Source organism: Lactuca virosa, chromosome 6, assembly GCF_052849685.1.
Source record: "Lactuca virosa cultivar CGN04683 chromosome 6, Lactuca_virosa_CGN04683_v6, whole genome shotgun sequence".
Lineage (NCBI taxonomy): Eukaryota > Viridiplantae > Streptophyta > Magnoliopsida > Asterales > Asteraceae > Lactuca > Lactuca virosa.
The window spans coordinates 20,629,198-20,701,286 of NC_136431.1; the positions used below are offsets into that span (position 1 = coordinate 20,629,198).

The 72,089-nt window shown below is 36.5% G+C and overlaps 5 protein-coding genes across 7 annotated transcripts; 3 read left to right on the plus strand and 2 right to left on the minus strand.

The window, feature by feature from the left end:
• The first annotated feature begins 24,658 nt into the window (after positions 1–24,658).
• On the plus strand, positions 24,659–27,441 carry LOC145118498 (HIT-type Zinc finger family protein). The gene is made up of 6 exons (XM_079054201.1): positions 24,659–24,983; positions 25,659–25,749; positions 25,844–25,916; positions 26,093–26,246; positions 26,327–26,377; positions 26,448–27,441. Exons 1-6 carry the CDS (start codon positions 24,674–24,676, stop codon positions 27,278–27,280), a joined length of 1,512 nt encoding a protein of 503 aa, XP_078910327.1. The 5' UTR covers positions 24,659–24,673; the 3' UTR covers positions 27,281–27,441.
• Positions 27,442–29,257: 1,816 nt separating this feature from the next.
• On the plus strand, positions 29,258–31,941 carry LOC145119663 (plant UBX domain-containing protein 10-like). Its single transcript, XM_079055368.1, has 4 exons — positions 29,258–30,327; positions 30,614–30,784; positions 30,864–31,067; positions 31,497–31,941. The coding sequence occupies exons 1-4, from the start codon at positions 29,536–29,538 to the stop codon at positions 31,725–31,727; spliced, it is 1,398 nt and encodes a 465-aa protein (XP_078911494.1). The 5' UTR covers positions 29,258–29,535; the 3' UTR covers positions 31,728–31,941.
• A 10,596-nt stretch (positions 31,942–42,537) lies between these two features.
• On the plus strand, positions 42,538–45,525 carry LOC145119609 (serine/threonine-protein kinase WNK8-like). 2 transcript variants are annotated; one of them, XM_079055287.1, is made up of 7 exons: positions 42,538–43,161; positions 43,431–43,468; positions 43,624–43,851; positions 43,944–44,164; positions 44,237–44,394; positions 44,480–44,843; positions 44,931–45,525. In XM_079055287.1, exons 1-7 carry the CDS (start codon positions 43,036–43,038, stop codon positions 45,341–45,343), a joined length of 1,548 nt encoding a protein of 515 aa, XP_078911413.1. In that variant the 5' UTR covers positions 42,538–43,035; the 3' UTR covers positions 45,344–45,525. The 2 variants fall into 2 exon arrangements, with proteins under 2 accessions (XP_078911413.1, XP_078911414.1); XM_079055288.1 differs by lacking the exon at positions 43,431–43,468 and having other exon boundaries at positions 43,038–43,161.
• A 518-nt stretch (positions 45,526–46,043) lies between these two features.
• Positions 46,044–48,032, minus strand: LOC145120987 (protein yippee-like At4g27745). Of its 2 annotated transcripts, none has more exons than XM_079056765.1 (3): positions 47,752–48,032; positions 47,316–47,474; positions 46,044–46,491 (listed from the first exon to the last, which is right to left on the minus strand). In XM_079056765.1, the coding sequence occupies exons 2-3, from the start codon at positions 47,406–47,408 to the stop codon at positions 46,264–46,266; spliced, it is 321 nt and encodes a 106-aa protein (XP_078912891.1). In that variant the 5' UTR covers positions 47,409–47,474; positions 47,752–48,032; the 3' UTR covers positions 46,044–46,263. The 2 variants fall into 2 exon arrangements, with proteins under 2 accessions (XP_078912891.1, XP_078912890.1); XM_079056764.1 differs by having other exon boundaries at positions 47,316–47,471; positions 47,752–47,979.
• Positions 48,033–62,790: 14,758 nt separating this feature from the next.
• On the minus strand, positions 62,791–65,880 carry LOC145119960 (uncharacterized). Its single transcript, XM_079055738.1, has 8 exons — positions 65,569–65,880; positions 65,111–65,255; positions 64,853–65,021; positions 64,502–64,772; positions 64,076–64,341; positions 63,634–63,849; positions 63,428–63,530; positions 62,791–63,170 (listed from the first exon to the last, which is right to left on the minus strand). Exons 1-8 carry the CDS (start codon positions 65,717–65,719, stop codon positions 63,124–63,126), a joined length of 1,368 nt encoding a protein of 455 aa, XP_078911864.1. The 5' UTR covers positions 65,720–65,880; the 3' UTR covers positions 62,791–63,123.
• Between the last annotated feature and the right edge of the window lie 6,209 nt (positions 65,881–72,089).

The window sequence follows — 72,089 nt, forward strand, 5'->3', positions numbered from 1 at the left end:
GACAGGAAGGAAGGAAGAGCTAAGGGAGTTTCGGTTCCTAAAGGATGGTGGATGTGTGAAGTATGGCAATAACTCATATGGCACAATCAAAGGATATGGAATGATAACCAATGGAGATTTCTCGATTCGAAAAGTAGCGTATGTGGAAGGATTGCAGCATAACCTCATCAGTGTGTCACAATTAGTTGTGGGAACAGGCTTGAAGGTTTCATTTGATGATGAGGGCTCAGAAATAGTTGAGAAGCAATCTAAAAAGTTTATGTTGAAGTCTGAACGCAAAGGAGAGATGTATCCTTTAAATCTCAACCCAATTCGAGGAAAACCAGCAATATGTCTGCTATCAAAGGCGAACACTGATGAAAGCTGGTTGTGGCATCGACGTTTATCGCACCTGAACTTCAAAGACATTAATAAGTTGGTTCTTGGTGATCATGTTCAAGGTCTTCCTCTTCTTAAATTTGATAAGGAACATCTGCGTGCAGCGTGTGAGATGGGCAAACAAAGCAGAAAGAGCCATCCTACTCGGCTCAATACAAAAATTGTTGAAGCTCTTGAACTTCTGCACATTGACTTATGTGGACCTTCGGCTATTGAAAGCTTCGGTGGTAGTAAGTTCATTCTTGTCATAGTAGATGATTTTTCACACTTCACCTGGGTTTTCTTTCTTAAACATAAATCAGATGCAACTCCCAAGCAGAAGACGTTCATCAAGCAAGTGGAATTGCAGCTGCGAAAGCTGGTGAGGAATATCAGAAGCGATAATGGGCTGGAATTCAAGAATAAAGATTTTGAGGATTTTCTGGCTGACAAGGGGATATCTCACAACTTTTCGGCCCCTTATACTCCACAACAGAATGGGATTGTTGAAAGATGAAACCATTCTCTATGTGAAACAGCCAGAACCATGCTAAGCTTCGCTTCTCTTCCACTGTACTTCTGGGCTGATGCAGTTGCAACCGCGTGTTACACTCAGAACCGATCCTTTCTCAACAAAAGATTCTCAATCACTCCCTATGAGATCTTGAACAATCGAAAGCCTAACGTCAAATTTTTCCACGTGCTTGGTTCTAGGTGCTTCATCTTTAATTCAAAAGAGAACCGAAACAAGTTTGACGTCAAAGCAGATGAGGGAATCTTTCTTGGTTATTCACTCACTTCAAAAGCATACAGAGTTTTGAACAAACGCTCCAAACGAATTGAAGAAACATATTATGTAACCTTTGACGATAATTACATTAAGAAAGTTCAAAGGAGCGAAAGTGCCTTAGGTGAAATATTTCCTGAATTAGGACAAGTCTCGGTTCTAATATCCAACTTGTTTGAAGAGTACATTCGGCTGTTTGATGAACCAAAAAAAGCAGCACACTCAGAAGCGAAAGCAGCAGACAACAAAATCGACAATCTCAAAAAGATCATAGATGAAGCTGCCAAAGAAATGGAAAGTGAACCTCCTAAACCGACAGGTGGTCAACCCTCCACAGACTCTCCAAACAACGGCTTAATGTTCAAGGGGGAGAGTTCATCAGCACCAAGACAACCGAAATGTCTTTCGAGGGGGAGAATCCAATTCTGTCCCCAAGTTATAAAGGTCCAGGCGAGGGGGAGCATACAACTCCAAACCCACCCAATAATAGTCCAATTGAGGGGGAGAATCCGACTCCCACAGAGAATGAAAACTCTGATCCTGACACAGGTTACACTTCGCCAGTCGAGGGGGAGAAAGAGAATACAACTGACGAACGTGATTAATCAGAACTTAAGAGGAAGTAAATGCAGAGTTGGATCCAGCTTATGACCCAAACTATCCTCCTTTAGTGAAATGGAACAAGGATCATCCAAAAGCACAAATCATTGGTGAATCAACTGAGAAAGTACTCACTCGTTCTCAATTGAAAGCGAAAAAACTGCATTATTCTCTAATGTTGAATTCTATATGTTTAATTCGTTTATCTCCAAAGTCGAACCGAAAACAGTTAATGCTGCACTTGATCATTCTGATTGGGTACAAGCAATGCAAGATGAGCTCCATGAGTTCGAACAAAATCGAGTTTGGAGGCTGATTCCCACACCAAAGGATGCTTCAGTGGTTGGCTTGAAATGGGTCTTCAGGAATAAATTGGACAAAGAGGGGAACGTTATAAGAAACAAGGCTTGGTTGGTTGTAAAAGGATATTGCCAAGAGGAAGGGATAGATTATAAGGAAACCTTTGCTCCAGTAGCAAGGTTGGAATCAATTAGAATTTTTCTGGCATATGCTGCTCATAAAAACTTCGAAGTTTTCCAAATGGATGTAAAATGCGCTTTCTTGAATGGAGAACTAGAAGAAACGGTGTATGTTGAGCAACCACCTGGGTTTGTGAACGAGAAATTCCCTGATCATTGCTATGTGATGGATAAAGCTGTATATGGTTTAAAGCAAGCACCGAGGGCATGGTATGAAACTTTAACCCGCTTTCTGAAGATGTCGAAATTTAAGCAAGGTTCGGTTGACCCAACCTTCTTTCGAAAGAAAGAAGGCGAACATCTAATGATAGTTCAGATTTATGTCGATGACATCATCTTCGGCTCCACGAATCCTAGCTTAACGGCTGAATTCAGGAAGTTGATGGAGACTAAATTTGAAATGAGCGCAATGGGTCCGATTAACTTTTTCCTTGGTTTGAATATTAGACAGGGACCAGAAGGTATATTTATCAACCAGGAGGCCTACACAAAGAACTTGCTGGCAAAATTTGGTATGACGGGAGATTCGAAAGTGAAGATTCCTATGGCATTTGGCACTAAGTTAACACCTTCTCTGGAAAAACCTGTTGTTGACATAACACTATATCGACAAATGATAGGGTCCCTTATGTATTTAACAGCTAGTAGACCGGACAATATGTTTTCTGTTTGTTATTGTGCTAGGTTTCAAGCTAATCCAAGAGAACCTCACATGGTGGCAGTGAAAAATATCTTCCGTTACCTGAAGCGAACCTCTTCTCTCGGTCTTTGGTACCCTGCTAGATCTGGATTCTTTATTCAAGCTTTTTCTGATGCTGATCTTGGAGGATGTGGTCTGGATCGAAAGAGCACCACAGGTGGATGCCAATTCCTTGACGGTAAACTTGTTAGCTGGCAGTCCAATAAGCAAACCTGTGTGTCACTTTCAACAGCCGAAGCTGAGTATATAGCTGCAGCATCTTGTACTTCTCAAGTAATATGGATTCAAAGTCAATTAAGAGATTATGGGCTGAGTATGAAGAAGATTCCTCTCTATTGTGACTCAGAAAGTGAAATAAGAATATGTCACAATCCAGTGCAACACTCAAAGACTAAGCATATTGCACTTAGTTATCACTTCATCAAGGACCATGTAGAAGATGGGAACGTGGAAGTACATTTCGTTCGGTCCTCTGATCAACTGGCTGACATATTCACTAAAGCCTTACCTGAAGCGAGTTTCAATAAAATTTTACAAGGCCTGGGAATGATGGAAGCAGAGTCGGTACCGAATCCTCAAATATCTCACTAAAAATTAGACAAGCGAAATAGAGCGATTGCTCGGTCTATTTCGGTTTCGGATTTTTCGGGAACCGAAATGAACCGAACGCTCGGTCTATTTCGGCTCCATAATTTTCGGGAACCGAAATGAACCGAACGCTCGGTCTATTTCGGCTCTGAAATTTTAAGGAATCGAAATGAACCGATCGCTCGGCTTATTTCGCTTCATTCTTCTAAGATAAGGTTTCGGTTGTACAGTTTGTTTATTTTCTTTGAGTATTTTGTGCTACTTTATTTTCTCTTTCTGTTTTTATTATTTTTCAGAAAACTTCAAAATCCAAAAATATTTTCTCTTTCTGTTTTTATTATTTTTCAGAAAACTTCAAAATCCTAAAATATTTTCTCTTTCTGTTTTTATTATCTTTCAGAAAACTTCAAAAATATTTTTCTCAACATTTGTTTTGTTTGTTTTGTTTGTGTGGTGTGTTTGTTTGCTTGTTCTTCTAATTAGGTCCCAAGTATACCAGTACAACAGAATTTGGAGCTTAGGTAGGTATGATTCTTTCAATCTGAACTAGTTAAGGGTCCCTAGAAGCATGCTGCTGCATGTTGACCGAAGCCTCTATGACTAAGAGCAAGGCCTTAATGATTCGATCTATACCCATCGTTTCTTCCCAATCAGGCTGTTAAAATCAACTCAAGTCAAGAGCTACCTTACTCTTCTCAAATGAGTTAAGAGTTTTTCTGCTTCGTCCCGTCTTTATAGCAGAAGATACTTTCGGTTCTTTAACCACCCTCCTTATATTCTCCATCAACTTTCGGTTCACCACTGTAACCCTTGAGACTCTCGGTCCTTATCACTGAGGTTTACGGTTGCACAAAATCTGTGTTTGTGATCTTAGATACGTACACCACGTGCTGAGTGAAACCCAAAATCCAACACCTACAATGAATTGACGGTGAATCATTATATTCAAGATCTTACTTGTTACCAAATGAAATCTCATTTTATTTTTGAGTGGTTTTTTATGAAATTGTCTAACACCAAGGCTTTTCTTCCCAAAAAGATCCAATTTGTTTTTTATTTCTGAGATTTCTATCACTTCTTTAATCACTATAAATTATACCCAACCTACTTGTTCAACAGACCACATCGGTCTCACAAGTACTTCTTCCGACGTTCGGTCTTATGTTAAGAATCGACGTTCGGATAAGCTACCCTTAGCCTATAAATTAAAAGACGCCTTTCGGTGTTTCTTTACAAACACTCGATCGTATTTTCTCGGGGAACCACACAAGCACTTCAAGTCTCTCTTGACTTTGAAGGAAGCGATTCTTGCCCGGAATCACCAGCTTTATGTCTTCTAATAGACATCACTCACATCCAATACACATTTTGCTTTATTTTTTTATCTTTTGTCACACTATTGCACGAAAATTTTTATTTTCCAACATTCTGGTTGTTGTTGGTTCGATCTTTGTTTATCTTTTGGAGCAACAGGGGTAATCCTAAATCTTGGAGCGAAACTGAATTTCAAACGACGAATTGAGGATAAGATTTTGGGCGCGTGAATTTGAACGGTCCCTATACCCACGCATGCTGACGTATACCTAAGAGAACCCAACCTGTCACATCGCGCTTTTTCAGGCGACGTTTTAGTGATCGCGTCATTGTCATGATGATTTTTCTCTCTCCTGCCAACGGTATATAAAGGTTTTCTAATCTTATTTGTCTTTTACCAGCAACAAATTCTCTCAAACTACAAGGCAATTTGAAATTGTTCATCTTCTTTCTTAACTCAACAATGGCGACTTCTTCATCGGCTCACGATCAAACAGCTTCGTCCACATTGCTCTCGATCAAGCCAAACCAGAACATGATCATTGAACTCAATCCTTTTCTGTACGATTCGTATATGCTATACGTGGTTGAGTGTTTGAAGTATTCACCTCTGGTTTTAGCCCTAACACAGATAGAATCCGTTCCAATGTCCCTCCTATCGCAAGTCTACACTACCGCTTCATATGATAAGAACAAGGAGAGGATTATTTCCAAATCTTCTCTCACAAGGCTTCGATTTCAAAAGCGAAATTTTGTTCATCATTGCAACTTGCTGTGGATTCATCTGTGATCTCACCGGACTTCAACACCACTACTCAACTGTTCTCGATGCTCTACGAGATGGGCTACACTGATGTGCTTACCACGGTTACGAAGGTTAAGAAGTCATGCTTACCGCCACAATGGAATGGCATGCTTACTCTTCTCATCAAGAGTTTGGCGGAGAGGAGTGGTGGCTCTGATGGTACCAGTAAGGGATTCCTGACCCTTATATACGGTCTTTACAATGGTATAAATCTCGACTATGGGTCGATTATCTGGTCACAAGTGGTGCAAAGCCTCAACACTTCAACGAGGCATTCTGAAATTTCGTGTGGTCGATTCTGGACTCTCATTACACGGAGAGCGATTAATACTTTGCAGGTTCCGGTAATGAAGGATGCCCTAGTCGCGTCTGTGGCTACGTTTCACACCAAGAAAATCATCATTTCTGATCCTACAAAGTTTCCTCACAACGGCTCTATACCTGAGACAATGTACATGTGTGTCTCAACCGAGAGTAAGGTCATGGCTGAATATCGCAAGATTCCTCCCAAGGAACCGAGAGTTTTATCTCCTGAACAGCAGGCTGCCTTGGATGCTGTAGATAAGCCTGGAAACCAAGGAAAAAGGGCTACTACCAAGAAAGGGACAACCGAGGATGATAAGTCTAAGTCTGCTAAGTCAAGGAAGCGAAAGTCTGAGAAAGGGGATTCTTCTAAGCCGAAGAAGATTAAGAAAATGGCGAAGAAATCCAAGAGTCCCTCTCCTTCTAGTTCAGAAAATGATGGGGAGGATGAAGAAGAGGAAATTTATCATGAATCACCAAGAGGTAACACCCCTCCCCGATCTCCAACCCCAACCGAACCTCTTCATGACAAACTTCCAACACCACCTTCATCACCGAAACCGACAGTTCCAGTTTCGGTTGCTCCTATTCCACCACCTACCACATCTCAAACAACTTCTATTCCACCATCACCACCAGTTACTTCTATTCCTATTTCTACAACTCTCTTACCACCTCCTATTATTTCCCAATCAACTTCCACTCCAATCCCAGAACCGACAGTAAACGTCAACGTATCTGATGCGGGGGCGAATACTGAAACAGAACCTCCTGTTACTTCTAAACCACTTTCACCCTCACCTTCAACCGATTCCGGTGCCACTCTCGGTAGTGCTAATGATGAGTTTGATTCAACATACTACAGTCTATATCGACTTCCTACTGATGATGATGATGAAGCTCCAGTCACGAAACAACAACTGCAGAGCATTAATGAGAAACTTGATAAGTTGCTTGATGACAACAAGTCATACAGTGGTGTTGTGCTCAAGGCTTTCATGGATACTGCTCTTGAGCAATATACTGAATCAATTGACAAATCCACACACGCTGTTAATGAGTCAACTTCTTCTTGCAAGAAGGCCACTTCTGACGTTGCAGAAATTGTTCACAGTACTCAGATCTTTCTTGAGTCACTAAAAAGGCATGTTGATACCAACGCAGCTAAGGTGAATGCCTCTGTGGATTCCTTATCCAAGTCCCTTCAGGAAGAGCAAACAAAGTTTGAGGCTGTTCGTTCTTCAATACAAGCAGAGAACACTTCACTTATCAGTTCTGTGAGTTCTCGGCTTGAATCTCTTCACACTGATTTAGCAAAAGAGACCGCTCTGAAGGAACATCTTGCCCGCCAAGCCTCAACAATTGAAGTTCAGAAGGTGCAGCTCGCTCAAGCTGAAAATGAAATTTCTTTGTTGAAGACTGAAAGTGTTGTCTTTCGTAGCTGTGATGGGGATGTCAAGGATATGCTTACCAATATTCTTGGTGCTCATGATCCTATCCTTACTCTTATTATCATAAATCATCTAACATCCAAACTTCTTCCTGCCCTTGCAATGTTACATGAGATGAAGGGTGTTTCGGAGAGATTCATACCTCCAAAACAAGGGGGAGAAGGTGCTCAACCGACGGTTACTGTAAAAACCAAAACCGAATCTGCCCAACCGAAAGTCAAAGTTACAACTGAACCGAAGGGTAATGAAGCTTCGGGTTCTGGTTCTCAAGCTAAGAAGAAGGAGATTGATTATGACAGTGATGACGAATCTGATGAGACTATTACTGAGGCCCTTAAACGAAAGAAGAGGGACAGAGAGTTGGATGAAACCTTGAAGGTTTTAAGGGAGGCTGAGGAAAGGGAAAGGAGGAACAAGGAAGAAGAAGAAGCCTTAAACTGCAAGAAGGCCTTGTTCCCCCTCTGGACAAAAGAGACACTTATCAATGAGGCAATAGAGTTTCCAAGCGTTTACTGGTTGGAACCTGTCACTTCGTTTGATTGTGTCAATACTAAGGACTCACAGTTCGACATGCCAATAACACGAAAGGCATTCACATTTCATTGTTTCGATTCGACTGCTGAAGTTCCTTTCCCTCATCCAAAAGTTGATCGTGAGCTTATCGACTTTTATCTGAAGTATGGTCAACCGCAGTACTTGACATGGAGCGCACAGAAGATTGTTACTGTCAAGGTACTCAAGCCTTCGCCTGCCGGGAAGTTCAATAATGTTAATTTTAAAATCACACGAGGATCAGCAAACTCGGTGTCGATTATTTCCCTGGCAGACCTTCCGAATTTAAATCCTCATGACTGGATCCTATTGTTCAACATTCTGCTCACCAATCCGAAAGAATATGAGCCGATACTGGATCACTTGAAGAGGATGTTGGCCTCTTACATCCATGAGGTTGCTGCTATGGATTAGGAGATAGCGAAAGTGATGAACAAGAAATCGACTGTCAAGCCAACACCGAAACCAGGAGATGTGAACAAAATGAGGATGGGCCAAATCGATTCTATAAATCTTACTGTAATGTTTACAAGAGGCGAAGCCAATAGATTTCTATTCGCTCTTGTTGATAAACATTTATTCTCAACTGACTGCTTGGAGCACATTATCAACATTATCCATCGGTGCAAGCAGAACTCAGAATCAGACAAGAAGAACTTTACGGACATGCTTCGATGGTACATTACGTTTCTTCATCATCTATTGGCCATCATACTGAAGGTGTTCAAGACAATCAAGAAGTCTTCTGCAGCTCAACCAAAGTGAGCTTTCGGCTCCATTGACGCAAAGGGGGAGATTGTTGAGTCTTATTGTGTTGCGTCATGGGCTTGTGTTTTGTATCCGGATTGGGCCTGTCCATCCGTGTTTATCTAGTAGGGTTAGACTATATATATAGTGCATGCATGTATGCATTAGTTAGCGTTCGTGATTATCATTATAGTTTTGTAACCCTAAGTACCTCTACAGTAGAAGTTCTTAATCGAGCTCTTCTGAGGTGTTAAAGCATTAATCATACGACATATTCAAATCCATTCTTGTGTTCATAATTACGTTCTTAATTGTTTGCCTGCATAGAATCTATCGATCCTACTAGAACTTTGTTCTAACAGTGACCCAACGTATTGGGCTAAGCCATAGTCCTGGAGTTCATAGGACTCGGCGAGTGCATGAACAGACTCGGCGAGTCCAAGGCAATCTCCTAACTCTTGAAGATGAACTCGACGAGTTGTTCATACAACTCGGTGGGTCGAGGACAGGACTGGTTCTTAGGATGAGGATGAACTCAACGAGTTGTTCATACAACTCGACGAGTCGGATGAAGGTTCATTCGATGCTCGTATAGAAGGAGAACTCGTCGAGTCATTTCTAAACTCGACGAGGAGAGACGTGGATGAGGACAGTTAAAAGGTTAGGGACTCGACGAGTTGACGACCCAACTCGGCGAGTCAGGTCAATTGGAAGTTGACTTTGACTTTGACTTTGACTTGGACTTGGTCAGGGGTAAAATAGTTATTTTACCCCAAGAGTAGATATCAGTTTCTGACTGAGTGTTTTGTGGGGATTATAGTCGGAGGATTTCCAAAGCAGTAGCAGACAGAGGTTTCCCGCACAGATTATCAGCAGCTACTCGTACGAGGTGAGTTACCTTCCAGTAGCGGTGGGTCTACGGCCACAATGCCGGCCCACCAGTAGGAGTTGTATGTTGGATGATTGTCTTTGTGATATCATCCAGGTTTGCTACTACCTGATATGTTATATGCTAGCATGATATGTTATATGTGATAGTAGTAGAGTTCGGTTGTTGGGACCGAATGGTAGGTCAGGCACCCCAGATATGTTTGACAGTATGTGATGATATGTTGATATGCTGGCATGATATGTTATATGTGATAGTGGTAGTAGCAAGGGAATAGTCCTCGAGGTTCAGTTGTTAGGACCGATGGGTAGGTCAGCACCCCAGAACGACTCGACACGGGTAGGTCAGCACCCCAGAATGGCTTGACACGGGTAGGTCGGCACCCCAGAATGGCCGTACGGGTAGGTCGGGCACCCCATAATTGCCCGACAGTATGTATGCTATATGATTGTATGATATGTGGTACGACGGGGGAAACTCACTAAGCTTCGTGCTTACAGTTTATAGTTTTGGTTTCAGGTACCTCTTCAGCGAAGGGGAAGGAGCTGGCGCGGTAGCAGCACATCATACACACTCGCATTGATTTTCCGCACTTGAGATATTCTGGGATTGTACTCTGACATGATGCTATTTTATGACTTGGGTTTTCAGACATGATATATTGATTTACGGAATGATATATTTTATGTGGTTTTCTTATGAATGCTTTTATAATCAGTTAATTAAAATGAAATTTTTGGACTCGAAATTTGGGATGTTACACAACACTTGTTACGTAACAAAGGAACTTGAACCTACCATCACCAAGAAATTCAATATAAAGTCAATTTATCTTAACATTTTTAATGTTATATCAACAAGACGAATGTTTCAACATTAAGTTAACATGAAAACAAGGTGAATGAAAAAATAATCAACTCATTTGGATCAAATATGTTGTTAGAGTATCAAACCCAACAAATAAAAATGGTACAATAGACTCCAAAAACACTATTATGTTACACTAAAAAGTAGGCAGAAATCTCAAGAAAAATCTCAATATTTTGGGAATTTTTTTAATAAAGTCCTAATGTTTTTTGAACATAAAAGTTCTAAATATTTAACTTTTTAAATAGAAGATCCCAAGAAACCGGCTAATTTATTTATTTTAGCCATTTCTGACATGTTCAGCAGGTCATGAGACGACATCGTTAACTTTTGCAAAATAATAGAACTTTTCTGCACATTTCGTCAAAATTTGTGTATAATGTATAAATGTATTTTTTATGTATTTATATGTATTTTTAGGTATTTTATGTATTTTTAAGCTTTTATATGTATATGTTACATATTTTTATGTATTTAAAATGTATAACCGTATTTTTTTACGTATTTATATGAATTTTTTTAAAGTATTTTACATATTTTTATGTTTTATTTTTTATGTATTATGTATTTATATGTATTTATGTATTTTTTAAGTTTTTTATATAGATGTTTATGTATTTTTATGTATTCTAAATGTATAAACGTAATATTTATGTATTTATATGTATTTTACATATTTAATGTGTTTTTTCTATGTATTACGTATTTATATGTATCTTTACGTATTTATGTATTTTTTAAAGTTTTTTATATAGATGTTTATATATTTTTATGTATTTTAAATGTATAACCATATTACTTTTATGTATTTATTTATTTCTTTACTTCAAGTCGTATTCACCATTTCATCCAATTATCACAGCTTCTGCGAGTATGTCTAGATGGTTTTCCTACATAACCACATATTTTAAGCTTTTCTCATTCACTTATCTTGAAATTAAACATCAAATTAAAAAACAAAAGAATAATATATGCACAAATGAAAACTTATAAGTAAAAAGTTTTCGATGTTTAATTCGAAAACTTATAAATTATTATTTTGTTTTTTAATTTGATGTTTAATTTCAAGATAAATGAATGGAAAAATATTAAATTATGTGGGTATTTAGGAAAACCATCTAAACATACTCGAAGAAGCTGTAAGAATTGGATGAAATGGTGAAGACGACACCCGAGTGTATGGCCGCACACATGAGTGTGTGGCCGCACACCCGAGTGTATGGTCGCACACATGAGTGTGTGGCCGCACACACGAGTGTGTGGCCGCACACCCATCCTCCAGCCGCACACCCATCCCTATTTATATAGGGTGACCCCTTCACTCATTCCTTTCATTTGGATGCACTCTACTTTCTCTCTCTACTTTCTCTCTCTAAGAACTTCATCCAAGAACGCTCTCAAGGCCTCAAAAACGTGAGTTTTCCATCACCTAGCTTATCATACATGAAGGACCCATTGATCTAAGCCCTTAACCATCAAAGTTCATCATGTTCTTCATCACATGAAGGTGTACGGCCGCACACCTTCATAAGGTGGCCGTACACACCTTAAAGCTCTCCAAAGTGAAGAGTTTGGCCTTCATTCACTAGTAGGACTTGGTATTAGCACAAGAACACCTCAAAATCAACATTTCGGGCACAAATGAGGAGTGTACGGCCGCACACTCCTATGTACGGCCGCACACACCCTCTGTACGGCCGCACACTCCTGTGTGCAACCGCACACACATGCTGACCGCACACCTTGGCTGCACACACACCCTAATGACCATACACCTCCTTTGTTTGATCACATAAGGTCCCGACAAGCATTTCGAAGTCTTTAGGGTGGTTTCCCGTCATGTTTTGTCATGGAATACCTAAATCTAATACATATATGTGCTATTATATGTTACTAGGATCCACTTGAGTGCGAAACCTCAATTGACACTCAACACTCGTAACCGACCATCCGCTCGAATCATCCGTCAAACAGTGAGTTCATACCCCTACATTTTCCGTGTTTTTAATGTTTTCAGGGGGGGTATACAAGCCAAACGCTAAGTATTTTGTTAAGTTTTAAACTTATTAATGCAGTCCAACGATTTCCACGTTTAATAACATATTCGGATATTTAATCTCTTTTTGTAATATGTTGAACATAAGGGAACTTCTATTTTGGAAATCCAACTTCATAGCTTTCAGAAAGGTTTTTACAAAGCATTTTCCATATCAACTCTAATAAACTATAATGGGTATAGTTTGGGATAACCCTCTAGGCAGTCTCTACTTAATCAAATTTCATAAATGAATATATATAAACTATGGCAGATTTAGTTTATGTTGTATGTTTTCTCAGAAGTATAAAGTACATTTATTCAAGGATAATTACTGTTTTATACTGATTTCTCGCTAGTAAACTAGATTATACATAATTGTGAGGCGCTACTTCAATACTGTACCCTTAGGTGTATAGTGATAAATCCTTTTAGTATAACCAGAGTCTCCTGGAGGGAGAGCGTGAGATTTATGAATAGATCTATTCGGGACTGACAATCCCACACCAGAACTGCTAGCTACAGTTAGGCGGGCACGCCTGTGGTGAACAAATGTCATTTAGCTTAACGCCTGAAGAACGTTATAAAGGTCTCTCGGTCATATCAAGTATGGTTATACGACTCGCAAATAAGTATAAACTAACCTTGTTTACGGACTCTACTCTTCACTTGTTTTATTTTGATTAATAAAACTACTTTCATGTATATACCGATAGTAATCATGGGTTTTCAAAACTTACATCTCTACCCCTAGTACGGATAACCTGTTTTTAGGGAAAATATAGGATTTTCCCAAGATAACACCGGCATTTCTAAAACTGATGGTTTATTTTCTACTAATGGACACTCTTTCAAAACCGCTTTTCATAAGAAAATATAGGATTTTCTTAAGGAACACTTTTCAAAAGGATTCAAAGAACATTTTCCACCAAAACCAAAATGCTTATGAACTCACCAGCTTTATGCTGATACTCTTTCAAAACTGCTTGTATTCTCAGGGAATTAGTAAACAGGTACTTCCAGGAGCTCGGAGAAGTCGAAGTGTTAGAGTCGCGTCTTTCTATTTTGCTTTTGATATGACCAAAACTATGTATTAAAACAATGTAAACCTCTTTCATATATGTATTAAATGTCTGGTTGTGTTTACTATGCTTGCTATGATACAATTGTTGTGATACTACACATGACGTCCTCCACCCCAGAACGATTACGCCATCACGGTTTCGGGGTGTGACAGATTGGTATCAGAGCCCTTGTTTATAGCGAACTAAGTATACCTAACCTTACATGGTATACAACTATAAATACTAAGGGGCCTAAGTGCTCTAAACTAAAAGTATACTTTCAAAATACAAGTATTTTTATCAAAGTATATAAGTATACCCGAGTATCAGGATCCTTGTCGTAAGTAGAACAAAACAAAAGTATTTGGATGTTGGACATCACGGTTAAACCTGGGCAGTTATGTAATCATGTCTAGGGTGAATATAGCCTGATCAACTATATTCAGTCGAGACATGACCAACATGTGCTTGGGAGTGACTGTGGTGTTGCAGCAAGCCTAAAACTTACCTAGATACCAGAAGAATTCTAGAACCGAACATAAGGGTTAAAATACTATAGGAGTATTTTAGGATGATATTATTTTAGGATGCTATAGCGACCGGACCGGAAACTTACCCAAGAATCCAATCTTCAAGAATCAATCATGTAGCTATAATACATTGGGAGTATTATTAGATTCGATGCCCATTAACTATCCCTTTATCATCACCTCGCGTCGATAGCATGGCTGGATTCCATCTTCCTGGCGACCCGTACTTTCCCAACCAAGGAGATGATGGATGGATCGAGCCAGAGCCGGAAGGAAATCATGAAATCCCTTTGGACGATGGATTCGCCGAACCATTACCTGAAGAGACTGACTAGGAACCCGAAGTCGAGAACCTACCTCAAGTGACCCCAATACCAAATCCTAACCCTCGATTTGGATTCCAAGGTCCAACGCCTATGTGGGTCGAGAGTTTGAATAGGTGGAGCCATGAGCAATACCAACCCCTCCCATGCGACGGAAACTGCAACCTCTACAATCTGAACGAAGGAGGACCCACGGACAGGGCCCTTCCAATCCTGATACGCCGAGTGGCTCGCAATGTGGAGCTAGGTATGGCAACCCTTCAACGAACTGAGGAGCTCGAAGCAGATTCGAACACCAGCACGGATCGCATTCGTCACTTCGAGATTGCTCACGCGAGAGCTGCAAGGAACAATGAAGCTCTGCAACGAGAGTTAGCTACAAGTACGCGGGGCGTACTCCAAGTACGCGGGGCGTGCTCCTAGAAGCCTCAAAACTCAATAAGTGCTTAAAGGCTTGAGTACTCCCGTCCATTTTTCAGATCCATGGCTAAAATACCCTCTATAGTCATAAAGTTTCCAACTTTATGACTTTGCATGTCCATGAATAAACTCACTCTAAGTCTCAAAATGGCTATCTTTTGCTCCAGGGGTGCTTGAGGGTAGAAATCACAGAAGGAGGCTGGATAATAAGAGGGTTTGAGTCCATAAGGTTGCTTAAATATGAGCCAAAGCCCTAAAATTAGGGTTTGCATGAATCTCACGTACGCCCTGCGTATGAGGTGTACGCCCAGCGTACTAAGGCGCGCCCTAGTACGCTCAGCGTACACACGTACGCACAACGTACTCCCAAAGTCTGATTTTTTACCAAAATGCCACTAAGGCCCTTTTTGCACTCATTCTTTTACTTAGGGACCAATATGAAATAAATCTCAATATAAGGGTCAACAATGAAAGTGCCTCAAAAACAGATGTTACCATTTTCCCCCACTTGACTTAGCCTTCGTCCTCGAAATCTGTTGCAGCAACTAACCCAGGGTAGTGTTTCCATATCTCCATTTCGGGTCACTCAGACGGTCCTCCCCAGGATCTGATCCAAACTAAAAGACTCGTCGAGTCCCGAAACCTACTCGGTGAGTCCATTTGAGAAATCCCGATTAAACGCGGAATCGCGAAACTACTCGGCGAGTAGGTACACCTACTCGGCGAGTCCATGTATTTACCAGAAAAAAATTGTTTTTTTTTCACATTCAGTAAAAGGGGTTTTTAACCCTAATTAAGAAACATTTCACCATTTCACCCAGCCGCCACCCATACACGACGAGCGAGTTCCCTCAAGGTTTTCATCTTGATTTCTTCCATTTTCTTCCAAATCCAACCACAAGGTAACCATTTTTCACTCTTAATCTGTTAAAAGTTTCAATATTTGGTGAAGTTATACCCTTAATTTCTACAAAATCCCGATTTTGACTAAACTTGGATTTTAGGGTTTTGAGTTCTTGTTAAATTAGGACGTTTTAGACAAAATTTCTTATATATTGATGCTCCTGGAACATACCGAAGCAAACCCCTGAAGTAATTTTTAGATTTGGCCGGTTAATTTCATCTAACAGATCTGGACTCGCAAAGTTCATCCTGCTCGCCGAGTCGGTTCGTGGACTCAGCGAGTCCATGTTGCAGAAACCATGAATTTTTATGTTTTAAATCTTTCTGTGTTTTGTTTTTGGTATGTTTGGTTGTGTTTTGCAGGCAGAATGTCTAGAAGAGGGCAGAGTTCCAGGGGAGGTGACTATGGGGATCTTTCATGGTTAAACTTTCTAAGCATTACCTCAAAATCTTCATTGGCTCGTGCGAAAAATAAACTGGAAGCATTGAAACGCAAGGAAATATATGTTCCAAATGCAATTGACTGGCAGTGGATTGGTCAAACTGGGTTGGAGGAGGAGTTGACCCCTTATATGGTCAAGTCTTTCAACAATGAGGGGATGAATATAGTTTGCGATGGCTGGAGCCGACTCTTTAAAATTCAAGACCCCGTTTATCAAGGGTTGTGCTGGGAATTCTTTGCCACTATTTCCTTCCGAGGTGGTAGTGACTATTACAATCCAAACACTATTACTTTCTGTCTTGGAGGGGATTTGCATCAATGTAGCATTGCAGAGCTTGCTTGGAGGATGGGGATATATGATCAAGCTGTGATTATGTCCGAAGATTTTGAAACCTTCCTAGAACAATGTCACAAAGATTTGCCCGAGGGGGTGGTGGCATCGACTTGGTGGAACACAATCGCCAATCGGGTCTACATTCCGTCATCCGCTCAAGAGGGGAGCATCCGTTCCCCAATCCACCGCTTAATACATCGTCTGATCGCGAACACAATTAACATGCGAAAGGATGACGATAAGGTTCCCACCCTTGACATTTTCTATATGTGGAGTATTATAACTCCCGATGTTTTCTGCAACTTGCCATATTGCTTGGCGAAATATTTAGCAGAAGGGGCAGTCAAAGAGCGGATCACCTCAAAGATCAACGGGGGCTTGTTTGTCACAAAGCTTGCGAGAACATATGGGATTTTTGAAAAAGGGGAAGCTCGGATGTTGACAATGGTTCCGTCCCCTCCTTTTAGCACCACCTTATATAGAAGGGCGAGGATCATTGACGACTATGGTGGGGGGAACATTGGCATCCCTAATACGGACGAGGTTTTGGTACCGGAGGAGCCGGGAAGAAGGGTGAGGCAAAGGAGGGAGCAAGTCCGAGAAGACCCACCGGTCATTCCGGTGGATGATGAGTTGCCTATGGATTGGTACCACGTTGAGGCAAGAAGGTACCAAGATGACCTTGGTAGAAGTATGAATTATAACAACGAGTCATTTGTTTATCTCTTTGAACAAATGAATATTGCACCAAGGCCCGACCCCGGATTCCCTTATGTGTCAAGTTGGGAAGAAAGAGTGCAAGCGAGGAGGAACCAAGCTGGAGGAAGCGGGACAGGAGGAAATGAAGAAGGAGATGAAGATTGAAGTTTTATTTTGTTTTGGTTGTTTAAAAACTTTTTATTTGTTTTGTGGTTTGGGAACTTTGTAGGATGATTAAGTAGGAATTTGTTTTTATCACTTGTGGTTGCTCTTATTTTCAGATTGAGGCTAGGAAGCATGCAAGAGTCAAGAGTCTCAAAATTCAAGGCTAAGAGTAAGGGTCGGGTCTAGATGAGAATGTGAGATTTTTGAGTTTAAGGTCAAGTCCTATGTCAAAGAGGGTTTAAGAATGTTGCTTATGAAGTAGAGATGAAGGAAAAGACACTAGCTTATCGTACACAACCACATCAGAAACGGATTCAGAAGCAGAAGATTTATTTTTCACTCAGCGATGTACTCGCCGAGTGCATAACTTGGGCTCGGTGAGTCCACTTACGAATTCACGTTTTTCTGCTTAAAGCCCTTCTGCTCGTCGAGCAGCCATAATTACTCGGCGAGTCTCTCAATATTCCACTATCAAAGCCTTGGATTCTGATCACATATGATACGGGTTTACTCCTATTCTTTACATGTTAATTCCCGAAGATTTTTCGAGGCTATTTTCCTGCATATTTGGAGCTGTGCCACATAAGATTCGACACCCAAGACATGGATGAGCTGTTCCCATGTCTAAAGTCAATTGAAGATGGAGCTTAAAGAAGATCAACCTCGCCACTACTATCCCAGGGGAGTTTGTTCCAATTCCCTCTTTACTTTATTATTGTTTATCATACATAACATGCAATGAGGACATTGCATAAATTAAGTGTGGGGTAGGGGGTTGGTTATAATTTTAGTTAAAATTGAAATTTTTGAAAATTTTGCATAAAAATTGCTAGGATCTAATTTAGAAAATTTTGGTAAAAGCAATTAGGAATCATGTTAAGTGTTATGTTTGAAGATTGCATGAAGACCCAAATGTTTAGTTGAGCCTATACACGTTATAGTGCATTTGTGGCCCCCTTTATTCTAGTGAAATCATGGGACAAAAACATAACCTCGCTTAGTTTGAGGGATGCAATATGTTTAGCATCGTGTACCAGAAATGTATCCAGGAAATTTTTTATCTTTAATCAATAAAGGTTGAAGTTGAGTGCCCCTGCTTAAGCATGTAGGGTTTTGAGTGAAAGGAAAAAAAAGTGAGTTACATGTGAAAAAAAAGAGAAATACAAGAAAAGTTTGAAGAATTTTGGAGAATTAAAGTAAAGATCAAAAGATCAAAATTCCGAAGGATCAAAAGTGAAGATACCAAAAACCAAAAGTTGGTGAATTCAAAGAAATAAAGATCAAGTTATCAAAGAGTGAAGAATTCCAAAAATAGCTCCATAGTGGCATCGAAAAATTGTAATTTTCAGATTATGTATGCTTGGGTTGCTCAACCAAAAATACCTTGAGACTAGGAGGTTTTCTGCGGATGGAATCGGAGGGATGCATAAAATGAGCATTGTTCAAAAGAAGTGGGCAAGTGTTTATGAGGAATGTGAGTATTTAGAATTGAGGGGGGTCCTTAGGAAAACTTTAGACACAAATGCATGCGTTGCGGTCTTGGCATAATGGCTGGGTTTGATTGGGATTGTCTTATGTAGTATTAGTGTGTTAAAATTCAGTTTTGCTTGGGGGCAAGCAAAAGTCAAGTGAGGGGTATTTTGATATGTGCATATTTAGCTATATATTTAGTATAGATTTTCATTATTTATTAGCTAATTGTTTACATATTATGGACAAAAGGTACTTAATAGTGTTCAAATTGTATTTTCAGTCCAAAAGACATGATCGGAAGCTCGGGAGCTAAAGAAAGAAGAAAAGTGCTGAATCCTGGAGCTACTCGGCGAGTAGGGACGTCTGCTCGACGAGTAGGCACGAAGATTCTCGAAGCAACACGTAAAGTCCTTACCGTACACGGATTCTTCAAGGGTACTCGGCGAGTCGATTGTCTACTCGACGAGTAGCCCCTGTTTTGAGTTATCTATAATTAGAAGCAATAAATCCGATTGGAGGATCTCTCTGGCTTTTGGGAAGCTTACTTGGCGACTAAGGAAATTGCTGGAGATCTGAAGAACCCTAATCCTCAATTCTAAGAAGACTAAGGCAACTTAGGTTTAATTTTCCACTTCACCTTTGAATAGACTATGTCTAGCTTGTTTGAATTCGTTTTTAGTTTGTTATCTACTGCAATTATGAACTAATTTCATTAGTTTCTGTTTAGGGTAGACAAGTTTGCTCCTATGGATTAATTTACTATGTTAATTAATTGTTATTGGTGAATCTTGTTAATTTAAGCTTGTTAAAGAACCTTATGCATTAACCATAACTATTTTCTGTTAATTGCTAAGTAATTAAGCTGCATGAACATCTCTTAATTGCTTATCTCATATGATTTATGTGAACACATTGCTATATGCCTAGGATTAGTGAATATGAAACTAGGATTAACTAGAGAATGGGTAAATTAATGTGTGAGCTTGTGTGATACACCATCAACAAGAGGTTAATTGAATCACCAATTTAATTAGCTAATTACAAGTCTTATTTAACCCGAATAATTAAACTAGGGAATTTATTAGTTTAACCACTTGATCACTGCTTAAATTAATCTATTTTCTAAGGAATGGTAATAACGAATGTGAATCTGATCACCTTAATCGGTAGCCAAATAACAATTAATCTATTACATTACCATAAAAATTAATCATAGGAGTAAATGAGTTGAACCTAAACAGAAACCCTTTTAGTCATTGAATTTAGTTGGTTTTTGCGTATTTTCAATTGTTAGTTGATTAGTTAAGTTAAGTTAAGTTTTCTAGTCTTGCAAAACTAGAGAAAACCCCTATTTTATTATTTGTTTAGATAATATTAGTTATTAGTTTAATTTGCCGTTCCCTGTGTTCGATACCCTGCTTACTTAATTATACCACCAATTGACAGGTACACTGCCTTTTGTGTGTCAATTTTATATTTAAAAAAGTAGGATAAAACCAGTTAGTTCAACACACATCAAACACTGAATCAACTTTATTAATATGATTCCCGAGACCGGAAACCCATCAGATCTAAAATTTAGAACCCATATTCTAGGACTGGCATTTATCCGTTCGTTGAATCCACCCCTCGCCTTTGAGTATGATTACTACCAACCATGCAAAAAAGAACTCAAACACATCAATCACGAATTTCCACCAATTCCAAATCCATAAGATGTACCAAAATCCTTTAATAACCCCTCGACTCTCTGACACGCCATATCCAACCACTACTCCTACAAGCAAGTATGAGAAATCCAAGAATTTACACATTTGTCTCCAACCTTTATCAGCTCAGGTGTACCCTCACCTGACAAATTACTTGAGACATTCACAAAGAACTTCATGATGCGAGACTTCATAACCGATACCCAACCTTGATAATCAAACCCTAATAACAGCTTGCGAACAAACGAGATTAATAATGCAAACATTATGCAGAGACTTTCTGATACACGACTGATACTCCCAACAACCCCTAATTGTTCCCTTTATCCAACCAACTGGTTTGTGAGTCTCCCGACTTCCATAAATGCACCAACAACGAAAGTACTAGAAGCATACGCAATCAACTATCATGATCACTGGCCCACAACGTATGTCTGGAATGCTCTCGGTATTACACCAATCTTGCCGACATTCCATCATTCTACTGGAAACTCACAACCAGCACCACGGGGGCCTAAAGATACTCAACCTCATTCCACTGCCTTACAGGGACTTAATCAACATCCCTCTCAACGCTAACTGAGCGCAACAGTGCCACATTCTTTTACCATGCACAATTCCTTTCACATAACAAGCTGCTACCAATGCAAAACCCTATGAAATCATGGTCGCACACGACCCAAGAATAGTATAAACATTCATACTCTTTATCCATTTCAAAGGCTATAACCCCAAAAAAGAACCATGCATATAATTCGAACCAAGTGCTCCGTTGATATCTTGACCAGCCCCTATATATACCCCTCTTGGAAATATAATGAATTTACCACAAAGCACTCCCTTAGGGAACCCATAACCTCATCCAAAAGGGAAGAAATACCAGAGTTTTTATCGAAACGACAAACCTCAATCATTAACAGAAGACATCCTCATGAACGATCAGAACAAGACCCCATACCTTGATTGAGACTGAACAAATTCCACCAATACGCACTAGCTCGAGAAGACTTCCAAGGTGATCTTGAATGCTACCAAAACCCGAGCCTGCTATGAACCAAAATTGCACATCACCATTGAGGGTAGACACACCCAGAGACCAAAGGAACATAAAACATACTGAACTTTATGATAGGTTGACGCATCCATTGAACTTCCACTGTCACAACTTGAAACTTTTGGAGAACCTCCGTTGAATGATGAATGAAATGACCAATAATTAAGGACGCATTGACATTAGATCTAATGAAACAAAACCCGCGCGGAGCTGAACGTACCCAACTCTGAAACTGATTCCCTGATTGACCTCTGCCCGTGCTATACTATAAATAGAAATCCATACAGCGAGCTGACAATTCCCTCAGCAACCGATACTCAACCTGAGTGATCCTAGCGACTCCTCGTCCAATCATTGGCACCCCGAAAAAGGAACCAATAGCTACAACAAGCTCCTTGACCAAATACTTTCTACTGAGGGACAACTCATGTATCTCCTGAGCACATACATCCGATAGCTGCTTACTATATACCCCTGTCTTGACCAAATCCTTAACCGAGATCCAACATACTCGCACCGCAGATCCCTATGAATCATTCTCCAAATACCACGAATTCAAACAGATCGATGGTCCTCCAAGCAGAATACCCAGTTCTCCTCCACTTAGGGTTCGAACTACCACCCACTGGTATTGAAACCAAACCATAACTCAAATTGGCTCAACCAGGTACAAACCGTCCCTGACTCTTGGAATGCATAACACACACATGATGATCTTCCAGATAAGAATCAAACAATTCCTAAGGGAATTATGAAATTCAGCTGAAGACCTCTGAAAATTTTCCAATCATAACCACTTTAACATTAAGGATTTCATGAAAATGCATAAACAAATATTGGTTTATGATCCAAAACATTCATTCTTCTCTTGCAATCCCAACCGTCAACTCGGTACATGACCTGCCTATATCCAAGGAACATGGACCCTTGATTGCATCACCAAACATCCATACCACATCAATCCTCCTGCGCACTCCCACGCTGACATGCTGTCGCCAAACACCGAAATTTTAATAATTCTAGTCTTAAAACATTGAAATAAAATTCATATAACCAAATTAGTCTTACAAAAACAATTTGAAATAAAAGTCATACAACCAAACTTTAAGGTGAAGCAACATAAGGTGAGGCACTAGGCGCTCAAGCTCTAGGAGTTGAGGTTTAGCCCTTTTGTTGGGGTTACCAGAAGGTGAAGCAACATAAGGTGAAGCAAAAGAATGTGGTGGATGAGTAAAAGGCTCACCAGTATGATGGAAAAAGTAATCATCATCATCTATGTTAACCGAAGGGGTATCCATAAGCTGTAATGATGAGACATGGCAAGAAGATGATCCATGTCCCGATGGTGTTTGGGATGTGGCATAGCTGAGATTACCAGAGGCACTGTCTCCATCAAAGAGTTATGCACAAAGCTCTAGAAACAGCAATGAGACAATTTTCAAGGAAGCGGTCTTCAGATGTCCCTAAACCCAATCAATGTAACAAAAGCAATATAAGAATATTTGCCAACTATATACATGAATATTAACAATATATATATATATATATATATATATATATATATATATATATATATATATATACACACACCTTTTTAAGTCCTCCCACTCATCGTTCGTTACGTTCAAAGTGTTTGTTTGAGGATTGTAAATGTTGCCAATTTTGTTTTTCAAATATAACTATCTCCGTGTATTTGGCTTTAAGATTGTCATAGACGTTTTTCAATTGTCTTTGAGTCAAATCCACACCATACTTTCCTTAATAATTGTTCCTAACTTGTTCCATGAATATTTGTGCAAACTCAAACATTTTCTACCCACAGTGTTTGTTTCTTCAATACAAGTTTGCAATAAGAATTTTATTTTCTCACTGGTCCGTGTATGTTAATCTCCTATTACTAATAACAAAAAATAACATATGGAATTCATACTTTAACAAACATAAACTTATAAGAACAACTTTCAACATAACATGAACTTTTATTGATTAAACTAACGAATTTCAACAAAGATTATTCACGTTTCAGCATAACAAGAACCTCAATTGATGAATTTCAGTAATAATTTATCACATTTCAACAACAATCTATGACATTTCAGCAAAAATTTATGACATTTCTGCAACAATTCATGACATTTCAACAATTCATGACATTTCAGCCAAATTTTATGACATTTTAGCATAATATATGACTTTTCAACATAAATTTATGACATTTCAGCAAGAACTTATCATTACTCAAGATAAAAAACAACATCAGCAAAGATTTGACAACATCATCAATCAAGATTCAACAACAACAAATATATTAACAAGGATTCATAAAAAAAGCGAAAAATAAGATGAAGCATGAAAGAATCGTTGCTTTAGCAACAATAAACGAAAAAAAAAAAATTACTTGATGAAGGCCGAATGACGGCGACGACAACAACGACGGTGACGGAGAGGAGGCTGCGCCGAGGAAGGAAGTTGCGATTGAAGATGCAGTCGTCGAAGGGAAGAGGGGTACAACGCTTTTTTTCTTTAGAGAAGAACTACCGATTTTTTTTTTTAGGTTTAGGCGTGAAGAGGCTTGAAGAGATAATGCAAATGCTGCCCCAAACAGAACACGCGTAGATGTTTTTAGTCCTGAAGACTTTTAAAAAACAAACTGCATTGGAATGAAAAGTATTGCGCGTGTGCTCGCCGCGCAACAATAAGTGGTCAAAATATGTTTTTTTACAAAAAAACAAACCACCTTTCAAGTAAATAGTTGAAGAAATAATAAATATCCCAAAATATACTTTAATAACAGTAAGAACTTCTTATGTTGAAAATAAAATTTACTTAAAAATAACAAAAGACAATAAGAAAAACTTTTATTTCGTTCATTATATCATCAATAAGATCGACTTTTATTTCGTTTATCATATCATCAATAAGATCGACAGTAAACGCACAAACACATGTATGTCTTTTTTCATATAACTCCGAAGATGTCTTTAGCCATATACCATTTGGTATTACTGAAAAAAAAAATGTTTAAAGTGTGTGGTTACGTATAAATTTTCATCAAACCATTACTAATTTTATCCAATATTTACATGAGTTATAAGATTTTTGCCATCCTCCTTGTAAATTACATATGTGCCCTCGTAAGAATTTCTGCCCCAGGCGGCATCACAAAAATCTTTCGAGAGTTCGCCATTCCCCCCAATTTCCCGTCTCTAATTTTCTCTCCGCTAAAGGTAATCGCAAGCTCCATCGCCGCCTCCATTACTGCATCGCCTCTCTCGCGTCTACTATCACGTCGACTTCCTCCCCTGCTTGCCGCCGTACGCCATCGCCACCCCTGTGAGGCTACCGGCAGGAGACCTTTGATAGCCACAGCTACATCGTCGCACCCCACCTCAGGTTCCATTTTTTTTTTTTTCTGACTTCGATAGTTCGATAGCCACAGCTACTTGTTTGCTTACTGATTTGCTACTTGTTTGTTGTTCATATATGATATCTGTAAAAAAGGGAATGTGTTTGCTGTTCATATTATCATATATGATATCTGATGTGTTCAGTGTTCTGTATCTTGAATTAGATGCTTAAATTTGTGTTCTTGAGACTCATATGTATGATTGTTTTTTATCTGAGTTGGGATGGGTAGCCTTGCAGGCAAGCTGTTTGATCAAATGCCTGAGAGGGATGTGTAAGCCTTTTTTGGTCATTTCACATATTAGCTTTTTTTTGCCAAACACTAAAAAATGCTTATCTGCTTACGGTTTTGACACCGGATAAGCTAATCCAAACATTTTTTTAAAAAACTCCAATTTGGCATCGCTATAAGCTAATAAACTACAAAGTTAAAAAATGCTTATCATTTTAAATAAGCTTAGCCAAACACCCTCTAATCAATTCAGTTATTAATCTGTGTTTTGTATTTTGTGTTTGCTCTGTGTTATCTTAAACTGATTTTATATTTTGGTGGTAACCTAATTTATCTCACTGACAAGTTTTTATGTGGGTTTGTGAATGAATTTTGCAAACTTGGACGCATAACTTTGTGGTTAAATTCTCTATTAAATTCTTGTATGCCAGTAAGTGCATTAATGGCGGATTCAATAATTACTTCAGAGACACCAACCAGTTCATCCCAACTGAATCCTCCATCTCGTATTATATGTCGTGTGTATGTTCTTCAAACCCTTCTCTAATTCAATTTTTATACAATATATCCAATTTCATGAATTTTAGGTGATTGATTTTTTTGTGTTCAATTGCAGATGCCAAAAACAGTTTTCCCAATATACATGCCCTCGATGTAATACTCGTTATTGTTCCCTTCCATGTTACAAGGTAATCTTGTCTTTGTTCTTTACATCTTACACAAATTGGTATCCACTTTGAGAATTATGTTTCATTACATCAATATTTTTTTAGTTATGGTATTGGACTCCTATATATGGTTTTCTGAATTTATTTAGTATTAAAATTATGTTTGTAAAGTTTTTTTTTTAATAATCTTTTTTCAGTCACACAGTATCCGATGCACAGAATCATTTATGAGAGACAATGTAATGGAGGAGATGAAGCAAATGGAACCTGCTGATGAGACTAAACAGAAAATGCTGGACATATTGAGACGTTTTCATTCAGAGGAAGAAGATGATAGCATGGAAGATGATGGTAATATGTTAATTCTGTATTCAAATTATTACTGTTAATATGTTATTTCTTTATTTAAATTATTCAAATTTTTTTTGAAGGGTTGACTGATGCATCTTTATCAGAGGAGACAATCGAAAAGATCATGTCTGGTATGTTTGAAAGTTAATTTCACTTCGACTATCAACCCTATATTTTCTTTTGACCGTTTTACCCCTACAGGAGTTGAAATCACTTTCGATGACTTGTCGGCTGGAGAAAAGAAACATTTTCAACGAGCCGTGGCTTCAGGACAGCTCAGCAAAATGATCGAACCGTGGGACCCATGGTGGCTAAAACCATCTGCTAAAACCATATCTCTAAGCCCTCAAGGAACCCAACTGGTTCAACCCGTAACACCAAACGAACCAGACCCGGCGGCTCCCTCAGTGCCGCCAGGTCCCACCACCGCACTGCCGCCGGTCAACACCCTTATCGGGTCAAGTCAACCGTCCCCGCTTTTACCCGTTCACCTTGTGGACATCTTATACAGCTACTGTTTCACTCTTCGTGTCTACAACGGGGAGTGGGAATCAGACGCGGCGGGGTCCACCGTAACGGTTATGAGTGTATCGAATGTGTTAGGTCAAGGCGGTCAACCGGAGACGGTTTCTGAAGCTGTGGCTCAATGTTTGGAACAAGCTTGTGGGCCCGCTTTCGGACACATGGGTGGGGCCCAGTTTGGACTTGCGGTTCTTGATGACGTGGCGAGTGTTTTGGACCTTGGAAGTGATGGTTTGGTATGTGCGCTTTGTGATTTGCATCGAATGATTAAAAATGGAATGAAAGAAATGAAAGGGTGTGATATGGAAATGAAGAGGAAGTTGAAGGGTGGTGAGAGGAAAGTTTATTTTTTGATGTGTTGGGTGCATGAACAAGGGGGAGAGGTTTGGTCTAGTTTGGTAGGGTTGGTAATGGCTGAGAAGAATGTGGCTATGGAGTATGTGGGTAATGGGAAGAAGGGTGATTGGAGAAAGGAAGAGAGGAAGGGGAAGGTTGTGATTGAAGAGGTCTAGTAATGCCGTTCATGTATTTTCGAGTATAATTTTGGTAGTTGGTTTTGTAGATAGTCATAGTGGATTCAAGAAATTGTTAAGATTATATTAGAATGATTAAGTATTTTCAGAATGTAAGAACAATTTTGGAATGTCTTATTGAAAAGATCTATGATTTTATTTGATACACAAACACGTAGAATGGTATTGATGTGAAAAATATTGTAAAACCTATGCTAAAACAATATATACACATCATATTTACACACAACATGCATTTGGATTAGTATAATGACTTTAAAACATATCCACCAACACATATAAGAAAGGCTTAGATACATGCAAATCAAACATAAATGTCATAAATTTTAAGCAATATTTGTATCTTGATTTATCCTGTCCTGTGATTTCTTGACCAAAATGGTCGTTATACATTGTGTAATGGCATCATTTGCACCTTTTATTTATTTATTTATTTATTATGAATAGATTTCAGGTACTTGAAGCTCTTGTTTAGGTATAAAAAATGCTCACTTGTGCATACTAATATTCATTCATTACGCTCCTTATTGAAATTGTACCATATATATTGTCTTAATTGTGCTGATATATACCATATTCTCTTCCAATGATGCCTTCCAGAGTTTTAGATATCCACCCTAGCGTTCCGTCATAGACTTTTCCACCGGAACAATGTTTTCGGCAAAAAACATACACTATGGTATCCCTCCTCGAGTCTTATGAGAAATCTCGTCTATAAGCAAAACAAAAATGTAAGAACTATAATTCCTCTGAAACAATTTAATTACATATAGTTTTGACTTAACTTTCTAGAAACTTTTCCTCTAGCTAGTCTCATATAGAATGACCAAGTAGTTTAATACCTCTATCTATAGTTGTCGCAATTTATTACATCTTTTATTTATTTATTATTATTTTTTAATATGTATCATAGTACTAGATTTCACTCCTCCTTTGGCATGTTTGCCGACTTTTTAAAATATTGTTAGAAAAGTTTTGGCAACCACTACCTCCTTCCTCCACTAACCACAGTATCTCTCCACGTCCTTCTTAAGGGTGTTTGAAGTGCTTTTTGAACTCTAAAAATACTTTTAGATGAAAGTGTTTATTGGCTTATAATGATGGTAAAATAAATTTTTTAAAAAGTATTTGGATTAGCTTTTATGGTGAAAAAGCCAATAAGTCAATAAGTTAAAAAATGTTTAGTTTAAAAAGTACTTTTTGAAGTTATTTTGGTTAAAAAGCCAAAAACAGATTTAAAAAGCCAAATTTTACATGCTTTTTAAAAATTGTTTTTTAAAACTAGTGAAAAAGGTATTCTGAAAAATATTTTTTAGTTTGGCAAACGTTTTTTTTGACTTATTAGCTTTTCAAAAAGCCAGTAAATCAATAAACTGTTTTGAAAAACAATCCCAAACACCCTTAATGTATTTTTCACTTCTTCCCTCTCAATATTAATATTAATGTGGGAGCACTTATTGGTCGTCCGGAGTTGCCCTACAATACTGAATACCCCTCTACATTCCTATCCCTAAATTCGGCTCATTAAATAAAGAATATAAGTAACTACCTAAGTATTTATTAGTTAATATAAACTAAACATTATTTTGTGTCACTTTTATATCTCTCTTCACACACGATATATATATATATATTTTTTTGCTTTGGCCATTATTTTTTTCCCTTCAGGAGTTCAGGTTTGGCATTGCTTTTTTCATTGTCATCATTAATTGCTAAAAACTCCTTAAAGAAGGTTTGTTTTACCTTGACTTTAGCTCGGACCTCTTCATTTCACCATCACAATTTTCTACATCACAAGAGTGTTTTTGGACACCTCTATGATGGTGTCGGTCACATTTTTCCATTATTGTTAGCATTCCTCAAATGATGGCTCCATGATCAACTTTTAAAACAACTATATCTCTAAAATTCTCTACCCGTCTTAATTCCCCTTATGCCACAAAAAAATCGTTTTCTTCAAAAGACTTGGAAAAAAGAAAAAGAAAAATAGCAAACCGGTTTTCCAAATTTATTATTCGCCCGGACGGCTTTTGCAAACCAATCTAGATTCTAGAAGGCACCTTCGTCATTTGGGTCCAGTAATTCTCTAGTCCAAAAGCCATACCTCCCTCACTCAGGGATTTATCGTTTTCCATCCTTTACTTTCTTGTTCAAACCCTAATCTCATCCCATTCTTCGTTGATCTGTCATAAAACTCATATACATATTGATTACATACGTGTATATACACAGATATGAGTGCTTCTGCCGACAAATTGGCTCATTTTCAAGCAATTACAGGTCTCCAAGACGCCGATTTGTGCACAGAGATCCTCTCTGCTCATGGCTGGGACCTTGAACTAGCTATCTCAAGTATCACTTCAACATCAGAGGAAGACCACATCAATCTTCCCACTACTTCCGCCATCGACAACGACACCATCGCCACCGACAGATTTGAACAATCAGGATTTATTGCAACTGAGGGTGCAGGTCCACCAGGTTTAGCATGGAAGCTCATCACACTTCCGATTTCCATTGTTTCTGGGAGCCTAGGGTTAGTTTCAGGTGCTGTAGGGTTAGGCTTATGGGCGGTGGGCGGTGTTCTTTCATATTCTTTAAGCATGATTGGATTGACTAATTCCGGGACTAACGGCGGATCTTCCTCGACTCCTTTAGTTTCACTCTCAACCGCGGCATCAGAGGCGATGGATTTCGTGTCGAAGTTCGAGAGTGAGTATGGAAACAGACATCCGAATTTTGTTTCTGAGGGTTTTATGGATGCGTTACAGCGGTCGCGGCATGAATTCAAACTATTGTTTGTGTACTTGCACTCTCCAGATCATCCTGATACACCATCCTTCTGTGAGGGCACTCTCTGTTCCGAGGTTATGACAGAGTTCGTAAATGAGAATTTTGTTGCTTGGGGTGGGAGTATTAGGGCAAGCGAAGGGTTCAAGATGAGTAACAGCTTGAAGGCTTCTAGGTTTCCTTTCTGTGCTGTTGTCATGGCAGCTACTAATCAGAGAATTGCTTTGCTCCAACAGGTATCTTACCTAATGCCAGGACTCTTGAGTCTACAAATAAATTATTTCACATTATGAAGTTTGAATACTGTTAAACCTGAAATTTGTGCATCTATTGGTCCCTAATCAACCGAAGAAACATTAATTGTAAGCATTCACATTAGTGAAGGGCCCCTAAATGAGAAGTACCTTGTAACAAGTTCAATCACTAGTGTCAATAGTAAAGTATCTTTGCTTGTTCTTAACATGTAATGCTTTTATAGGAATTAGAAATCTACCATTAACTTTGTGGATATATATAATGTAGGTTGAAGGGCCTAAATCACCAGAAGAGCTGCTAACAATGTTGCAAAGGGTTCTTGAAGAAAGTGCCCCTGTTCTTGTAACAGCAAGACTTGAAGCTGAGGAAAGAAGAAACAACATCCGATTAAGGGAGGAACAAGATGCTGCATATCAAGCTGCACTTGAAGCTGATCAAGTAAGCTCTGATTTACCCTTTTTTTAAGATTAATTTTCAATTGTTCATCTGATTGGCTAACTTTATTTTACAAAATCAGGCTAGGGAACGCCAGAGGAGGGAAGAGCAAGAACGATTAGAAAGAGAAGCTGCTGAAGCTGAGAAGAAGCAAAAGGAAGAAGAGGAGGCCCGTGAAAGAGCAGCACGTGAAGCTGCTGAAAGAGAAGCTGCATTGATTAAACTGCGTGAGGAAAAATCTTTGTTGTTGGGTCCTGAACCTGAAAAGGGGCCAGATGTTACTCAGGTATTTCATTCTTTAAATATTTTGAGAAAAAATTTGCATTTTAATTTCCGTAAAAGAAGGTTTGAATCTATGCCTGAATAACATATAACTTCTGGTAATAGTTTTTACATAACCACTGAACAAAAACAGTCTGTTTGGTATGGAATGAGTCTTTACATTTAAAAATTCCAAATTTTTTTCCAAATTAACCATTATGACCATCAGGTTTTACCCAAATTAACCATTTTGGTTTGTTATATCTCAATTAAAATCATAAAACTCTTAAAAAGACGTGTCTTAAAAAGTTTATAGATTAAAAAAGGGAATGAAACATACTATACAACACAGCCAAAATCTCAAATGTATTATCTTGTTGATTTTATAAACCATATTAATTAATATTATATAAAAACCAGACACATTATATGATATGAAAATGAAATGATGCAGGTATTAGTGAGATTACCAAATGGAGAAAGAAAGGGGAGGCGATTCCATTGCAGTGCAACAATACAATCTCTATACGACTTTATTGATTCTTCAGGGGCTTTAGAAATTGGAAGTTACAGCCTAGTCACCAATTTCCCACGTGTCCTTTATGGTCCAGATAAACTCTCTTTCACCCTTAAAGAAGTTGGATTGCATCCTCAAGCCAGTCTTTTTGTGGAACAGAAATCATAAATCATGAATCATGATCAATCAGGTAGTCTATAACCATCCAGAACTTTATGTGGTATAATACTAATAGGGATCATTTTTTCTTCTTTCTTGTTAATCAAGTCTTAAATTTGTCTAATCAATGCACACATTTCGAATAAAACCAAACTTCTTTTCATCACGCACTTTGTAACAACTCATTTGTTTGTATGAATCACTCTTTCCTTTGCTTCTTGCATTATATATGTTGATGGTTTAATGTCAAAATTAATAATTGTTCAAAACGTAATGGGAAAGTGGTATTTATTGATGTATCATTCTCATGTTATATTAGAATTATATAATTGTTTTTGATACTTTGATAAGTTTTGGCTCTAAATTTTTTACTCATGTTTTAACTTTTTTGTGGTTGTGAAAGGACGGACATGTAGTTGATAAGATATGTTTTTTACTTTGTTGCATGTTTGTATTCTTTATTATTAGAAACTTGGGCGAATGATCGTATTTTTTATGAATATGTTTTGTAATTAATCTTTGATATAATAAAATAGAGCTTATATAAAATGATCGAACACTATCTACAATTTCCCCCAACAAATTATGCAAAATTCCTATTATCACAACAACAAAACCATCAATTAACCACAAACCGAAAAAACTTACACTATGTTGGAAAATTTCTCAAAATTTTCCACTAGGCCTAAATGTTTGAGGGACTGATGCATGTATTCTACTGATAGGGTATGTAATAATGTAAAGTAGGGTTTATATTTGGGTTTTTTCATGGACAAACATAAACCAAACAACCAACTGCAGAACAAACTTACGAGGTTTTAAATACCATGTTAACATGCAAACCCCTTAGTACGGGTTAGAACGTATTGGCCTTAAGCTGTTAGAAAAACTTATTTAATAATTTTTATAAAATAGATTAATCTTAATCGGAGGGATCTTACTGGAATTTTGAGGGATTTCTGGAAGTTATTTATTAAATAGATTAATGTTGATTTAGGGCTTTGTTAGTCATCCTTCATCCTTGTACTACTCGGTGATGAGGTAGGTGATATGCATTGCATTGCATTTGCATTGTTAGTCATCCTTCATCCTTGTACTACACGGTGATGAAGTAGGTGTTTGATAAGTTTGGATGATATGCGTTGCATTGCATTTGTATTGGACTTTTATATAACATAGATATTGATATAGATTTACGTAGTAGCCTTAAGATGTTAAAAAAAATCATTTAATAATTTTTATTTTTATAAAATAGATTAATCTTTAATGGGAGGGACTCTACTGGAATATTGAGGGATTTCTGTAAGTTATTTATTAAATAGATTAATGTTGATTTAGGGCCTTGTTAGTCATACTTCATCCTTGTACTACTCGGTGATAAGGTAGGTGATTTGATAAGTTTGGATGATATGCATTGCGTTTGCATTGAACTTTTATATAATATAGAATTATAGATATAAATATAGATGTTTTTATCTCAGGTGTAATATTTGATGATTTGTAATGTTTTCGAGCAGAGTTTTAACCTATTTACCTCATAAAACTTTCAACTCCAATGTTGTATTTTGACGTGTATCACATGTGGTGAACAATATGATGTTAAGCATGTAGGCTTCTGGAGTGCAAAAGATTATTTGATGACTTTAGATTTTGACTTTCGATTATATTGTCTTTTTTACTTGAGATTTTTCCACGCTTATTGTTTTTCGAGTTTAATGTTGTTTTTAAAATGGCTAAATTTTTTGGGATGTCATAAAATCAAGTTAAATATTATTGTGATTTTTTTATGACTGATATCATCCTTGGGGAAGTAAAATGTTGAAGGAAAAATGATGGGGTTAAAGACAAAATTAACACGGGAAAGAAAGATGAAGGAGGTGATCGAGTCTGAGGTGGTGCACGCAATGTAATTACACACAAAATCTCCAACTGGACCTTATAGGTTAAAAAAATCGGATGTTTAGGCTCTATCTTTTTTTTTTTTTTAATGCAAATTGTTACGTGTTTTTAATTTTTTGCATTGTTGGTCTTTGATATATGTAAATAGACTTTTGTATATTTTTAAAGATAAAATTATACAAATGGTGATTATGGCTGGCATAAAATGCCAGAACAAGTCTTTTTGATGAATTTTTAATATTATTGGTCATTTTTTAAGTTTAAAACGCATATGAATTTTTTTTTTTGTTGTCAACCATAAGGATTCATCGTATGCGTTTTAAATCTGAAAATGACCAACCATGTTAAAACTTCCTCATTTGTTTTGCAAGAAATTCATCATAAGGACCAAAAATAGTCCCACCAACCCTAACTTTGTATTCAAATTGAATAAATATAGAATTACATAAATGGTTCATGTGCCTGACAAAACATATATGATTTGGTCCTTATGATGAATTTCTTGCAAAAATAGGCTCAAAAGGACTTGAAGTGGTATAATCTGCCTACGATAAGGACCATTTCTATAGTTTTGTTATCTTTTTAATTTATTTTGGAATTCATCTAACAATTTTTTTTATCTAATTTTATTTAAAAAAGAAAGTAAGGTTCAGAGCCGGTCCAGATGGTGGGCAACCCGGGCGACCGCCCACGGCCCACGTCTCCAGGGGCCCAAATTTTCTGGGCTATATAGTGTATATATATAAAAAAATTATTGCTTAAATGATTGTTAGAGCCTAAAGTTGGTTCAAACTCAAATTAGCTTCAAAAGATAAACAATTTGGATTGCTTGTTATTGTTAATTGAACACATCTATAATGAAGAATAAATAATATTTTTTTAATCTTTAGTATATTTGTCTTTGAGGGACCCTTTTTTTTCATTTTGTCTCGGGCCCCATATATATTTGGACCGGCCCTGGTAAGGTTGAACCATCATCTACACCTATATATATCAAATCATATGATACTACATGTTTCTCATCTAGTGATGCAACATCAAAAACAATCTATTTTGGTATAATCATGATTCCATGAAATAATTTGAACAAAAAGCTCATGTATAGAGAACATCGTCTTTAATTTCTTTCCATTACTATAATCGCTTGTAAATTCTATACCTATTATATAAATGGTTCATGTGCCTGACATAACATATCATATTTGGTCCTTATGATGAATTTCTTGCAAAAATAGTCTTTAAATTTGAAATTTCTTACATAAACGGTCCTTACGATTCGCTTTGTTAAGTCCAAACCTTTGCTCTTGAAAATTGGCTAATATTGAAATGTTCCAAATTTCAAATCAAAATTTTCATTTTTAATATAAATGAAACCATTCCAATTTCATTCCAAAGATATGTAAATACCAAAGTATAAGTTGACAATTCAAAACCAATATCAGAGTAACAACAAATAAAGTCATAAATAAAGTGCGGAAATCTCCAATGGATGCAATGCAATCAAGACACACCCTTTCCCTTGCTGTCAAAACAACCTGAAACATTTGAAATTTAAAACTGTAAATACAAAGTTTAATGACTTCTCCAAAATACCACATACAATACAAAGTAACAAGCCTAGCCCAATGGGTCTGTTTCAATCATAAGGGCCCATCCCAATGTAAGCATACAAGCAACTAGCATACACTGACACCTAGTGTCCTACATAGTATATTAATAAAACTCACTTGAATCAAAGAGTTGAATTCAACTACTTAAAGTCCCAAATAATCAACTACGAACTGTCTTAATCCAAACATAGGCTAGAACTAAGTCTACAACTCAAACCCTCAGTATGACCAAAATTTAAACTAGTCAAAAAGTCAATGGTTAAAGTCAACGACCGTCGTGCCGTGACGCCAAGGCCGCTGCGCCGCTAAATCTGGCTTAACAACCTTCCTTTATTCAGATCTTAATCCCTTAAGATAGAAGCTCAAAACCTGATATCTGATTCTTCTAAGTGACTTAATGGATAAAGTTTCCAACTTTATCCATTCTCAAGGCTTAATCTCCTCAAAACTCCAACCCTAACTCTAAGGGTCAAATCTCTTGCATGGCTAAAAGAGAATGCATGCATATCCATTTTTCCATCATCTAACAAGTCAAGAAGTCATTAGAATCAGTCATATGCTTTTAAAGTTCCCTAAACTCCAAAAACACCATAAAAGGGACCCAAAAGATACCATTAAAGCATACAAAACTAGATCTAAAGCAATAATCATCAAGATAAGAAATTTATACTCACAAAGATCCAAAAAAGGTGTTGAGAATATTGGATCTAAGTTAGAGAAAAGCTTCTAGGCACCAAGAATCACCTCCTCTAACTTGAATAATGCACCAAAAGCTCAAAACTTGGAATGAAATGGAGAGGGAACAATATGGAGGCTAGGATTAACACTCAATAGGATCTCTGATGTGATGGCGGCTTCAAATGGCCAAAAACATGAAGATAATACCTTTAAATACAGGATAAAACCCTAAATTCATGGTGTAATGTCCCATTTTTCACAACCAAAATTTTTCATTTTATTAAGGTAAAACTTCCTAATTTATAAATCCATTATTAAGAAAACCGTTTATTCCAAATTACATTTATTAAAAATTAGAGTATCAGAGAAAAAGCGGAATCCTCAATGCAGTCGATGAGTGTGTACAATCCCGCCTTCGCCTTCCCATAGCCACCGATGATACCTGAGACAATAAACAACTGGGTAAGCATAAATCTTAGTGAGTTTCCCCCAAAATACCCCATACAATAAACATACAAGCATGCATCGGGTCCACTCAGCCATCGGGCTGGAATACCCAGGGTTTGTTGGCCTACCACCTCAACCCAACCGCTCTTCCAGAGCCTCGCGTGCCTACGGCTAGGGATGGCAAATCGTGTTATCGTTTTGTGTTTCTGTCTGACACGACACAACACGACAAGGTTTTATATAACACGAACACGACACGACACAATGTCGTGTTTTTTTTAACTAACACGAAAACAGACGAATTAAAAAAAGACAAACACGACACGACACGAAAAATATATCATATACTAAAAACTAGTTTATTTAATGAATACTTTATCAAATATAACACGAAAAACACGACAAACACGATAAAAAATTTTGTCAATTTCGTGTCGAATTTTGAACACGAACACGACACGACACGACATCGTGTTTTTTACAGTTAACACGAACACGACACGACACGACATCGTGTTTTTTACAGTTAACACGAACACGAACACGAACATGAATTCGAATTTTGTCGTCTTTGAACCATTCGACCGCAGCCTCCCAGATGATCAGAGGTTGCCCCTTGAATTTGAAAGACTTAACAGATTTCATGCCAAGCATGGATCTAAAATCGAAAGCATCTGGTCAAACGACATACCTACCGCAGTCAAGAACCACAAGCCCAGAAAGTTTATGAAATCAGACTTCATTCAATATACTCTCACAAGAAGAAATCAAGACTATATCCGAACCCAAGCAGAGTTTCCTTGCATGAATCCGGAGGAAGTCTTCCTGATTGCTAGGGTGTTTCAGATTAAGTTTGAGAAGTATCCGAAGATGAAGATTGCTTATGAATGGGCTTGTACATATCTGAAAGAAACAGTATGTGATTTTGCTAAAATCGATGCGGATATCCACCCAACTCTTGCTCAGAAGTTTAACCTTCCTCCTCTTGATCCAGCTCTGGTGCTTACTAAAGGTTATCAAGAAAGATCCCTTCGAGCAACTAACTTCCCAGATCTTGGAGTCATTTTCAAGCGTAAAGATAATGAAACAAATCTTTTCATTCCAATGACTGCCATGCATCGCCTGACCCGGAAGTAGCTGGAGATCACTCAAACCGCAATCCATAAATCAAAACACACTACAGCTGAAGTGAAGTTTGAAATCTCTAGGAGAATTGTTTGGCTCGGAGAAGTCAGGAAGTTCTGGTGGGTTCTCATCAAATTCCTAAAGCTCGATAGATGAAAGAAAAGTTGAAAAGGTCACTTAGGGGGAAATTGTTGAAGCAAGAAAGTGACCCTCTTAAACTTAGTCAATCCGAAGCCATCTCCTGATCCGCATTCAGCTTCTCAATCGCAATCACCGACCGCATCCGCAGTTTTTTTCATCAAACATAGACTTAGTTTTATTTGTTATCTTTTCACTTTACATTGCTTTATCCAATGTGCCTTGCATGGACACTTAAGACATATTTAGACTTTGTTTATTTTCTTGTAATCCTCGAGACTCTATATATAGAGCTCTCATGTTCTGATTGAATATATCTCTTACATCTCTCTTTCACCTTATATATTACATATTCTCTCATTACTCTCTTATCCGCAAGATCTTACAGAACTTAAACTCTAAAATTACGATCATAATCTCTCCTTCGGAGCAAGTCACTCGTGACTTCTTCACTTTAGCTAATCACACTTACTGACTTGTGTTTGATTGCAAACCTTGTCACGAATCAGCTTAGTGTTTACTTGATATAATACTTGTTGTCATTTTTATTTCCTTACTTTTCAGCAATTACATTTCCGCACCTAACAATCTAACAACTCTAACTTCTAATTATTGTTGAGCTTTATGATCCTTTGAGATTAACTTATTCCTCAATATATAACTTGTTCTAACGTTTGTTCAAGTGTGTTTCACAAAAGTTTTTCTCTCAACAATTTAAAATGACAATTTAATACTACCTAAACCACCTAAAACTTACTTAAGACATAAAACACGATTTACTTACAGTTATATTATTTTGCAAGGTCCTTTCTTACATTGTTGAACACCCGACGATCATCCTTGGACAAGTTTTTCCCCGATTTTAACCAAAGCTTCAATGCACAGTTTCTTTATTTTTCCTTTCCCAATTCCAAGAAAGCATCAAGCTTACTGTCCAACCTTCGGATTTCGTACCTAATCTCCTCCACTTTAGTTGATGAGATTTGAGCACCTTTCAGCTTTCTTTTTGCTTTGTCTCGTCCCATAGGAGATAGGACGAGTTGGAACTTCATATGGCTTATCATTGCTGAGGCCAATCCCTCCGATACGCGTACCAGAATATTGAACGTGGATCGACTCCAAAGTTTTGCTTCGTTTGGACATCCCCGCGTAATCATCAAGACTTTTTAGCTCTAGCCATTTTCGATTGCCCTTCACAACTCCCCAAAATGACTCATTGACAAAAGCTCTTTCGACTTTCGCCTTGTAAATCTGACGAACTTTAGCCATGACATCCACCTCAGTTGCACTAGTTTAGGGGTTGCAGATCGCGTTCAGGTAGATGTCGTTGAACTCCATTGCGGCTCGGTTGGCGGTCCTCCATTTCGAGTAAAGTGAATCAGGATTACGGTACTTCTTTTTCATGCGTTGACAAAATTAAGCCAAACTTTTGCTTTGAAGGTTGTTGAGTCTTGGTCGTTGTCGTGGATCGAGTCCTCCGACACATTTAGCCATGATTGCACTAGTGCCCTCTCTTCATCATCCGTCCACCCTCTACACGGAGCCCTCCCTTTCCTTTTTTTTTTGTACTTGTGGTCGACTCCGGGCTCTTGAAATGATTCTTGAACGAGATCTTCAACGGGGCCTTCATCGGAAGAATCGGTTGACTCGTCGAGTAGGCGGGGTGGTTGGGATTGAAAACTACTTTTCGGTTGAGGTTGAGAAAAGAATTGAGTTTCTTGAACCGTTTCAAACGGATCAAGATCGACATTAGGACGATGTGTTGGTTGATATCGGTTGTGGTAAAATGCCATTGTTTGAGAAGAGAACGGATTGAATGAAAACATTTGCGGAGTCATTATAGGAAAGTAGTAGCTAGCAGGAGAGTGAATAGGTTGATCAAATGATGATCGATAACATGGTGGTGATGGAAGGGTTGAGGATTGAAGGTTTGGTGATTGAGTGTTTGGAGGCGGAAGTGATGGATGGTTTGAAGCTTTCTTTTTGTTGGTTATTGGGGTTTTCTTTGTTTGAGATGAATACATTTTTTTTGGTGAATTAAGAGAGTTTGTGAAAGAGATAATGATACTTTGTGTGTGTAAATTGTTGAAAGTATGGTTTGATTTATAGTAGTTGAATATATATTTTTTTCTAATATAAAAACGTTTTTTTTATATAAATTGAGACAGTTGGTGGAAAAATAATTGAAATTAAATTTGATCTAGACCATTTGAGCAATCCGGTCAAACTCACAAGCACCAAGCAAATTCAACCTCACCTCTCTCTTCTTGCCAAAATTGTAACGAGGCACCGGTGGCGACCTCCCTAGCGAGAGTTAGAGAGCGGTGTTCATTGATCGTTGACGAGCATAGCGAGCCCGGTGGCGATCCCCACTCCTTTTAGTCTTATGGATGACTAGAAGATGCTCCTTTTAAGTACCAATGAAGTGAATCGTAGTAATTGAAGTGAACACTTTTTACTTTTTAGGCTTAGTTTTGTATATATTTTTATAGAGTTGCTTCAGTGTGATTGTATTTGATATGGAGATGTAACCCTAAGTTAAATAACATTCTAATGTTTCTTTTATGAGACCAAATTTTGTAAGTTACAACTCCAATGTCTCCCAGTTGTAACAATATTTTAAAGTTTATACATTTCAAATGTATATTGTTGCAACAATAACTGTAGTTGTGCGGTGCTTGAGATATATCTCCAATGCAATTATTGTAACGGATGTGCTATTTATAGAAAATGTTCACAAGTCACAAGATATTCCACTATACCGATAATAGTAGACTACACTTTGTCGGATATACCTTAAACCCCTCCACATGTTGGAGATCATCAATGCAAATGTTTTTTAGATTATCACAAACAATATCCTTATACTTTGGAATACTGAACAACCATATAGAAGTTATTATAAGGAACAAAACCACTTGGTAAAGATAGGTTAAAACTTATCCCCCCTTGTTTCAACCTCAATTTTAGTTATATAAATTAAAAATAAATAAATTTTAGTTGTATTATTAAATATTTTTACATTATGGTATATTATATAGTAATAATATAATAATGTTTCGGGCTTAAAATAAAGTAAATTGTTACTTTTGAGCCGTTCTAAAAAACTAGGATTAGCCGGCGCCAAACCCCAGGAATCACGGACGTACTGTTCTTCCTTGGATGAGAGGTGGATATTTACACAATTTACCCTTTAAGTTTTACTAATGTCATAGATTACAACTACCTCCTAAAAGTTACAAGAACTAACTAAGCTTTTATTTGTTTTTTGTTATTTACATTTCCTTCTCCAATTTTAATTTCACATTGCTCATTCTTCATGTACTTCGTGTATGTTTTCTTATAAAACTTTTGTCCTTGTGTAGTTCACTACATATCGATTGAAGGCAAACGAGCAACAAGCTGCGCCGCTAGCCCTTTCTGGATAGCAAAACCAATTCTTTTGAAAACTACATTTGTGGATTTAGGAGATATGTATTAAACTACAGAAGGACAAAAGTTAATCTTAACTTTTTTAGTAGTAGTTGTTTTTATTATTATTATTATTATTATTATTATTATTATTATTATTATTATTATTATTTTTGATGATTAAGTTTTTGAATGTTTTAAAATACATCTATGAGTTTGCTATTAGTTGCATGATTTCGATTTTAGCATTTACATCGGTTATTTTTTGAAGATTCATACAGGAAAACAAAATTTTATAAATATGAAGGATTATTTTGATTTTTAAGACTCGTGAATGTTTTAAAACGCATCTAGTATTTCTTGTTAGTGTAAATACAAGATTTATGTCTACTTTATTGATAAATTGATAAACATATGGGTGTCTATAATATTTTCTTTTGCATTATTAATTCATAACAGCCGGATTTCATATAATTTTAGTTTTAGAGACTAATAAAATTGGTAAGACTCGTTAAATTTGACATATACTAATATACTATGCACATGGCCATAGTCAAAACTAATAGTATCTATTTGTCTTCATCTCTATACTTACATTTTATATTAAGATATTATTTGGTTTGCTACCAAGTGTTCTTGAAGAGTTGGTCAAAAGATGGTTGCTATCAAAATGAACTTGACTTGTGTTGGTTATTACTCAACGTAAGTACTCAAGACTTGAATATACTCTTAAAGTCCAAAAAAGTAATTGGCTACATATATATTTTTTCTAAAAAAATCGAATGTTTGATTGATTTGGATTATAACTACATTCAGTATGTTGGAATTCGGGTCACGACATTTAATGGATGGATAAATGATTAAATTTTAGACGATAAGGTAAGAATAATAATTAAAAATTAATATCAATAAAATCAAATTGCTATTTTAAAATTTGCTTCATTAGATCAATCTTGAAGAAAGGGAAGAAAAGTGAGATACACGTTTTCTAGGTTTTTTATTTAATTATTTAAAGTTGATCTTATAACAAGTAGTTATTTTATATTGGAAAGATATTAAAACAGCCGGTGAATAAAAACGAAGATAAAAAATAAGATAGAGACAACGATTAAGAGAATAATTTTTTTTACACCTTTTATTTTTTTAGAAGGTGTTTTGATAATTGATATACTACACATAGGATATTTGATATGATATGATTTGATTTGTTGTTGAAATTGTAGATATTTTAGGATAAATATAAAAATACGTAACTACCACTAGCTTTGATTATCTATAATTACAATAATCACTTCTAAAATATACAAATGTATACTCTAAGAAAAAGTTATGGTATTTGAAAATAAGAAGACTAAAAAGTTATAAAAACAACCGTTTTGAAACAATATACGAAAAGAAAAATTTTTGTAGTTATATATGAACATTGTTTAATAGTGTAGGGACGACATATGCAATTTACTTTTTCTTAAATAAGGCAAGATTATGTTGTTAAAAGACTACGGTTTCCTCGCTGGAAATTGGGGATTAGGGTTTTATAAATCTGTCAATGCTTGCCTTCCAACCTACGAAAATTGATTCCCTCGATTCCTACTCGCGAACAATCCTATATTCTACTTCTTAATTATCGTAAGGAGGGTTGATTTTTGGGTTCTGATTTCCTTTATTCTTGTCACAATCGCATTGCTTGCATCCAAAGTAGTTTCATCATATATGTGTATATGCATGGTTGGGGATCTGAAGATTTCGAGGCATGTCTAGGTTATTTGGAGAAGAAACGCGACTGGTTTCCAGAATTTCGATTCTTTCGAAGAATTCGCACACATTATTGCCGATGAGTTTTGCTGGAATCTACTTTAGAATCCGATCATCCATCGATTCTTTCTACGTTGCCTGCGAAGCGTTTTCTGAACACCGCCAACTATAGTCGTTTTCTCTCGTTTTCGCTCGTTCGTCGGCTGCCGTTTTCTTCTACGTTTTACGGATCCGTTACCTTGTAATTGTTGTTACTGATGGCTTCTGGAGTGAGTTTTTTGGTTCCTGAGAATGATTTTCTTTCGAAACTGAAACTGAATGCGAGGCCAGAGCTCGAGGATGCTGATGTTTTGGAAAGATGCCCTAACAATCGTTACATTCGGGTAAGATCAATTTTCAATGCATATTGTTCAATAAGAGCAAAATTATTCATGATGCTGGAGTAGAAGTGTTTTCATCGTTATTTATTCATATGCTTTGTTGAAGCAAACATAAGATTGGGTTCATCTAAAAACATATTATGCTATTCACTAGAATTTAACCATATATTCCTGAGTATATTATGTTATAAACGTTGAAGTTTTACTATAAGGTTTATTGGCCGTAGTGAGTAATTACCAGTTTCTTAGCTCTTTCTGTTTTCTTTCTTCAGTATAATGAAATGCTGGGGAGAGGAGCATTCAAGACTGTGTATGATTTCTTGACTTCTAACTCTTTTCCTTATCTATAACTTTGTATATTCTAATTGTAGATATAGCTTTATTGTACTGATATGATCTTCTACTATTTTGTTCTTTAACATAGCAATCCTTACTTATTTATGTTTCTTTTCTTGGTATGAACAGCTACAAGGGATTTGATGAAATTGAAGGAATTGAAATCGCCTGGAACCAAGTGAGACTGGATGATGCTATGCAATCTCCAGAACATCTAGAAAGAGTTTATTCAGAGGTTCACTTACTGAGAACGCTAAAACATGAAAACATAATCAAATCATATGTTTCTTGGGTGGATGATGAGAAGAAAACTATCAACATGATCACCGAATTATTCACTTCCGGGAGTTTAAGACAGTAAGTCATCTTCCTTGTGTTCTTTCTCTTTTACTTATATACCCATTTAAATCAATGAACAAGAACTAACCTATGTTTACATTTTTAATCAGATATCGCAAGAAACATAAGAGTGTTGATTTGAAGGCTATCAAGAATTGGGCCAGACAGATTCTTAAAGGATTGGTGTATCTCCACAGTCATGAACCACCTATTATTCATAGAGATTTGAAATGTGACAACATTTTTGTGAATGGAAATCATGGAGAAGTCAAAATTGGTGATCTTGGATTAGCAACCCTAATGCTGCGCCCTACTGCCAAAAGTTTAATTGGTAATTGATCAATCCATACCTTTTCATTAATCTCAATCTAGCAAACACTTTAATTGGTTTGTTTCATTACAGGAACTCCTGAATTCATGGCTCCAGAACTCTATGAAGAAGAATACAACGAACTTGTCGACATTTATTCATTTGGAATGTGCATATTAGAGTTGATCACTTGTGAATATCCCTACAGTGAATGTAGAAATCAAGCACAAATCTACAAGAAAGTTTCTTCAGTAAGTGTTAGTTATTATCTTTTGTTTTTCATGTCACATAGAGACTTGTAATTATAATTTATATATATGAAAATATGTTTTTCAGGGTATAAAGCCTTTGGGTCTATCAAAAGTGAAAGATCCAGAGGTGAAGGAGTTCATAGAGAAGTGTTTGGTTCCAGTTTCTGAGAGGCTACCTGCAAAAGAGCTTTTGAAAGATCCATTTCTTAACCCTGATAGTAACATGAAGGAGCGTGTATGCCAGCCTGTCAAGATAAAGTCAACAAACTTACCAAAAGTCAACTTGTCTCCAATGGAGATTGACAATAAGAGCAACACTAGCAGCAGCAGCCCACGTCTTCATTCCCTTGAGTTGCAGTGTCTGAATGAGAGAAATGAAATTAGACTCAGAGGGGAGAAGAATGAAAATAACTCTATCTATTTAAACTTGAGAATAGATGATTTCACTAGTAAGAAATCAACAACATAAACAACCATTCTTTACTTATTTGAAATATATAATTTTATATACTCCTATTTATGTTTGTTTTTAACAGGTACAGCGAGGAACATTCAGTTCATGGTTTATATAGATGTGGATACAGCACATTCAATAGCTCTTGAAATGGTGGAACAGCTGGATTTAATACATGAAGAAGTTGCTGTCATTGCTGAGCTGATTGATGAACTGATGATGAAATTTGAGCCAACATGGAAACCTTCAGTCCCAAAATCCAACTCAAGTGGAATCATAAGCTCTTCGGAAGGTTCTATAATCATGTCCAATGATGACATGTCGCGTGAAGATTGTGAGGTGGAAGAAGATGCGTGTGAAGATTTGAAGCAAGAACTTTATGATATTAATGCTCAGTATGATCAGTTTTGTAGTGAGTTATTGAAATGCAAGGAATCTGCGATTGCTGATGCTAAGAAGAGACATGTGTTGAAGAAGAAGGTGGTGGTTTTTTGACTTTTGGTGTAAAGACTTAGCTTTTTAGAGATTTGGATGATGACTTGATTTGTCGGAGGTTTTGTTTTTCTGGTCATTTGGGTTTTTGATTTTTTTTTTTTTTTTTTTTTTTTTTAGGTTGTAGAGATGTTGGTTTGGAGGTTTTGATGAATTCTTTGATGATGATGATGATAATTGATTAATCTTGAGTTGTTGTTTTTTTAACATAATCTCTTTGTCTTTTTGCTTTTGTTCCAAGTTCCATTACTTTGAATATTGTTATAAAACCCTAAGGCTATATTTTACATACTAGTTGAAAAGTTATTTGATAGTTAAGCTATCTGGTAAAAAAACGACTGGTAAAAAACTAGTTATAAGATACAATAATACATAAAAAGGAAATTTAGAAGAATATATTTTTTATAAATAATGAAGGATATATATATATATATATATATATATATATATATATATATATATATATATATAAGATTTAACAAAATTTCTCGAAAAGCTAGTCTATGACACTTTAAAAAAGTTCGACAACATAGTTTTAAAAAAACTAGTCTATGACATTTTAAAAAAGCTTTAGTGTGGCACACTAAACACAACCTAAATCAATTCTCATCGACATTTATAGTGTTAAAATTTCTCTTGGAAGTCCAAATAATGTAAAAAAAGGACAGGTTTCTTTTTGTTGAGAAATAACAGACAGTTTACATACATAAAAGAATCACCATACCAAATGATGAGAGATCATTTCATTTACACCCTTCGATTTACAAGAATACCAACAAAAGCTGTTCACTTTCCATTAATGCAAGGTTAACAAAGAAAACACTTTCCAATCAAATACAATATTATTGGATAGCATCAACACAAACTAGACATTTGATAGGATATGAAAAGGGGATTTAGATATATGAGTGTTAAATTCATCACTACCAATTCTCTTTCACAATTTTGGACTTCTCAAGAATGATTTTTCCTTCCTTGTATTTTTGTGATTCTTCATACGCGCGTTCATATTTCCATCCCAACACCTCACGACAATCAGAGCAGTACACATCAGCAACCGTGTGGAGACCCGTCATTAGGTGTCTGTCTTCTTTTGGTCCCATGGAAACATTCATTGCATGAGAGAACAAAAAAGCTCTACCATTTCTCCCCTAACATCAATAAAAAAAACCAATTTCAATCCAATGTTAAGTACCTTTAAAATCCACAATTATAATAGCTAACGCATCACCATAACTTTAGTAAAAAAAAGTTGTTTTTCCAACAAACCCTACAAACCCTGAGTTGAGCTACTGCTCAGTCCCAAGAGCATTTTGTGAGATGTAAATCAGATACAACTCCTGACACTGACTTGTACTAGGAGCATCAACTAGGTACATAGCTTACCACTAGATGACTTACATAAATCAAAGTACATAGTGGCCCACATAAGAGCCCAATCCACATCAAGAATCTACATAACAGAAATATCATGAAAAACAACAAAAATCCCCTCTTTCTAAGCATAGATTTAAATCAAGAAACATCCTTTTACTCAAAATAGTCTACCACTTCTCATGTTATTTCATGGTTTCTGTTTCTTGGAACTAAATGCCACAAACCCAGATCAACAATCATAGAAAAGGTTTAAGAATTTTCTCATTTACATATTTATATGTTTGCATAGGGATGATAAGGCTTATATGACATAATACACCTAATAATAGTACAAAGATGCAGATACTTGTTGATTATTTGATCTATCGAACAACATTAAGTGCATAAAATTCATCTATAGCTTAAGTTTTAATCCTTTTTCATCTTTAGTTACTTGTTTCCACTATCGATTTGGGTCAAATGTGTTGGATAAAAAGAATCCACCATTTCAAGAATTGTAAAAACCCACAATTGATCTAAAAAGGACTTCACAGATAAAGCATGAATGAAGTGTAGTTGAAGAATTTGATCCGTAATTCTTTAATAACCTTTACTTTACCTGAAAAGCTTTAGAAATAACATCATCGTGAAGGGCAACATGATTTCGACAATTACAGCAACAGTATAATCTCGGACCAATCATTTCCGCCATTGATGAATGATATGATCGAACACCCAAAAGTTTATCTCAACTGACTTTTTGTCAATATCAAATCTGCTGGCACAATCAGGAAGATACCCAAAATCAGATGATCACTCAAACAAAGAAAGAGAAATGAAAAAAAGTAACCCTTTTTTCCTATTATCCTATCCACAAGAAAAATTGATACGTAGCTTGTACGCAGTTCTTTGACCAAGTATATCCGCTTTAAAGAAAGTGGTTTTACGAAAATAGATAAAGAAATTGAAATGGGTAATTACTAATTAGTGTAATCATATGATTAAGCTCAAGAAAGCATAAAAGAAGATGGAAATTAGGATCAACGAAAGCGTACCCTGTAACTGAAAGAAGCTGAAAGTGAAGAACATGAGGATTGAAGGTGTGAATTCACTCGACTTGTTGTGTATATGTATCGTGTATCTGTATATTTATGGCAAACAAACGATGACTTGTGTTTGATTAATGGTAATCTACACGGAAACTTGTAAATCCGTGACGTGGGTGTTTGAATTTTGTGAATTGGAATTGGATTTGGGATGGTAGGGTTTTCTTGTTTTTGGACATGGAGGTACGTCGGATTTTAAGTGGGTTCTTGTAATCGAGTTTTGATTGCCGACCCCTTTTGAATTGTCGTATTTATCCATCTGCCTTTAGACACTTTTTTTCATTTTGGTTCATTTCTCTACATTATTGGGGTTGATTGGAACATGTCGGTTGGTGAAATCATAAAGAAAACAACCCGTTTCACTTTCAACTTTTCATTTCAAGAAAGATTTGTTCTTTTGGTTTGGGCTTGCCGACCCCTTCGGCCTTTTACTCACTTTTTCACTTTGGGGATGGATTTGGCTTGTAAAATTTTAAAATGCATGAAACTAAATTCAATACAGTTAATGGGGAGGGAACAAAGGAGAAAGATAAAATAAAAAGTAAAAAGTATATGCCAAAAGAAAACCACACTCTTGTAACAAAGAAGAAGGACCAACACTACTCAAATACATTAATTCTAAGTCTCCACACTCTTCTACTTAGATCATGTCTTTTGAAATAAACATCTAACCTAATATGATATTCTCGCTTCTTTTTAGGCTCGTCCTCCCCTATTCATACCATCAAAAAATACCGACTCCACCTGTCTAAAGGTGATACAAATACGACATACATGACTTTTAGGAGGCTTAAGAGAGTATAAATTGTTTGACTTTTTTTTTTTTTGTAATCAGTTTTTGAGAAGTAAACTGCTTTGATTTAGAGAGTTAGGAAACACAACACAATCATGTTTGGGGGAGAGGTTTAGTAGGTGTTACACCATAGCAACATTGTAGTTTTGTATTTGTGTTTTGTAATCGCCCAGTTTTGGTTATCGTTGGAATGAAAGATACCATCTTCTCATTTGGACGTACACTATCATCCGGATATGTATGTGTTGTCGTATCATTAGTATTGTTTATGTTGATTGATTATGTTGTATTTATTTGAATAATATAAGTCAATGGTTATTGTTTTACTCTTATTTTGATCGTATTATTTAGTGTTTCTCATAACATTTGGGAAAACAAAAACGTGGACAACATGGTATTACTATTGATACGAAAATGCAATATTGTGTAAGTTTGTACGGATCCTAGTACGAACATCCATGACTTTTGGCATAGGCATAGGGGTTTATTTCATAACTTTGGTACAACTGTTTGAGGCCATAGATAATGGCGTACAAAATTCAAGTAGGGTGTTTTCAAGTGAAAATGGCATGGTTGTCTAGAGCTTATGACATGATTATATGGTATATGGTATGATCTTATGGTGACCTTTTCTAGATCATACAAATTATTTCTAAAGGAATAATTGTTATATTGGATGTTGTATAGATATACAAGTCATTTAGGAAGGTCGTCTCAGGTGATGCAACATGGTCTATCCTACAAAGCATTCTAAAAAGCTATACCATAAACCATGTCCACTTATGATGTTCTTAGGCTTTCATGTGGTAGTTTTATATAGTCTATAGTATTTTATGCTTTATCGATGATGTTTTGCTTTTTGAAAGTGCACGAGGGTCTTAGTAGTTTCCCTTTAGAGTTTCTAAAGTGAGTATATAACTTTTCTAAGATCACATCCCCTAAAAGTAAACTCGTTGACTACGGGCGTGTTCGGCAAAATTAACTGCTAGCGGGTAGCGGGTAGCTTGTAGCTTGTAGCGTTTTGTTAAACGCTACATGAAGTAGCATTTGAATTTGGAGCGTTTTGTTTAAACTAAACGCTAGAAGCTTGTAGTGCAAAACAAGGCTTTCTGTTCAAAACAGAGTGTTTTGTCAAACGCTAGAAGCTAAAAGCTCTCAAACGCTCCGTGTCGAACACGCCCTACATGTTATTGTGTTTTTATTCCATATATATATATATATATATATATATATATATATATATATATATATATATGTGTGTGTGTGTGTGTGTGTATGTATACTACTTATAGTGTGTTGAGATGTTGATTATAATACTATACTTTATTAATATATTTGGTGATGTTATTGATGTGTATTACTATTTAATATTTATGTTAAACTATGAATTTTTTTGAGGTGATGTTACTTATAGTTCTTATACCATAATGGTATCATGTTATATTGCTTGCAATAATAGCTACTGATGCATGGTGTTTCCATATCATTTGGGGGTATGGGTTCACCTATTGAGAGCAAAGATGTAAGGTCATAACCCATGGTTTGATGTGTATATGTAATGTTTTGTGGAGTTAAATATAAAAATAAGTCATGTTAGGTTAGGTTAAGTTGGGTTGGGTTGGGTTTGGGTTTAACCCATTTATTGAATAGGTTAAAAATTTCAACCCAACCGAACATGTTTAGTTTAACGAGCTGACATGATTGATGGTCACATAAAAACAATATCATATGTAAGTAAGTTCTCTTGTTGTTTAGATCATTATATTTAATTGGTTAATTGACTAACAACGATTTTAAGGCTATTCTTAAAGTAACCCCATGCCGATTTCGAATGAACAAAAACATGTTTAAGAAGGCACAACCCAACTTCTAAGTTCGATATTGAATCAAACTTGTTTTACTGCAAAGATACGCCAGTGAAATAATGATTTTCAAGAGAAGAAAAGAATCTTTAGGGAGTTCACCTTGTTTTGTTTGCTTTTTTGGATGTTTTGTTTAACTTTATCATTATAATGATAACCTTACTGTTGAACCCATTTTGCGATTGGTTTGGTGCGGAATATAAGTAATCAGAAAGATAATCGGATATGAACAATGATGAACATGAACAAGTGAGTAAACTGAAATGTATAGATATAGAGATACAAAATATTAGAATGAAGAACACTCATGGCTAGGAAGAATTCCCCAACCAACTCTCTAATCTAAAGTCTACATGGTGCACTCAAACAAATGACCACACACCTCCACTTTATATACTAGTGGAGGGAATATGCTTTTTATACAAGGGAATACTCTAACCTAATAAATCACTCAACATTGTTGTGCAATTTCCCGCTCCAACAATCCCCTCCTAAATGCTCAGAAATAATGAGGGTAATAAGCAATGATAAAAGGCAGAACGTCCGACGGGCATGTCTGATGCTAAGATATCTCGGAAAAGATGAAGTTATTGTGATCTCGGAATCTGGAAATGGAATCTCTATTATCAAAGAACATACAGAGAAACCAACTCTAAGTAAAAATAAGAAATCCCAATCTTTGAATCTGATAAGTCCCCAAAAATTGATCATGTTCACAGTCTCATCCTCGACTTTTGAACTGAAGAGCTCAATATCGGATCACACAAAGACTTCAACATTACAAACTCGAATCATAATGCACGAATGTAGCATCCAAAAAATGCCAATAAAAATTTTCATTTTTAAATAATTAAATACATAAAACCATTTGTTCCTAAACCAATAAGAGTAAATGTATTTTTCAAACATCAGAGTAATATAATAACAAATAGTGCGGAAAAGCCATCATGGGATGCTGTGCAGTCAAGCCGATCCCTTCCCTTTGGAACCGGGAGTACCTGAAAATGTGTAAACCACAAAACTTTAAGCACAAAGCTTAGTGTTTTCCCTAAAATACCACATACTATATAAGATAGAGAATGCTATGGGTCACCTATAGTCTTACGTACAAGTGCCAAGAGCCACCTCCTGGTCTTCCATGCAAGCATCACAAAGACAACTAACATCCTACATATATTTTCCGGGTCCATACCCTGGTCTTCCATACAATTGTCAGGTGCCACTACCTTTTCTTTCATACATATGCTAGGGGACACCACATGGTCTTCCATGCAAGTATCACATAAATAACTAGCATCCTACATAGTATAGTGAGAAAACTCACCTTTTTGATACAGTCCGCAACTAACAGCTCTCACAACCAATGAATAGGTGCTAATGTTGGGTTTTTATTCAAAAAATAGTTTCAAAAACATAAAATTTAGCAACGGAATACTTGATAATTTGAATAACATCAAACAAGTTTATAACCCACCAATGAACTTCTTGCAAAGTTTGGAAAGAAAATAAGACCAACCAAAGAAAGGATGAAGAAAAGACAACCTTTGTAGTTCTTTGGGTCCTCTTGGGAGGCTTGGAAGTTGATGAAGAATGATGAACTTAAGAGACACCAACAATGATTCAACTTGATGTAGAATGCTAGTTCTTTTGTACAAAACTCTTAAGACTCTTAAGCTTTATATTCTTATCAAAACCAGAACACAAAGAGAGCATAAGAAGCAAGTAATCTTCATGAGATGAACCAAAAAAGAGAAAGAATGCATATCACCATGCAAATTTTGTTTTTCACTCATAAAAGGCAAGAGAAATGCAAGCCTTAAGTCTTAAAGCATAAAGCAAGGTTTTTAACCACAAGGTCTTAAGACTTTTGACCAAACCATGTCCCTATGTCATGAGCATGTCCTAAAATGCTTTACTAGGTTGATTTCTCTCAATTAAAGAATCGAAAAACTCATGCTCTTCCTTTTGACTCTTATTTTCAAAAATAATAAAAGGAAGAAGACACAACTTTTATATTTTATAAAATAAGTTTATAAAATATAAACTTTAACTTTTTGGTAAAAGACAAAAGAATTTATCTAGTCCAAAATGTTGTACATGACTTATTAATTCATACCATATGAATTATGCAATGTTACTTGCTTATGAAAATTATTATTTTCTAGAAATAAATAATTTCCAATTAATTATAAGAGTTTATCGAATATTTATTAAATTAAACTAATTTCTAACAAATAATAAATTATATCAAGTTGTTGTTAGCATGACCCATTAGTATCATATGTTAATTAGCAGTCACTTTAATATGATTCTTGAGCATACAAGATCCTTCAATCTCTCACTTGCGCAAGACTCATATTAGACTGATATAGATAGTGGTGAACATCTAGCAACATTTCACTGCCCCCAACAACATACAGCTTTGTGCCATTCTATCAACGCTCAATTCCCCAAAACTCCAAGCCACAATTGGTGTATAAGGTAAGTTTATCAGTTATCCCTTTGTCACAAACATTATGTTGAACATGAGATACGGATCACGATCAATCTCATTTGGTGTTCAAATTTTGGTAAGGCGCCTTAGATGTTTAACTCTCAACACATAAGATGAACAAATCCCATCTTGACTACATAAGCCTCTTGCATAGTTCATACCATACCTAAAAATAGCTTTTATAACTGCCCAATTAAGGACCAGCGTTTGACCATATTAAGCACAACACTCCCTACACTTAAGTCCCACTATGTATCTCAGGTGTTAAGCATACAAAGATAGTATCTTTAATCAAGTATCATTCATGATAGCAATCCATGAGATGATCTTGATGCGGGTCAGTTCAATACTAGTTCTCTGACAAGTACCTATGAAACATGGTTACAACCCATTGCCTACCTACATCGGGTGAAAGTCAACCAATCCAATTCATATTAATCTTACTTCATAATTGCTCCCACAATTATAACCGACTATGAACTTTTAGAATAATAAGATTATTCATGGATTAAACATGTTAATATAGAACACAACAAATATTGATGTTATGATCATATCCCAGTATATCAAAACATTATATAATAGTTGTTGTTACAATGTTCCAATATCCAAATACTAAATCCAAATCAAAATCCCATTTCTAGAATAATAAAGTCTTACATTTGAAGTTTGACCATTCATACTTAGCTCAAAAAAAGAACTTTATTAATGGGTTCGACTAAACTTAATTTGTGTGAATTCTGCGAATATTATCATCTCCTCATTTGACTTTAATCTAGGTATAGTTAAATATTGGAGTATATGATTGGTGTTCTTTCATGACATAGAGTCTCTTAGCTTGATTAAGTATAATCTCGAAGTCACAAAGATTTCTATGTGATCCTTGAATGGCAGAGATCAACATAGCTTTTCAATGAACTCATTCATCCAATCATATTGGATTTTAACTTCTAAATAGTGTATCCTTATTTTGTAGTAGATTGTGTTATTTTGTTTTGCTTGGACTTTATTCCATCTAAACTTACTCTTCATTCCACAATGAAGTCATAATCCAATTATAATTCATAATTAAATATATTTGTTTAGAAATCAGAAACTTATGTAGCTCTTTACATAATTTTTTTTATTCTAAACTAATTGTCTCATATACATTCTCTTAGTTCTTATGAAGTACTCATAGAATGTTCCTATAGTCATCTGGTGACTTAACCATGTATTCAATTGGTATATTATGATATGCTCATAGCATGATCATATACCATGTCTTATGTATAATATGACATAAATGATGGATTCATTTGCCAAGAAAATTGAATATAAATCATTTCAGCTAGTTCAAACCTATTAGCTAGGTTACTTTTGAGGCTGGCTCAAATTCAATGTCATGTGACTGTAACACTCGGAATCTTGAGGAGCAATTGTTGGGCGTAAATTCCCTTTTATGGATTGGACACGACATGTTGAAGGAACCAATACGACGTTTCTAGATTTGAAGAAACGCGGATTTTAATGGACCAACATGGCGTGTTGTGGTGTCTTAACACGGCGTGTTGGCAGCTTGGAAGGAAACCCAAAATTTTAAGGTGTTGCACTCTATATAAAGGCTTTAAGTCCTCATGGCTGGCCTCCTTACCGGCCTCCATTTCCACTAAAACCCTAAAGTCAATCTTTAAGTCTCTTGGGGGTGTTCTTGATCTAGTAAGAGGTTCTTGGTGCTCATTTTTGGTCTTTGTGAAGGAAGAGGAGATCTTGAAGTTGCTTTGCTTGGGGAAAAGGCTTTGGATCCAGAATCATCATCTTGTGGGGAAGCTTTCTGAGGTATCAAGTTTGCATCTTGTATTGTATATGTTTAGATCTCTTCATAGTTAGTTTGTTGTGCTTTTGGTCCCTTTTTGGGTTAATGGAGGAGTTAGGTCGTTTAAGGGCTTGCTATTCCAGATCTGAGTTTGTATTGGACTCCTTGAGTATAAAGGTGCAAGCTTTATGAGAGTTTTGGTGTCATGCATACATTAAGTCAATTATTAAGTTCTTTTTAAGCTTAAGAGCTTCTTTTAGACATGCATGAACGTAAAGTTGGCAACTTTACATGGTTTTCCAGCTTAAGGAAGTCAGATCTATGTTTTGGAGCTATGTCTTTATGGATTAAGTGCTTATTGGTTAAGCCTTTGCACTATTAAGCTTTATGGATTTGGTTTGAACCTTTTTGCGTAGTCCCAATGGATAAAGTTGGAAACTTTATCCTTATGGACCATGTTTCGGACTAGATCTGAGCTTTGGGGCTCTTGGAATCGTAGAAAATAACTTATTGTATTAAGCTGTTGAATCTCGGGTAAACACGGCGTGTTTTCAAGCCAAAACGATGTGTTGGCTGGGGATTTCCCGATTATCTGGATGAGGGAAGAACACAGAGTGTCCAAGGGGCAACACAGCATGTTTGGTCAACATGGGTTGTTGACTTTGGCTTTGACCAGAAGTTTGATCAGGGTTGACCAAGGATTATATTGGGCCAAGTATGGGCCTTGAATGATTATTTGGTTTTGGGCCTTTTAGATTTTGAGTTTGGGAATTAGTCTTGGGCCAAACTAGGTGAGGGGTAAAATGGTCTTTTTACCCTAAGAATTGACTGTTGGACTTATGGTTATGGATTGGGACCCAATTGTTGATTGGGTGTTGTTTTGATAATGATAGTTCGGGGATCTGTCAGCCAGCAGCCCAGGGATTTTCTGTTGATTTGGCAGTACGAGGTTTCCGGTAGGGGTGTGCACAAAACCGCATAAACCGCCCACACCGCACCGCATAATGCGGTTTTCAATGTTCGCGGTGCGGTTCGTGGTTTGTAGTTTTTGTAAACCGCAATATGTGGTGCGGTTTGTCGTTTATGCTTACGCAAACGCGATTCAAACCGCACCGCACCACATTATATATAAGGTAATATACATGTCTATTATTATTAATTATAAAAACCATTATTAAATTATTATGTACAACAAATTTTAACAAGTGCAAAATAGCAAATTGGTCGCTAAACAATGGGACAGTATACAACCATTGTTTAGTTATAACAAATTCTAACCCATTTTTGTCTATTTATAAAGATACTTGACAAATTAGGTATCAAACTATACTGATTATATTAAATCAATATCATTGGAAGAATAAAATTAAATTTATCATGGAAAAATATATCTATCTGAGTGCAAACTCTATTTTGGATTTAGCCGACACATAACTTTCATTTTCACAATAGGATATTAAAATTGGTGGGAAAAGTAGCACTAATATATATCAAATTAATAACGATGTTAGGGATATTAAAACAATCGTTTACCACAGTTATATACAACTCGTTATTTGTTATATGATAAAAAATCATTTAATCGCAGTTACATACTAATGCGTATAAAACTTGAATACATAATAGCTTATTTGTCATTTGTTATTCACTAAACCGCACCAAAACCGTCCGCACCAAACCAAACCACACCTCACCGCATAATTCGGTTTAGAATCTTAACGGTGCGGTTTGCGGTTTCCAAAAATCCCAAACCGCACATGCGCTGTGGTTTGCGGTTTTGACTCTAAACTGCACCAAACCGCACCGCGCACACCCTTAGTTTCCAGTAGCAGCAGTTCGAGTGTTCGATTATTGTGGTTGGAGGTGAGTTTCCTCACTATGTTTAGCGGGTCGAAGGCACCAATGTCAGCCCATGGTTGCTATGTAGAGTGCTAGATGTCTGCGTGACCCTTGCATGTGTATGTGTTTTGTATGCTTACTGGGTGGGGCCCGATGGTTATTTTGTATACTAGTATCAGGCTATGCATATATGATTTTTATGTGGGCAGGGCCCGATGATTGTACAGTATGCTATTATCTTTGTGATTTTCGCATGTGTTTGAATGTTTATATGATTATATGGTCATGGGAGTGTGGGCGGGGCCTGTATCTTAGTGGATGGGGCCCGATATGCGAGTGTGGGTGGGACCCGTATCTCAGTGGGCGGGGCCTGTTATGTGCTTAGTTATGTATGACATGTGGTATCTTGGGGAGCTCACTAATCTTTTGTGCTTACAGTTTTCAGTTTATGTTTCAGGTACTTCGGTTTTCAAATGGAAGAGCTCGGGATGATTGCAGAGCACACACCATATGTTTCCGCGTTCTGTGATTTACTCTGATTTAATGATGTTTTGATAAATCTTGACTACCCTGGTTTTATGAGAATGATATGTATTAACGATTTATTAATCTAAAAACGAAAATTTTATGTCACTATTTTTGGGACGTTACAGTGACAATGCTAAGGTTCCTCCAAAGGAATCTTCTATCTTGATCTCAAGATATTGTCAATATATGTATAAAGAGATAAAACTTTTAACATTCATTTTATCTATCTCTATAGATTTTAAATTTCAAGAATGTATCTTGTTTTTCCCAAGTCTTTCATTTTAGAAATACATTCTTAGTCAAGGTGAAAAGGCCTGGTATGGTCAGAATGTAATTTTTTATGATTAAGTATGTCTCATTGATACAAGATTAGGAATGTCACTATGCTACCACTAGTTCTTAGTATACACACATGTTCTATTCATTTTGATATAAAAACATACCTTGTGGTTTTACATTAAAATAATGATTGCAACATTGAGATGTTTTCTTTATATCCACAAGTGGATCTCAAACTTTACACATTTTGTTAGGATAACATGGATTAAGAAAACCTCTAGGATAATCTATATAGATATCTTCCAGTAGATGTCTATTAAGAAAAACGGTCTTTCTTGAAATTTATTTGTTATATTTCATATTAAGAATATGAATTTATAGTAAAAAATATCATTATTGATCTAATCATAGCTACTTGTGACAAAGGTTTGATCATAGTCAATGCCATAAGTATGATAAGGACCATAGTCAATGACATGAGTATGAGAAAATCCTTTTATAACAAGTTTTGCTTTAAATGTGTATAGTTATCCATGTAATGTTTTCTTTCTAGAAGAACCACTTACTCCTTCTAGCCTTGCTATAGAGAGGAAGTTCAATCAAGAGTATACTTGATTATCATACATAGATTACATCTCATGTTCATGACTCTAAGTCATTAATTAGATTCAAGATCTGACACAACATATTGGTATTTGATGGATTTGATAGAAACCATCAATAAAATCTCGCTAATGAGAGATTCAACATTTCTCAAATCATAGATGATTTCTACCACTAATGCGAACAATTTGTGTTTGTGAATAGCTATTATTCAAGTTTAACAATCCTTGTTAAAAACTAGTGCCAACTATTACCATATCAGGTAATGGTTCTTGAGCTACTTCAAGTTCCATGTACCTCCCACTTGCTTTGTCATTAGAAGCTTGCTTTCTACTAACTTAGCTTTCACAAGAATAAGAAAACTTATTCTTTGTGGGTTTGCATATAATAATCTAAGCCACATTTAGAGTATTGCACAAATATGTGTTTAGTAGATTTTGGATTTAAAAACTTTAGTCCAACATAGGCTTTAAATCCATAAAACATTTAATAAGATAGGGATGAAGCCTTTTCATACAAAATCTTATGAAGAAAATGTTATATCTACTAGTTAGTTGGTGTTTGCACTTGTGACATCCCCAATTTCATGGCCAGAAAAGACCGATTTGTTTATGCTTTATTTTAAAGTTCACAAATTGATATATGTTAGTTAATCAGACCGAGATAACTAATAATCTCTAATTTGGTAACCAACATAATTAATCCGTTGTCTTGAAATTAACCATAGGAAAAAGGGGGAATTTGAAGCTAAACGGAAGTATCTTTTATTCTTGATTTAAAATCGTTTTCTAGTTTTTTGCTTTTGTTTTAGTAATTAATGATGTGTTTTAATTTAAGTTTGTATGAACTTGCAAAATCTGATAAGAACCCCCCCCCCCCCCCCCAATTTAATGTTCTTTCTTAGTTATTAGCATTTAATTTTAGTTTAAAATTTCGTTCCATGTGTTCAACCCCTTACTTGCTCTACTATACTACTACGAGACTGGGTACACTGCTTATTGTGTTTTAACTGGTGAAATTGGTTAGGGTTATAAATTTAAAGCTTTTAAGTGATATAAATAATACACATCAATGACCATTGCATCTGATGGATGAAGGCTGAAAAAATTCTTGTAAAGTCTGTCATGTAGTGAGAGAGGGAGGTCGAGTTGTTCTTAGTTCGAGTCCGAGGTTGGAAGAGCATAACTCACATAGGGTACATAATGAAACTTATATAATCGACCTTTTGGAAAATAAGGAGAGATGTCCCTAAGAGGATTCAAATTTTTTTTAGAGATTGAATCAGAAGACTTTCCTGGATGGCTTAATGAATCTATTCTTGTGGCCAACCCTTGGTCTGGTTCAATGGCTTCATTGGGCTAATATGCTCCACTTCAACTCATTTGCCATTGTCTTTGATGGGAGCCCCTAAAGTGGATTGATTTATTATTTGTTGTGCAACATGGGTCACCATCACTTTCGAGATTTGTGTAACAAGTTTGGGAGCATGCAATCCATCATCAGTTTCCATAGGAGTGCCTTCATCTATGGGAGAGATGATCGAAGGAGGAATCAGAATCTCCTTCGGTTGAGTGGCTCGAAAGACGTCAATCTTGAGTTGAGTTTTGGCTTTGGCTTCAAGGATGCTTTTGTTGACGGATACGGACAAAGTTGATGGCCAAGATAGCCATTTTTCTTCTTTTTTTTCATCGGAAATGACTTTTCCGATGAAAGGTAGTTTTGTAGAGACCACTTATGCATCGCCATTTTGAGCTTCTTCGTCTGAGGTTTCATCGCGGAGCTGGAATTTGTTGTTCCAATCTAATCCTTTGTCATCTTCTTCTCCCCCTCTTACACTAGAGGTCCCAACCTTTGGTGCAATCTCAACTTGCTCTTTCAACTCCCCAAACTTTTTGAACTTTCTAAAAGCTGACATTGACAATCTTGGTCAGATTGTCATAAATTTCAGCAATGGGGGCTTGCTTCTTCAGAACATCTAAAGTTTCTTCAAATATTAGCAGAACTTCATCGAACTTGTAATTCAGAATGTCCACGAAGTGTTGAGCATACCGACTTACTTTGATTAGAACTTGTTGTAGAATGAGGTTCATTCTGTCTTTCTCCTTGATCTCCCTTTCTAACCCTTGAATTTGTTTCTCATGACGAACATGAGTCTGCTTGATTAATTCATTTGTAGCAGATATCATGTTGTCATGAATATTCAGCATCCAGTCTACTGTTTTGATGTGATTTTAAGGTTTTCTTCATATCGCTTGTCGGCTTCTTCCAAGGTATGTTTGAGCCATAGGGAGATAAGTTGATCTAAATGTCGCTCTTGGTCTTGAAGGGAGGGAGTGGCAGACTTGATTTCTGAAATGGATTTGAGAACTAAATCCAGTTTGGAATCAAGTGATCCGACATGAGCATTGACCGAAACTACCTTTGCATCAACCTTGTCGATTTTGTCTCTCGTTTCAAGTAATGCAAAAGGGTCAGCAATAAGTTTATCCGAGGAGCTCGTGTTCAAACTTGATCCTTCAACTGATTCATCAGATTTGATTTTGTCTTCACCATCACCATTGTTGTCATCATCAGCCCAAATCTTCGGTATCATCATTTCCCTCGCCATTACCATCACCAAGCTTCATTTAATCTGATGAGGATTGCAGATCGAAATCAACCTTTGGTTTAGAATAGGAATGTTGCATGAACTTGGTCAAGTCAATCGGCTTCTGAACATTTGTGATAACCATATCACCTTCTTCAAAAATCATCTCAATATTAGCTTTGTCTTCTTCATCAAAGTTGACTTCATTTGGAGGATCCTCTGAAACCTTGATTGGTTTAAGAACATCTGCTTCTGGCTTGGTTACATCGTGAGGAGGATAATCCAAAATAGGATTTGACTCGGCAACATCACTTTTATCATCATTTGTCCGAGGAGGATCATCTAAGAGAGTGGTGGTCTCAGGACATCTACACTCGACTTTTTAGCAGCACCATCGGGTGGATTATCTAAAGACTTGGGAACATCACCAGATTAAGTCCAGAATCTTTCTGCTTCTGAGAAAAGATCTTCGTCGGAAATATTGATAATATCCTTCTCATCAGGAAATGTCCCAATGGTTCGTTTTTGTTTCTTCCGAACAATGATGAACACTCGTGTATGAACAATGATGAACACGAACAAGTGAGTAAACTGAAATATATAGATAGAGAGATACAAAATATTACAATGAAGAACACTCATGGCTAGGGAGAATTCCCCAGTCAACTCTTTAATCTAAATTCTACATGGTGCACTCATACAAATGACCACACACCTCCACTTTATATATTAGTGGATGGAATATGATTTCATACAAGAGAATATTCTAACATAATAAATCACTCAGCATTGTAGAGCATTTCCTGCTCCAACACATACCAAAGCTCATTTTCATAAATGTCATTTTGGCTCTTTCTTGTTTGGAAGCATTATGGTTTAGATCCAAACTCAATTTTGTTAAGGATCAAAACTTTGTAGAACTCAATTTTGTAGGATGAACTCAATCAAGGTGAAATGTTGACATTTGATAGTTTTCGTTGCTCTTATGGGGCAGATCAACATTCGACTCCAACTAGATGATGAAATCAATCGGAAGATCGTCTATCTCCAAGCATTTGGTCACTATGTTGGAGCTACGTCAAAAATTATTAGATTGGTCCGTCAATTTTTTGTTGAGTGTTTTGGGCTTTACCGAGGGCCTAATTTTTATAGAAAGTCACAATATGGTTTTTCCTAAAAAATTTAAGGCTACTCGTAAAAATTTGAGGCTACTCGTAAAGGTGATAGATATGTGATATTCACAACTTTTAGAAGGTGATACACATTCAATATGCATAACTATTTTCCGAATAAATTTGAGGCAACTCCTAAAGTTGATACACATGCGACTATGCGAGCAACTTTTAGAAGACTTAATAGAGTTCCAAATTGTTAAGCTTTTTGTAACTAGTTTTTTTTTTAGTGTTTTCATCAAATCATACTCCTTTGATTTAGAGTGTTCAGGAAACACATTGTAATCACGTTGAGTGAGCAACTGAGCAGGTTTTACACCCTATCAACTCATTGATAATCTAAGTTTGTGTTTTGTAATCTGTTGGCTTTGGTACTTGTTGGAATAAATGATATTTTCTTCTCATGTGGATGTACATATGTCATGTGGTTAGTATTAGTATTATCATTATCTATTTCGGTTGATTGTTTATTTATTCAAATACTATCACTTGATAATTCTTTGTTGACTATCGTATCTATCATATTAGTTTCATAACAATCATTGATTGTCTGTTCACATGAGGGCCATGAACATTTTATGATATTATTCACCACAAACCACCAAAATCTTCCTTCCCTCGATGTTTCGGTGGTCGACGTCACTCCTAGTCTCCCAAAGTAGTTCTTAATAACACACTCAATATTATATTCAATATTGTTCTACCGTGGGCTTACCAGTACCTCCTCATTTATGTAACTACCATCTTCCTCATACACATTCTTTATTGACCAACTTTCAGAGTCATACATCATGGTTCACCTAACTGTCATCCTATACAAATTTCCCTTCGGTTTCAAAAAGACAATGATGTCGCACAAACATGATAATGTTTGAAAGTACAATGGTGTAATAAAAACATTTGATCGTACGATGCTACAATATACATATAAACAAATTATGTTGTTATTTCTAGCATTTAGCCCAACTTATCACTGTATAAGATTAGCACACACATACATACCATAAGTTGTGAAGTAAGCTACTAGAAATGCATATCAAACAAGTACTGCTCTTTCTTAATGAACATCTTTAATGTTGATACATACAAAAAAACAGCATTACAAAATGTTGAAACAACTTAGGTTAGAAATAACCGTTGTCAAATCGTTCTATCAGATTACAAAAACTTAATAATACACTATATATTAATGGTATACCGACTTCCTTATTCTCAATCAACTTTTAATTCTTTCTCTTTGTGTTCTTCATCACCAACTATGGCTCCTCGATGCATAGATGCCAATATGTTTTTAAATTTAACACACGACTTTTAACAAAAATTGATCTATAAAATATAAAATCCCAATACATTTCTTAATCTTGGGTAATTAGATATTGAGTGGTTCCGCCTCCAATTCCCTCCCCTTATCTTGCCCTAAATCAAAACATACAAAATCAACTATTCACTCAAAAAAGAAAACATTTGTTCATCCCAAAAAGAATCTAGAGTAAATTACAAATTTGGTCCTTGTGCTTTACTCAAAATGGCATGTTTGCTCCAAATTTTGAAATCTTCCCAAAGTTAAGATTTCCATTCATTGTCGATTTGTAAAGCACATGGACCAAACTTGGGATTTTGAGTAAAACATAGGGACCAAATTTGTAATTTACTCAAGATAATAAAAAACTTACTTGATCTCTCTGCAACCCCCAAAAGCCGCCTTTGCAACATAGATGCAATGAAAAGGAAAAAGGAACACATTCCAAACATTACAGTAATTGGGAATGCATCAACCTTCATAAAAAGATTAAAAAAAGTCAATGAATGGTCAAATGTATAAATGTAAGCACAGATAGATATATCATATATTGAGAGAGAGAGAGAGAGAGGGACTCACATTATAAAGTACAATGCATACAAAGATATTAAGTGGAATCCTGAAAAAGTTCATAATTGTACTTCTTGCTTCTTCAGGAATATATTGAGACCTCATTTTCATAATAGATGGCCAAAATAAACCAACACAAGCTTCAAACACACAGAATCCAATCAACTGAATACACCCTGCAAATTTTATACTTCCACCTTTCTCTTTCGAAGGAGCCACCAAAGACTGTAAAAAAAAAAAAAAAAAAACAACTCATTCTTCTGATTATTTGCATACATTAATTCAAAAAAGAAAAGCTTTATGTCATTAATGGGTAACAAAATGTTCTAGTTGCTTACCTTTTATGATATTACTTGTTTAGTACAATAGTGTTTTTTTAACATTTCAAACAGTATGTTTTACCCATTGATGACATGAACCCTTAAAAATGAGATTAGAAAGTTTGGCTTACACTTGTGATGACTGGAAGCAAGAGAGAGGCTGAAGAGATGATGAAGACAATTTGCATGTAGCTTTCAACTTTGATTGATGCACGTGCTAATAAACGAGAAGCTAAAGAGCTTCCTAACATGGAAGATAACATGAAAGTAGCAAAAATGAAACCATGTGGAATGTCTTCACCATTTGGGCTTAAAGCAGGTGTCCATAAGAACACAAAAGTGTACATTGAACCCTCGAATAAAGATTGTATCGCACCCAATAATGCTATCTTTTCATCTGTTTTTACACAAAAAAAAAAAAAAAAAAAAAAAAAAAAAAAAAAAAAAACTATTAGGTCCAAATTTAGAAGGCAGAATGATATGTATGCATAATTACAAGATTGCCACTTTGGATTCTTCATGCTTCTCCTGTATATGTATGAGAGAGAGAGAGAGACCTGATGCAATTGCAACAGCAGCACCCCTGAATTGGGTCATTAGATCTTTGCTTTCTGATGAATCACCATAATTTTCAGTCCATGATGATATGATGATGGCCATTCCAATGGCAAGAAAGATTGAAGCTGCATCAAATGGAGCAACAGGTCCCATGGCCAATGAACCAACTAAAAGATTTCCAAATAAACCAGCTAAAATGGCAACTAGTCCATTCCCAAGAAATATTGCCTTGGAGAATGTAATTGATAGCCATTGTTGCTCAAAACCTCTCTACAGATGCATCAGAACAAGAGCATTAGAACCATACACAATATAAAGGGTATATTTAGTAATGTAATATTATATCTCACCTTGTTGTGTTCAGCAACAAGCCATGATTCGAAGGCTGAAAAGAGGAGAGATGTGGCAATCCCACCCAATATACGCCCCACCATTAGAATTCTGTACTGAGGTGAATGCTTGGTGATGCAACTCAGAATGTAGGTTATGCAGTAAGTAATTGAAGCTCTTTTTCGACCACTGAATTTGGCAGAAACGAGTTGAATCAAGTTAAATTGAGGAGGATAATTGTTTAAAGTTGAAAAGATTGACTGAAATTTGGAAATTACTGTTTGTCAGCTAAGGATCCAACGATTGTCCCAAAGAGCATGGAAGATCCGAAACCAGCAATGAAGAGCTGCCCGATATCTCCTTTCCCGAAACCGTAAGTGGTGTAAAGGTAGTAGACATACGGCCCCTGCAACCAATCACCAGCTACAACCACCATGAAAGAAAGAACTTAGTCACAAGTCACAACACAATCATCAAAGTAACCAGTGAATTGTAAAGGATCTAGACTATCCCGATCTAACTCAAAGCTATTAGAACATAGTCATATACTAGCCCAGATCCAAAAGGGTTGTAAAATTTAGCAGCATTTAATGCAAATCTGGATAATCCAGATCTAATTCATTCCGATAAATGCCGAATTACAAGAGTCAACTCAAATCATGAACAATTGGTAACGAACATATACAGAAAATGATAATGTGGACGAGATGTAATGATAAGGGAAGTAGAAAGGTACCCATCATAAGGGAGTAGACGAGGAGGTAATTGTTCTTGAAGGAATTGAAAGCAGAAGGAGTGTTGATTCGATCTTTGTTGCTCTTGCTGAGCTCCATTGTTGCAACGACAACTCCTAAGGCCCCAAACACTATCAAGTAGAATAGCTCCATGGTTATCGATCTCGATCTCGATCTAAATCTTTGTTTGAGAGGAGAGTGTGTATGGAAAAAGAGAAGACCCTTGAAAATCTGTGTAGTGTTCGCAATTTAAAGGAAGTGATGAGAAAGTGGAATGTATGTTAACCCCTCCCTGGTCACGAGCCGTCGACCTCTAAACATCGTAGCCAGAGTGTCGGTAGGGCGCATAATCTAAATTATTTTTGGTGTTTTTCTTTTTCTTTTTTCTAGGATAATTGCAAACAAACAAACAAACGCGTTTATTTCCAAAAAACAATAGATTATTGTTTGTTGGTAATTGAACAACTATTTTAAAAATAATAAATGGTTTTATTTGGTTGAATAGCAGTAATGAAAAAGTAGAGTAAATAGGATAATAGATAATGGGATATATATGGCGATTCGATTATATAGAAAGATATTCAAATAGGAATTAAGATTAGTAACTAACGAACTAATATTAGCATATTCATTAAGACATTTCACCAAACATATTGTGTGGCCCATTAATCTCTGATAATAGGATGAGGGAAGGGAGGGCTTGATTCTTGGAGTGTGTTGAGAAAAAAAATAATGTCATTGCTTTCCTTTCGGCCATTGATATAAAATAAAAGGTTTAGTTCCTAAAAATTCCTAATTGAGTATGTTTTTGTATAAATTAGTATTCTATACAAATATTTATAAAAGTATAATGCATGCTTATAAGAGTTTTTTTTATATCATATGTAGGTATAATATAATTTTCAGTTTATCTTGATAGTTTTACTTATATTTATCAACGTTTATTTAAAAAAAAAAAGTTAAACATAATAATTTTTATAAGAGCATAGTACCCCCAATAAATTATATTGGTAAAATGACAATATTACAGATATAACTATGGCACCGAAAAAACGCAAAACTAAAAGTGATCTAAAATGACAAAAGCAACCTAGAACATTCGATTACACCCAATAAAATTAAAACAAGAGGCGGGCAAAATGGCATAAGCCACCCATAACATACAAATATTGGGATATAATACCACAAAAAAAACATTCACGGTTTTGATGTGAGCATGTCAACAACGATTATGAGGTACGAGAGTAGGATGGAAATAATAGTCAACCAAAATACCAATGACAAATGTTTTAAAAGCATTGTAAACAATAAACCGAATATGCATACTAACCACACAAAATAAACATCTATATGGTTCACTCATTATTGATGTGATCATTTGCGTTGATACGAGAACATGGGATCTTTTTATTCAAGCGAGAACAAAAACCGAACAATTACAAAACACTAAACGAAATAACAGTGTATTTCTAAGGTGTAATCATACTAAATCGTTTTTGCGATGTGATAACAAAGTATTTATCAACCCCCTTAAATCAAATGAATTTTCTTTGATGAGAAACATTCAAGGATTTAATCACTAAACTCACAAGTTTGAACTCTTAAAACTACGTAAATTTCACATACATGAAATCACACATAACATACACATACACATAGATCTACACATTTTACTTGTATTCTCCCCCATAAAACTTGTGAAAATCGAAAATAGAGGGGTATGAACTCACCTTTTCTTGTGGATCTCGGTTTTGAAGAAAAAGTGAAAGAGTTTGATGCTATTTTCGGCCCTAGCAAGCTTTCTTGGATGGATCTCGAACTTAGTAGGTTTCTAGGAGTATGATCACCAAAAACTTACTTAGAATGAGTGATCTAACATGAAGATGAAGTTATACAACTTAAGTGTGGTAGGACTTACCAAGAATTGATGATTTTTGATGATGAAACTCTTCTTGAAGATGTTCAAATTCTCGAAAATTTGAGAGAAGATGTAAGAGTGTTCTTGTGAGTGTTTGAGAGAATTTGGAAGAGTGTGGGTGTGTGTGATGGGTTCTCGTCCGTAGACATGGAGAAGAAGAGGGAAGAGAGAGATAAGGATGTGATGGATGCATGGAAAAATGAGAATGGTGCATGGAAGTATGGAAGTTATTACATGGATGCCCATTATGTAATAAGGAGGTGGCTTACCCTCCTTATCTCTTTGATTTTTCATTTTTTTTTGTTTAGCACTTGGGCCGAGAATTAGAGAAGAGAGAAGAGAATTTGGGCCTTTTGTGCTTAAGTCCATATTATGGGCCCAATTTGATGGTTTTCGGCCCATTGGCCCTTTTAGAGTAATTCACGGCCCAATATTCTTCAAGTATGAGTTTTATGGCCCATTAGGGCTATTTAGATTTGTTATGGCCCAATAAGGCCCATTGAAGATAACCTAGTTCATTTTAGGCTTATAAGGCCCAAAATATTAAGTTTCATGCAAATGGGTCCAATTAGGGTCCATTTAAGATTTCTAAGCCCAAAAAGTCAAATTGGAAGCTTATTGGTCCATTAGGCCCAATAAGAAAAATCCTAGTCCAAAAAGGACTTAAACCGAGATTTTTAGGGTTTCCAACTTTTGTTGACTATTTGAAAGTTGGTATAGGGTATTTGATGGAATTTGTGGTCATTGAATAAGCACCATACATGTTTTCAAGTTTTAGCTACAACGTCATTCTTTGTTAAGTGTTTACAACGTATCAGAAATTCCTAGTTGTGACATCTGTCGTTACCATCGTTTCGGTAATGACTAAGAAGATGATTGTTATTCCGACCCTAGTGGTCATATCGAATTGAGTCCGACTACGATGAGTTTGTTATGTGGTTCAGAGAACCAAGTTCGATGTAGCAGTTGACTTAAGCCGAATTGAAGTAAAAGCTGATCAAAGTGATCAATAGAAGTATCGCGTTCATTGTTAAAGAAGTTGGGTTAGGTTGTGTTCTGACCCAAAGGGATAAAGTGATAGCGTATGCATTGAGGCGATTGAAGGAGCATGAAAAGAACTACCCCACTCGTGATCTGGAGTTGGTAGTGACAGTATTCGCCTTAAAGATGGGAGGAGTAAGAGGTCTTCTGATGGAAGAAGCTCACAAAACCATGTACTCGATTCATCCCGGCAGTGCGAAAATTTATAGGGATCTAAAACCCTATTACTGGTGGCCGATGGTGAAGCTCGATGTTGCTAAGTATGTGGCTGAGTGTGTAACTTGTGCTAGGGTTAAGGCACAACATCATAAACCATATGGGAGTTTAGATCCTTTACCTGTACCCATGGGTAAATGGGAAGGTATCACTATGGATTTTGTGACTAAACTGCCCAGAACAAGGAACGGTCACGACATGATTTGGGTGGTCGTTGATCGCTTCACTAAGAGTGCGTATTTCATAGCAGCCAACGAGAAATGGTCTATGGATAAACTTGCGAATTCTTATGTGGAGGAAAGTGTGAGGCTTCACGGTGTTTCGTTAACGATCGTATCCGATCGTGACAGCCGTTTTACCTCAAGGTTTTGGAGGAGTCTATAAGCGGAATTGGGTACCAAGTCGTGTTTGAATACAGCTTACCATCCACAAACCGATGGTCAGAGCGAACAAACAATTCAAACATTGGAGGATATGCTGAGAGCATGTACCCTGGAATTCCAAGGTAACTGGGGTAAACACTTACCTCTAGTAGAATTTTCCTATAGTAATAGTTTCCACTCAAGCATCAAGATGGCACCTTATCACGCTTTATATGGGGAAAAGTGTCGAATGTTGTCATGTTGACTGGAAGCTGGGAAAAGCAGTTTATGGGACTTGAAATAGTCCATCGGACTGCTGAAAAGTTGAAAGTGATTAGGGAAAGGATGTTAGCTGCTCAAGAGAGCTATGCTGACAAGAAAAGATAATTGATATCATTCAAAGTTGGAGATTCGGTTTTACTTAAAGTCTCGCCGTGGAAGGGACTTATAGGATTTGGTAGAAGGGGAAAGTTGAGTCCAAGGTTTATTGGACCATTTAAAGTTCTTCAGAGGATCGGGAATCAAGCTTACGAGCTAGAATTACCGGAAGAACTGGAGGGTATTCATAATACCTTTTATGTGAGTTATTTGACAAAATTTACGGGAGATGTGCCCGACATAATTCCCATTTCTGAATTAAGGTTGGATGAAAACAAGAGGTTGGTTAAAGAACCTGAGACAATCGTTGACCGTAAGACTAGGAAGTTGTGACGTAAAATGGTCGAATTAGTGCTTATGTGTTAGAAACATACGAATGGGCCAAATCTCACCTGGGAAACGGAGAGTGACATGATGAGTCGCTACCCGTATTTGTTTGCTGATATATGATTCTGGGGACGGAATCATTCTAAGGGGGAGAGAGTTGTAACGCCCGTGTTTCTAGGCTAGACATTAATATTGACATAATGGTCTAGGTTAACCTTTGTAACTCATTTAGAAGAAATGAAAAGCAATTATGTGAATATTATGTGAATTATGTGTTTTATGCTTAATTATTAGGGTTTAATTAATTAAGAATAAAAATGAGCGTCAAAAATTAAATTTTAGATTAAGCCGATATCTATTAAGAAACTTGTAGTGGGCGTGACAAGGATTACAGATATATAAAGAATGCCGAAATCCGAGTTATAACGAAGAAGTTATGACCTGTCGAAGTTTCGCGACAAACCGGCACGGGGCCGAATGTCGTAAAAAGTGAGTTTTTGATAAACTACTTTTTAGCTTTAGTGATCTAAACGAAACTCGTAGTATTCGTTAAACCGAGAAGTTCGATAAAAAGAATGCCCAAATCTGACTTCGTATGAGGAAGTTATGATTTTTCGAAGTTTCAGTTTAGCAGTAGACAGCTAAAAACTCGAATTTTAGATCGAGTGATTTTTAGCCGACACAACCTAAACGAGAATCGAAGGTCTCGTAAATAGTAGCACAACGGTAAAAAGTCTGACAAAAACAGACGTCGGATGAAGAAGTTATGAATTTTTAACGGATTTCCTGTCCCGGTCTGTTAAAAATAATAATATAAAAATTAAAGTCAAAATTAGCCGACGAAGTCTAAATGGAAGTTGTAGAGCGTAATTTTACCTACGCGTGCATATAAAGAACGTAAAAACGGAGCTCGTATGCGAAAGTTATGGATTTTAGAAGTTTTTGCACAAAAATCGAGAAAATTCGCATAATCACGTTTTTGCCACGTCATCCTTCGCATGTAGCCTCCACGTGGCGTCTTCTGATTGGACCGCAGCCTTGCGTGGCACCCGCTGATTGGTCCGAAGTCGTCACCCTCTTTCCCCATTGGACCGAAGCTCGGTCAACTTAGGAGCTTGCATCTGTCCGAGCCGGAGACCCAGCTGATGACGAGTCCGAAGCCGATGACTTTTCGCATGGAAGCGCGCCAGCTGCTGCATCCGAGCCTCGCTGGCCTTCGCTGCTTCTGCCCCGTGTCCGAACCCCTCGCTGCCGCGTGTCCCTTCGCGGCCGACCTTCGGATTTCCTCTCCTATAAATAGGAGACTTGCGAACCCTCCCGGGTAAAAATGGGATTTTGCCATTTTTGACCCCTTTTTCCATATTTTTACTATCCCGACATCCCCCGAAGCCCCGGTACTTATTCCAAAGCCCAAAACACGCCCCGAGATTTCCGAGAAGCCCGGAAAATTTATCTTTTCGGTTTTGAAGTCCGACCTTTTGTAGAGCCCGGTTTCTCAATAAAACTCCCGGTTTTATTAGAAACGATCGTTTTAGGAAACGAATTGCTGCCCGATTTTCATTAAATCAGGTGAGTGTATAGTCACTTTCACCTTACACATAGATATGAAGTATTTACCTTAAAATACGTGCTATGTGTAAATATATTAATTGTTTATTTGAGATGACTGTTGAATTGATGTTTTATACAAGTTTTAAACTGTATATATATTTTTATCTACAAATATGTTGGGTAAAACATGGGTAGATGAATTAGATGATGTGTGATGAAATAAAAGTGATGAGAGGTATTGATGTTTAAGATGATCTAGTCATCTAGCAGAGTATAGACAACGGCCACAGACTATTTTAGATAGCCCAGTGGAACGTTAGTAGACTTGTAATCGGTACGTATGTTTGAACTATATGTTCATTAGGTATTTTTGAACTATGTGTTCATCCATTAGTTCTTCCTTTTGACACTATTACGTGTCGGGGTACGGGAGCGTACGGGAGTACTTTATCAGTATTTTCTCTATACTTTTATTTGGAAGAGCTTTGGAGTCTTTGTTCTTTTATGAAGTGATCGGACGAGCTTCATGAGTTAGTGATATAGATCATGAGTTAAATAGTGGGTGTGTGATGAAAGGTGAGTTGGATAGATGAGATGATCAGTGATATAGATCATGAGTTGAGAGTGAGTGGTGAAATATGGGAAAAGTTTTACCCAAATGTTGGCGTGAGTGGTGCAATATGAGAAAAGCCCTTACCCAACGTTGACCCCCGTCATTCAGCAGAGTATA

What these genes read in the sequence shown, in the direction of transcription:
- LOC145119663 (XM_079055368.1), top strand. Translation starts at nt 29,536, where the DNA reads ATGAGTGCTTCTGCCGACAAATTGGCTCATTTTCAAGCAATTACAGGT. An exon ending in GAATTGCTTTGCTCCAACAG is followed by an intron (nt 30,328 to 30,613) that starts GTATCTTACCTA and finishes TATATAATGTAG; the next exon opens with GTTGAAGGGCCTAAATCACC. An exon ending in AGGGGCCAGATGTTACTCAG is followed by an intron (nt 31,068 to 31,496) that starts GTATTTCATTCT and finishes GAAATGATGCAG; the next exon opens with GTATTAGTGAGATTACCAAA.
- LOC145118498 (XM_079054201.1), top strand. Translation starts at nt 24,674, where the DNA reads ATGAGTTATAAGATTTTTGCCATCCTCCTTGTAAATTACATATGTGCC. An exon ending in ATCGTCGCACCCCACCTCAG is followed by an intron (nt 24,984 to 25,658) that starts GTTCCATTTTTT and finishes CTTGTATGCCAG; the next exon opens with TAAGTGCATTAATGGCGGAT. An exon ending in TCTCGTATTATATGTCGTGT is followed by an intron (nt 25,750 to 25,843) that starts GTATGTTCTTCA and finishes GTTCAATTGCAG; the next exon opens with ATGCCAAAAACAGTTTTCCC.
- LOC145119960 (XM_079055738.1), bottom strand. Translation starts at nt 65,719, where the DNA reads ATGGAGCTATTCTACTTGATAGTGTTTGGGGCCTTAGGAGTTGTCGTT. An exon ending in TGCTGTTGCAATTGCATCAG is followed by an intron (nt 64,342 to 64,501) that starts GTCTCTCTCTCT and finishes GTGTAAAAACAG; the next exon opens with ATGAAAAGATAGCATTATTG. An exon ending in TGCTTCCAGTCATCACAAGT is followed by an intron (nt 63,850 to 64,075) that starts GTAAGCCAAACT and finishes TTTTTTTTACAG; the next exon opens with TCTTTGGTGGCTCCTTCGAA.
- LOC145119609 (XM_079055287.1), top strand. Translation starts at nt 43,036, where the DNA reads ATGGCTTCTGGAGTGAGTTTTTTGGTTCCTGAGAATGATTTTCTTTCG. An exon ending in AGAGGAGCATTCAAGACTGT is followed by an intron (nt 43,469 to 43,623) that starts GTATGATTTCTT and finishes TGGTATGAACAG; the next exon opens with CTACAAGGGATTTGATGAAA. An exon ending in TCTACAAGAAAGTTTCTTCA is followed by an intron (nt 44,395 to 44,479) that starts GTAAGTGTTAGT and finishes TATGTTTTTCAG; the next exon opens with GGTATAAAGCCTTTGGGTCT.
- LOC145120987 (XM_079056765.1), bottom strand. Translation starts at nt 47,408, where the DNA reads ATGGCGGAAATGATTGGTCCGAGATTATACTGTTGCTGTAATTGTCGA. An exon ending in TTATTTCTAAAGCTTTTCAG is followed by an intron (nt 46,492 to 47,315) that starts GTAAAGTAAAGG and finishes TATTGATGTTAG; the next exon opens with GGGAGAAATGGTAGAGCTTT.